General features: G+C 42.0%; 4 protein-coding genes across 8 annotated transcripts in view; 2 read left to right on the top strand and 2 right to left on the bottom strand.

Annotated features, from left to right (window-relative positions):
* Window positions 1–873: 873 nt before the first annotated feature.
* On the bottom strand, window positions 874–12,709 carry LOC108703911 (NFATC2-interacting protein). Of its 2 annotated transcripts, XM_018240213.2 has the most exons (10): window positions 12,684–12,709; window positions 10,895–11,329; window positions 5,762–5,872; window positions 4,518–4,605; window positions 4,343–4,451; window positions 4,189–4,269; window positions 3,674–3,836; window positions 3,386–3,530; window positions 1,510–1,628; window positions 874–1,311 (listed from the first exon to the last, which is right to left on the bottom strand). In XM_018240213.2, exons 1-10 carry the CDS (start codon window positions 12,705–12,707, stop codon window positions 1,150–1,152), a joined length of 1,437 nt encoding a protein of 478 aa, XP_018095702.1. In that variant the 5' UTR covers window positions 12,708–12,709; the 3' UTR covers window positions 874–1,149. The 2 variants fall into 2 exon arrangements, with proteins under 2 accessions (XP_018095702.1, XP_018095701.1); XM_018240212.2 differs by lacking the exons at window positions 10,895–11,329; window positions 12,684–12,709 and adding an exon at window positions 9,478–9,699.
* A 1,511-nt stretch (window positions 12,710–14,220) lies between these two features.
* LOC108703828 (myelin protein zero-like protein 2) lies at window positions 14,221–17,187 on the top strand. Its single transcript, XM_018240134.2, has 3 exons — window positions 14,221–15,231; window positions 15,844–16,194; window positions 16,537–17,187. The coding sequence occupies exons 1-3, from the start codon at window positions 15,180–15,182 to the stop codon at window positions 16,725–16,727; spliced, it is 594 nt and encodes a 197-aa protein (XP_018095623.1). The 5' UTR covers window positions 14,221–15,179; the 3' UTR covers window positions 16,728–17,187.
* A 5,356-nt stretch (window positions 17,188–22,543) lies between these two features.
* On the top strand, window positions 22,544–48,215 carry LOC108703910. Of its 2 annotated transcripts, none has more exons than XM_041575910.1 (11): window positions 22,544–22,625; window positions 30,131–30,463; window positions 30,608–30,907; window positions 31,257–31,538; window positions 31,833–31,919; window positions 33,814–34,233; window positions 41,655–41,966; window positions 43,296–43,649; window positions 44,639–44,935; window positions 46,581–46,679; window positions 46,948–48,215. In XM_041575910.1, exons 1-10 carry the CDS (start codon window positions 22,580–22,582, stop codon window positions 46,637–46,639), a joined length of 2,490 nt encoding a protein of 829 aa, XP_041431844.1. In that variant the 5' UTR covers window positions 22,544–22,579; the 3' UTR covers window positions 46,640–46,679; window positions 46,948–48,215. The 2 variants fall into 2 exon arrangements, with proteins under 2 accessions (XP_041431844.1, XP_041431843.1); XM_041575909.1 differs by having other exon boundaries at window positions 47,172–48,215.
* Window positions 48,216–67,228: 19,013 nt separating this feature from the next.
* The window catches only part of LOC108703909, an 18,543-nt gene continuing 13,682 nt past the window's right edge, over window positions 67,229–72,089 (bottom strand). The window contains exons 8-10 of one of the 3 annotated variants that reach the window (XM_018240209.2): window positions 70,944–71,258; window positions 68,951–69,045; window positions 67,229–68,458 (exon numbers count right to left, since the gene is read on the bottom strand). In XM_018240209.2, coding sequence (XP_018095698.2) covers window positions 68,978–69,045; window positions 70,944–71,258 — 383 coding nt within the window. In that variant the 3' untranslated portion in view covers window positions 67,229–68,458; window positions 68,951–68,977. The other 2 variants (XM_041575918.1, XM_041575919.1) reach the window with 2 other exon arrangements.

Below are 72,089 nucleotides of genomic sequence, written 5' to 3' on the forward strand. Positions count from 1 at the left end.
CTCACCAGACATCATGTCTCTCTACATGCAGAATTTGTGCAAAAGGCAGTTATTTTGTTACATTTGTACTGGAATCAGTTATTTGAGTGAGCTCTAATACATCTGCTAGGCAAAAGGAGCCCCCCTATAAGATAGATATTCACTGACAGTTAGAGCCAATATATCTTATAGGGGGGCTCCTTTTGCCTAGCAGATGTATTAGAACTCACTCAAATAACTGATTCCAGTACAAATGTAACAAAATAACTGCCTTTTGCACAAATTCTGCATGTAGAGAGACATGATGTCTGGTGAGTTTAATAGAGTGACCTCTAATACATCTTCTAGGCAAAAGGAGCCCCCTATAAGATATATTGGCTCTAACTGTCAGTGAATATCTGACACCCAACTGCTGCATGAAGAGAGAATGAAGAGAAACAGATGCTGAGAGAGGGATAGTGAATATAAACTTGATTATTTCAGAAACAGTACAGAATATTTAATTGATTATATTTACAAAGTATTTTCAGTAGGCTGAAGCTTATTACATTTTCGCGATAGTTCCCCTTTAAATACCCACCCGCAGTAAGGTCACAAAAGGGGCGGGGCAGGCGTGAATCTATAAATGGAGGAACCAGAAACGTTAAGATTATCTGCAACCCGAAGACTTGATTTGGGGCCGGCCCATCACTAATGCACAGTGGTCCCCAGTTGAGTTGGTGCAAGTGATGTATATTGGGGTGACCACACTCTACATGAGAGACAGCCCCCCAGCTTGTGTATGGAGTGCAGATGTCATGCTCTTGCCTGGGGGGGGGGGTGACAGCGTTACAGACAGATATTTAAAGGGACAGGCGACATGCAGTGGGTTCCATAGAGACAGGTGGGCAGAGGGTGCCAGTTGAACAACATCTGGCTTTTATTTATTTGATACAAAAGTAAAGGCTCCAGTAAGAAACGTACAGAAGGAAAGAGGTATTTACAGTAAGTCCATAAATAATCACACACTCTGGGGCCTGAGGCAGCTCCACTGGACTCTCCCTGGCAACAGTGGGATGATGGGAAAAACATGGCTGCCCTCTGGCCAACACACGCAGCTGATTGTTGGGCATCCTGAGAAGTTTATGGGGCAGAACCAAGTCTATTGCTTTTTGGGGCAGAACACGTGGGTCAGGCCCAAACCTCTATGATGTCATCACATTCCAGTCCCAGCTCCTCGGCCGTGTTCTTCCCTTTCAGTTTGTGGCCCTCGAAGTAAAAGGAGACTTTGTGCTTCTTGGTGAGACCCATCGCTGCCTGGTACTGATCCATCAGGGACTGAAGCGGCTCCACCTGCGACACAAATACTCACTTCAGCAAAAAGGATAAAACTGGCGACTTACGTTTGTTATGGGCTGAGCAACTGCCAATTCTGCTTATTAGTTCCGCCCAGTTCTGCAGAACTCAATCCATTGGCTCTGAATAGCACCCGCCCCTGTAACCATAGTGTGTATACAAGTCATGGCCAGGGTAGTACATACAGGGACTCACCTTCCCCACCATGACACTGAGGTGGGACTGCTTGTCCTTGCCCTGCACCTTTATACTGATCTTCTCATTGGGGTCACAATCTTTCTGCTCATCACACGGAGGGGTCACAACCACACAGTCTGGAAGAGAAGAATGGACCAATCACAACCCACTCAAGGCTGCTTTGTTTGCCACTAGGAGTAAAGCTGTAGTTACAGTTTCCTTATTAAAGGGGTGGGTTTAAGTAACTTTTACATGTTGCACAATAATTCTAAGCAACTTTGGTCTTTTTCTTCATTCTTGAATTATTTGCCTTCTGACTCTATCCAATTTTCAAATGGGGGGGGGTCACTGACCCCCATCTACAAACAAATGCTCTGTAAGGCTACACATTTAGTTATTTTAAAATATAAAACAGTCCTTTGCTGACGCTGCATCCTTCTTTCATGTCACAATTGCGTTAAGGGGGTGGTTTTTCTTTAAAGGGGAATGAAACCTAGTTGGCGCAAAACCCCCCACCCCCCTCCCGTTGTGTTGCCCACCCTCCCTCCTCCCCCTGGCCTACCCGTCCCGCTGGGCAAATGCCCCTTAACTTGTTACTTACCCTTCTGCGCAGGTCCAGTCCAGGGAGTTCACCGACGACATCTTCTTCCACGAGATCTTCTTCCTGCTTTTGCGCAGAAGGAGCATTTCGCCGGTACGATCTATTACAAATGCGCCAAAAGTACATTGTGACTTTTGGCGCATGCGCAGTAGATCCGTACCGGCGAAATGCTCCTCCTGCGCATGCGCCAAAACGCCGGTCAAAGGAGGAAGAAGATCGCATGGAATAAGATGTCGTCGGTGAACTCCCTGGACTGGACCTGCGCAGAAGGGTAAGTAACAAGTTAAGGGCATTTGCCCAGCGGGACGGGTAGGCCAGGGGTTTGTGCCGACTAGGTTTCCTTCCCCTTTAAGGGGTACTGTGTATATAGCGGCCAGGTATGACATTGACCCAGAGATCAGTTTTGAGACATTCCATGGCCTGTAGCCCTTAGTAGCCAGTGTCCCAGAATGCAGCTGCTTTAACACACAGTGTGCCAGATATTATGTAGAGAGTGCAAGTGTGTATGACTGGGTGTGACCATCTCTGCATGACTTGCACTCTCACATTAGACAGCCCATGATCTCTATCTCCTGTTACACAGACTGGGGAGAGAAAGGAGCACAGCATTAGGACAGCCTGTGCAACACAAGGGCAATGAATATAGGGCTGGGGCTATAAAATCTGAGTTAACAGGGAAATTAAACTCATCCTCAAACTAGATTCCCAGTGTTCGAATGGGCTCTTGCTAACAAAACAGTCACAACAAAGGGGATGTACAGAGTGTTCCTCTACTGCTAATCTCCTCTTAGACCAGTGATCCCCAACCAGTAGCTCGTGAGTAACATGTTGCTCTCCAACCCCTTGGATGTTGCTCCCAGTGGCCTCAAAGCAGGAGCTTATTTTTGAATTCCTGACTTGGAGACAAGTTTAAATTACAGAAAAACCAGGTGTGCTGCCAAACAGAGTCTCAATATAGGTTGACAATCCACATAGGGGCTACTAAACGGCCAATCACAGCCCTTATTTGGGTCCCAGGAACTTTTTTTCATGCTTGTGTTGCTCCCCAACTGCTTTTACTTCTGAATGTTGCTCACTGGTTCTAAAGGTTGGGGATCCCTGTCTTAGACTGTCAGCTCTTTGATTTAGGGACCTCAGTAATATCAGAGTTTCTCCCCTCAGGAAATTCAGTGTGTGAGCAGCAGATAAAGTCACATACTACAAGTAGTAATTTGGGAATAAATCTGCATCCCCCAGCCATTCATATCCTCAGGGCCAAGATGCAGAGAGAAGAGGATTGTGGGAAATCCTTACCAATAATATCAGCCACAGTCAGGTTCATGGAGTGTGGGGTGTGAGAGGGGTTCAGCTCCTCGTCCCCAAGGAGAAGCAGGATCTGGGAAGGGTCCACATTCAGTTGGGAAGCCATGGACTGCGCCACTTTCTCCAGGGGGTCCCACTGAGACACAAGACAACAGGTTAAAGCTAAACTATAAAGATCTGCAGATTCCCCTAATGATAAGCTGCCAAGCCCACCCTTCCTGCACAGCCAACATCCAGTGTGTACCCCAAAAAGTACATACCCCAGCCCATGGCACTTACCATTCCCAGGTTTATCCTGAAGAGTTTGCCTCCCCTGCGCACCTTCATGGTCAGCTCTGGGGCGGGGCTACTCCCCACTACGATGACATCACTGTCTTCTGCCCTCACCTTCTGTCCAGGTGATAGAACTGTCCCCAAATCCTTGAGCCGAGCGTCCATTTCCCTAGTACAGAGACATGAGAGTCTATTGGGTCACACGTATACACAACAACCGCCAGTTACAGACTAAACTGCCATCTCAGCACCCCACTATGTGACACTGGGCAGCCTCACTTACACAATATCTCTAGTGGGCAAATGTTTTGTTAGAGGACTCACTCCCTCCCAGGACTCCAGCCAATAAGACACAGAAAGTGAGTCTGCCCAGCAACAACCTCATGGTTTAGAAAGCGGCAATTGGGCAGAGTGGCAGTCGGGCAAAGTATTTGGGGGTGACCGAGATGTACCATGAAATTCCCCTAGAATGTTAGCGCTTCTGTATTTAAGGCACTGTTAGTGAAGCAGAGACCACCTACCTGATTTTGTTATAAGCTCGCCCCCTTCTCCTTACTGGGGTCCGAGGGGTGGGTGGGGGTGAGGGAGAGCCGCTGTGGAGTCTGAGAAGCAAAGAAAAGTGTCAGGTGAAGAATCACACAGGGACCCAATGAGTCTCCCCCCCCCCACACTTACCTCTCCTGCTCAGTTTTGGGGGGCTCCTGCTCATCAGTGTCAGAGTCTGTCAGTTCCTTCTTGGGGGGCTTTTGCTGGGTGATGGGGGGCACAATGTCACTCTCTACATCTAGACAGGGATAATGAATGTAAATATGTACGACCTGCACCCCCAGTCTCCCCTTTATTTCCTCACCTTCTGATCCCTGGATCCTGCGCAGCTCCTCCGACATCTGCAGGAGGGTCTTTGAGGTATCGGGGGGCAGTTTCAGGCTGCTGTTCACCTGAAATAGAAAAGTCATGTTTATATGGGGGGGGGGGGTCCCAGGCTCTGCCTAGGAGATCCTTTATCCAAAATTTCTGCATTTGGAGCAAGTCCCAGAGCAGTTACCTTATTTACCCCTGAGTCTCTCCACTTGGGGCAAGTCACCTTATTTACCACTCAGTCCCTCTATTTGGGGTGAAAGAAGTCCCCGGGGCAGTTGCCTTATATACCCGGAGTCTCTCCATTTGGGGCAAATCCCAGGGTAGTTACTTTATTTACCCCCGAGTCTCTCTATTTGGGGTGAAACACAAGTCCCTGGGGCAGTTACCTTATATACCCCGAGTCTCTCTATTTGGGGCAAGTCCCTGGGGCAGTTACCTTATTTACCCAGAATCTCTCCTATTTGGGGCAAGTCCCTGGGGCAGTTACCTTATATACCCAGAGTCTCCATTTGGGGCAAGTCCCTGGGGCAGTTACCTTATTTACCCAGAATCTCTCCTATTTTGGGCAAGTCCCTGGGGCAGTTACCTTATTTACCCCGAGTCTCCCATTTGGGGCAAGTCCCTGGGGCAGTTACCTTATTTACCCAGAATCTCTCCTATTTGGGGCAAGTCCCTGGGGCAGTTACCTTATTTACCCAGAATCTCTCCTATTTGGGGCAAGTCCCTGGGGCAGTTACCTTATATACCCAGAGTCTCCATTTGGGGCAAGTCCCTGGGGCAGTTACCTTATTTACCCAGAATCTCTCCTATTTTGGGCAAGTCCCTGGGGCAGTTACCTTATTTACCCCGAGTCTCCCATTTGGGGCAAGTCCCTGGGGCAGTTACCTTATTTACCCAGAATCTCTCCTATTTGGGGCAAGTCCCTGGGGCAGTTACCTTATATACCCTGAGTCTCCATTTGGGGCAAGTCCCTGGGGCAGTTACCTTATTTACCCAGAGTCTCTCCTATTTGGGGCAAGTCCCTGGGGCAGTTACCTTATTTACCCCGAGTCTCCATTTGGGGCAAGTCCCTGGGGCAGTTACCTTATTTACCCAGAGCCTCTCCTATTTGGGGCAAGTCCCTGGGGCAGTTTCCTTATTTACCCAGAGTCTCTCCTATTTGGGGCAAGTCCCTGGGGCAGTTACCTTATTTACCCCGAGTCTCCATTTGGGGCAAGTCCCTGGGGCAGTTACCTTATTGGAATAGACAGAGACGGAGGCCGGGAGGGTCCCAGGTAGAAGTCGCCTGCGCTTCACTTGTCGGGGTCTCACCAACTCCACATCACTGTCACTGCTCTCCTCACTCTGTGGGACAAAATGTAGGGGTACAATGTTATAAAATGGTCAAACAAATAGTGTCCTACAATAGACCACAGGCACAAGAGAACAAAAGGGAGTAGCCGTCCTCTTTGCAAAGAACCTGAAAGTACTGGTTACAGAGGCAGATCCATGATGGTTTAGGGCAAGTACTGGTTACAGAGGCAGATCCTACAGGAAGATCCATGTTGGTTTAGGGCACATTAGATCCGCAATTACTTTTGTGGCTCTATATCCACCAAACGAAACTCAAGATACAGAACTCAAGCGCATCCTAGAGATTGTACAAGGTTTCTTGGTATATTGGTACTAGGCGGAGATTTTAATGCCCCCTGGAACCCCAATTGAATTGTTGTGTAGGTAAGACAAGCAAGTCAACGAAGGCTCTATGTAACATCATGTATCTGGTACAACAATGGCTAAATGCCTGGAGGCTCCTCAAACCTAAAGAGACGATTCATTCTACTCAACACGACATACCAGACATCAGACAATTGGTTACATGTTCATCTCACATTATCACGTAGACACAATAGTAAAGGCACAATACTATAGACTGGCACCAGCCCAGACAGACATAATAACTGGAGACGGAATGAGTTGGTTTTGAAGGATATCCCCGTCCTCAGATCAAACAGGACACGATAAAAACGATTTCAAAGAAAATGACAATACAAAGTGAATCCCGTCTCAGTATGGGAAGCGCATAAATGTTACATGAGGGGGATCCGGATACAAATTTGCTCATAATGAATACAATACCCTAATGGACCAAATTAGGAACAGATGTTATACAGATCTAGTCAATGGAATGAACCCAGAAAAACAAAGGACCTACCACATATACATGGCCTGTATGTAGAGAAGGGGATTAACAGAGACACTTACTAGGAACACGCACAGCAAATTATTGGCTCCTGTGATCAGGTCACTAAAAACAATATATATTGTCTCAATACATGAGAAATTGCAAAAGAATGTCACAAATATTACAAGACTTACCACCAATTAGAGAACAGCCACAAACGATGCACTCAATGAAGCCGTCATTACCCAATTCCTCAAATCGACACGTTTACCCAAACTCCCCATAGAACAGAGAGAAGCCTTAGATACGGACATCACGGCTGAAGTGCTAAAAGCAATAGGCGCCACTCCAACGGGCAAAAGTCGCTGACCCCATGGCTTCACAATCACATATAATAAAGAATACGCAGACATTTTGAATACTTATCTAAACAAAACATTTAACTCATTACAGAATCAAGCAATCTTGAGACAATCTCTAGAAGCACATATATCTCACTCCTACTTAAGGCCAACAAAACCCCAGAAGATCCCAGCAGATCCCGCCCAATCTCCCCGATCAATGTGGATATAAAACACGAATAGATCTAGATTCTAGAACAAGCTGGGATTGTCCCAGGAAGGGAGTCATGGGACAATATAAACAAACGAATCAACATCTTTCTCTAAGATAAACACATTCCCTCATGTTACTGTGAGACACACAGAAGGCCTTTGACAGGCTAAGCTGCTCATATATGTTTCGATATACAACTGAATATGGCTTCAGTCCTCGCCTCTGTCCAATAGGTGGAAACTCTATACAACGGCCCAGCTGCACGTGTAAAAGTAATGGCATCCTCTCTGATTACATAGATATCAGGAATGGCACCAGACAAGGATGCCCCCTCTCTCCCTCACTCTTCATATTAGCATTAGAGCCCTTCCTCACACAGGTCCAGGCGCAACCAGATATTTCGGGGATCCAGGTTAAAACAAAAGCATCACTAAATTGTAGCAGATGCCAATCCACTTTTTAGTAACTAATCCCCTGATCTCTATACCTTATGTGAATGGCTTCTTAAAAACCAAAGTAAAATTAGCAACTTTGAGAGTCCTGGCTCTCAATGTATCCATCCGTCTATTCTTAAAGCAACATACACATATTTCTCAATTTGGTCATATTGTCATTATGTCTCTGCCTCTACTCCATACATTTAACATCATGAAATACATCAAGTAAACTTTACAGTAAATATATTGGGGATCCGATTCAAACAATTCCACATAGCGATCACTGCCATATATTCTAGATCAGGTATTCTCCCCAAAAACAATGTAAATACGTATCACATTATTTAATTTATTACATTTTTGGTTACCCTATATCACCCTATTCCTGCCTCGATATTCGACTGGGAATGAAAATTCTTCGACTTCGAATATCGAAGTCAAAGGATTTTGCGCAAAAAGTTCGATCAAATATTTTGAAGGATTTTAATACAACAGATTATCCTTCGACAAAAAAAAAAAAAAAAAAACTTAGCCAAGCCTATGAGGACCTTCCCCATAGGCTAACATTGACTTCGGTAGCTTTTAGGTGGCGAACTAGGGGGTCGAAGTTTTTTCTTAAAGAGACAGTACTTAGACTATCGAATGGTCGAATAGTCGAACGATTTTTAGTTTGAATCCTTCCATTAGAAGTTGTAGTTGAAGTAGCCCATTCGATGGTCGAAGTGGCCAAAAAACACTTTGAAATTCGAAGTTTTTTTACTTCGAATCCTTCACTCAAGCTTGGTGAATGGGCCCCTATAAGTTAAGTAAAGCCTGTTACATCAAATTGGTAGTTTAAGTGGCAAACTAGTAAGTAAATAAATCCAAAATAATTCTCTTTTTGCTAAAAGCCCTGCCAGATCTCCTCCTCTACTTCCCAATCTCACCTCTTCAATTCCCTGTACAGAGAAACAATTCACTTACACTGGGCTCCCCACTCTCACTACTATAAGTACAAATGATAATAGTGATAAAGCAGCGACTGAACATTAGAAACTCATTGCAGATAAAACTCCTGAGCAAACGGAAGAGGAGAGTGTCCCAGTACAGAGAACTAGTCAGGTAATGAATGAGTAGAATCTGAGCAGATCTCAAGCAGACGAGAGAAACTTCACTGGTTGTGCTGGTTTTTATTGAAAGAAACAGACAAGTGACAGACATGGGACCCGGTGTGACAGTCAGTGTGTGTATAATCTCTCTTTCTCTCAGCTTGAGCAATAGAGAGGAAAGCTCAATATAAAGGAGTAACAATAATAATAATACTGTGATTACTGGACATATTGATATAAGACTACACTGTGACTGTCAGTTGTACAATATTACTATACACATACACAAACACTTCATTATGATAAAAAAAAAACTATTGAAAGAAAAAAAGTCACAAGGACTGGGGGGACAGACAGTGAATAGGGGGAGGGGATTCAGTCAGAAGAGAAAGTTGGAGGCAGCAGTTCAGTGACAATCCCTATGGCAGCTCCTACATTACCGTAATTACTCAAACTGAAACTCAGTGACAGGCAAAGGCCTCGCTGTGAGCCAATAGCAAGTGAGCCCGCCCCCAGCAGTAACAGTTCGAGCTCCCAATGAGCAGCAGCTTCACCCCCAGGAGTCTGTACTTTACCCCAGTCACTCTCCCCCGGCTCCTCTCATTCACACACACTCACTCACTCATTCACTCATATTCCCCGGGAGTTGGAGCAGCAGTGCCGGTGTAACTTTCTCCCCTCACTCACACATCACCGAGCACTTACCCCAACTGTAATCCCATCAGCCATCTTGTTTTCCCTGAATAGCTCCACCCCGCGCACGCCCATTGGGCGGTGCGACTGCCTTAACCAGGACACGCCCCCAATCTCTACTTCCTGTAAACGCGCAAAGCACGCTGGGCTATGTAGTTCTGAAAGGAGTTTCCCGCCCTCATGCCCGAGTTTGCTGTAAGCGCCTCTACGATCACTCATTCCCCTCAGCCAATAGAGACAGTAGCCTCTCCACTTCCTGTCTCTAAAGAGCTACTTCCTGCAGCTCGTTTTACAACTCTCATTGGTAAAGATACTCAGACTATAAAGAGCTAACTGACTGCGGAAGTGACGTAGCAAGCAGCCAAGCACGTGCTTCCTGTGACACCCCCTGATACAGAGGTGTAAGAGGCCAGTAGTAGTGACAGGCTGTTGTAAAACAAGTAACACATTGAGGTGCAGATTATTATTATTATTATTAAAGGGGAACTGTCACCCTAAGAAATTGCTTTGAGCCCAGGATTAAGACACACGGTGCAGCTTGTTCTTATAATGGAAGAGAAATGTGGGACGTGGTGTCAGTGAGTGATTGGGACTGATGGGAATGTTCTCGTTGTGTCTTTATCCCACAGTCGTGTCCCATTCACTCACTGACACAACGTCCCACATTTCTCTTCCATTATATTTGTCTCGTTGCATCAGACCAAGTCGCGCCGTCTGTTTTACTCCGTCTGTTTTATCTTCCACAAATATTTCATACAATTGCCCCAAAATCTTGTGTCTGCACCAGAATGGCCATGAGATGGGGGCAGGGTTGTATTTCTATATAGGCCCCAGAGCCTGTGCTTAGGGTGACACGGTTTCTGAGGGGTGGCCCTCGGGTGCCCATTTCCATAGGAATTCTGGTGACTGAGCTGAAGGGGGTCTGAGGAAGAATGTGGAAGTGACATCACACACACAATGTAGGGGCCTGGGCAGTATCGGACCTAAATACAGCTCTGATGGGGGAGGGGCATATAAGGAAGTGCCAAGTAGGAAGTGATAGTGATTGGCAGATAATATCTGATTGACGTGCTCCAATTTTTAAACACCTTTAAGATATTTTAACAAAGACGTTTAACTTCATGTTTAATTTGCAGAGGACTCACATTTACAGCTGTGGGTGACATTCCCTTTAAGCATGTGGGGTCCCCCGGGCTATTTAGGAGTCGGGTTGTTCTGGTACCAAATTAACTGTTTGTAGAACCTGGACCTCAACAACCAAAACATGAGGTTAAACCTGTGCCCATAATAAACTGTAACCTCAAAATGAGTGAAAATGGGCCCTTAGGCTACAGATGAATAGAATGGGGCCCCAGAGGGAGTGAAGTGCAGGAGGGCAGGGAGCAAAGTGCAGGAGGGCAGGGAGCAAAGTGCAGGAGGGCTTACCTACCGCCTCGTACCTGTGGGGGGAGCTGGACTCGATGTCTATACAGGGGCCACAGTCAGTAGGGGCTTCAGTGCTGGATATGGAGCAGGGAGATGCAGGCCGGAGTCCATCTTTACTTTGGGCACAATCATCGAGGGTCTCAGAGGGGGGCAGGTGGGCAGGACTGGGGTCCCGAGGGGCAGAAGACAAGGGAGGGCTGCAGTCTAGCGCTGGGGGACAATTCATCTCCTTGGAGCCAAGTTGGGGTTCCCATGAATCCAGTGCACGGAGGATCCCCTTTACTTTGGGATAGTCCAAGTCCTTGTTACTGTCCAACCTGCGCGGATCAGTCCATTCCCTTCCCACTCCAGTCTCTCCATCTGCCCCTGTATTTGGCCCCTTTCCTTCCTCAGGTTTCCTCCAAACTGTGGCCCCGGCTCTTTCCTTGGCTGCTGGGAGCTGTCGATAGAGATGATTGGTTTATACATCATATAGCACCAACACTGTCTGTAGCGCAGTACAACAGGCAGTTATACAAACCTAGTACAGGGATTACTAATGCGCGGCTAACAATTAGTAACCCATAGCAACCAATTAACTTTATTGGTGTGTGAGCCAATCAGAGGCAAGATACAAACCATTCTCACTCTGTCCTATGAAGCCCACGGGAGGGGTGTAAAACCTCAATATAAAGCTTTGTACAGGTATGGGACCTGTTATCCAGAATGCTCAGGATCTGGGGTTTTCTAGTTAACCGATTTTTCTGTAATTTGGATCTTCATACCTTAAGTCTACTAGAAAATCATGTAAACATTAAATAAACCCAATAGGCTGGTTTTGCCTCCAATAAGGATTAATTATATCTCAGTTGGGATCAAGTACAAGCGACTGTTTTATTATTACACAGAAAAAGGAAATTCATTTAAAAATGAAGATTATTTATAACGGAGACGGTGTTTCCATAATTTGGAGCTTTCTGGATAACGAGTTTCCTGATAACGGATCCTATATCTGTATAAAGAAATGTAATGCTCAGCAATACTCCATATACAATTATGTTACACTTGTGTGAATGTAATGACTATTGAACTCAGTGCCTGCCCCTTTTCTACTCTGCACTGCTGGTTCTGGCTATTGAAAGAAGCTCACTCATTAACAGGCCTGCAAAGAAACACTCAAGGAATTGTGAGCAATGGAGTGTTTGCAGCAGTGAGTATGGGCAAGTAGGGGGGAGTAGGAGTAAGTCAGGCGAGTATTGGGGGATTGGGGTGAGCAGTTTACAAGAGGCAGTTAATAAGTGACAGTCACTGGAGGAGTAAAAACAACATCAGTATCAGAAGGAGGAAACCTCGGATTTCACTTCTCTTTCCACTCACCAGTTCACTGCCAACGACTGATCACTTCTCACTCACAGTTATTACTTAGTGTCACTTTCACCCACAATGGGAAGGAAAACCCAAAACTCACCCAGTGACACAGTATAACTACCAGCCCAGTCTACCCCCCTCCCATGTACCATAGTCTGGCACAGAAAGGGTCAACTTCCACTCTTATGCCCCATTCCTTTCATTTCTATAGCTGCTGCATGGCTACTTAGAAACATATGCAGCCCTCAATGTGCCCAACCCTCCAGCCAGACCCAATTAACTCATCCTGTGCCTAATTAGCCATTGACTTACATGCAGACTATGAGATTCAGGGGTCAGTCTTAGTTTCCAGTTAGCCACACAGCATGTGGATTATTCCAAGTGCCTGATTAAAGGGGACATTGGCAGGGACACCCCTACACCACCACTTGGTACAGTCCACTTACCTTCCTTCTCCTCTTCTTCCCCATTGTGCTACACACGACCCTCCCCTCAGTGGGGCTTTTATAGGCCTCATGCCCCTCCTACCCAAAAACTGACTGCTGCTAATGAGAAGACCAGGCTGGGAGTCGGACTGGAGGTGGAATGGAGTGAGACTCACAGACGTTGCACAGAATGGGGTCCAGTTTAAAGCTGGGTCCTAAGCCCCCCATGTTGCACGGCTCATTGGGAAGTATCAGCTGATCAGAAGGGGCTTTTAGTGATGTTATGAGACCCCCACATTCCCCCATCTGCTCCTTTATCTCCAGTTCCTCTCCGGATCCACCACAAGTTCCTGGGTCAGTGGAAAGAGACATTAACAAGGGAACAAATATTGGCCCAATCTCATTGGCTGATGGACCTATTTATTAAGCTTCAACATAAAGTTCAATTTTACTGGATCTGGAAGTTTCTGAAGGTTTGAGTCAAGTGCATGGAGTATGTATGTCCCCCCTGTTCTTTTGTGGGGCCCATTCTTGGTTGGAATTGAACCCTAAGTCCCTGTCGCAGGACCTTTAATTAACCCTATCCATGAATTGGGCCCCAAAGTACTTCCCAGAAATGATGTAGAAAATGAAAGTGAAGGAGGTCACATGGGGCTGAAACTGATTGACGTGTGACCCAAATGCTTGGATATCGGGGGCTTTACCAGCCCATGTACAAATCGGATTGTTCCTTTATTTGGTTATGAGGAGCATCGGGAACGTTTGTGCTTCTCTTGTAACATTTACTCGGAGGCCTGTCCCATGTCAGTGATCTGCTCAGCACAGACAAACCAAAAGTCACACAGGATGGAATATATATTTATATCTGACTGTATTTATATCTCTCTATATGTATTGGCTCTGGTACAAGCTCTGCACAAAGGCACAGGATACAATGAACCCCAATAACTTTACAGGGTAGCCACACCCCTCATGTCTGCACTTATCACACTGGCCAATCACAGCTCTATAGGCAATGGTACAGGGCACACAGTGGTCGAAGGAATTAAAACTGTGTTTATTGAATATCCATTAAAACCGTCAATGCATTACATGGATGTAACATCTCCCGCACACTTGACGCGTTTCGTGGCGTCTGGCCACTTCCTCAGAAGCAGGAAGCTGAGGAAGTGGCGAGACTCCACGAAACGCGTCAAGTGTGCGGGAGATGTTACATCCATGTAATGCATTGACGGTTTTAATGGATATTCAATAAACACAGTTTTAATTCCTTCAACCACCGTGTGCCCTGTACCATTGCCTATATTATTGTCAAGTTCGTCTGATTCCGGGGACGTAATCAACGTTGTAGCACAGGTGTTTGTCTGGATTCACGGGTTCAGGTGAGTGCTCGCATGTTGTGCTATTCCAATCACAGCTCTGAAAGACTACACTGCCAATCAAATATCATAGGCGGGACACCGGTGCTTCTGAGGTTGGTAACCCATACCTCCAATCAGGTGTTAGCTTGTGTTGGTTTAATACAGTTAGAATAATGAAAGACAGTATCTGATTGGTTGGTGTGCAAAACATTGCAAATCTTTTCAGGATAATCCCTCTCCCACAATTGAGCTTTATTATTGGTTACAGACTGGTGTATTCCTGGGAATATTCTACTGATCTGATTGGCTGCAGATGGGTCTAGACTTGAGACCTGTGTTGGTACCAGTAATCTGATTGGCTGCAAGTGGGTCTAGATGTGAGACCTGTGATGGTACCAGTCATCTCATTGGCTGCAAGTGGGTCTAGATGTGAGACCTGTGATGGTACCAGTAATCTCATTGGCTGCAAGTGGGTCTAGATGTGAGACCTGTGATGGTACCAGTGATCTAATTGGCTGCAAGTGGGTCTAGACTTGAGACCTGTGATGGTACCAGTGATCTCATTGGCTGCAGGTGGGTCTAGACTTGATACCTGTGATGGTACCAGTGATCTCATTGGCTGCAGGTGGGTCTAGACATTTCCACTGTGAATATTTCAGTGCTCTGATTGGCTACAGGTTAATTCAAAGCTGACTACAAAGCAACAGAAGTGCCCTAATGTGGGGCAATAACATGTTGGCTGAGCTACTGGCTAATCTATAAAGTTGGGTCATTATGGTTCTTGTTGAGTAGTGGCTGTGGCTCAATATTCGGAATATCCTCCCAGGAAATCCTTAGAATAGAGAGCTGGGGCTGAAGGTTATAGGGGTTATAATTAGAGTGCATTTCTTTTGTACAAGAGGTTAAACACATCACCTATTGGCTGGAGGAACCGAAGCTCTCATATTGGGTCAGACTTCCCTTCATTGCGAGACAATAATAACATCTCCTGTGTGGTTGGGGTGTAAAGACAAGTGGAACACAGAGTTGTTCTTCCTCTTTAGTTACTGACAGAGACACCATATTACCTGTCCCTTTCATCTGAGCCTCAGCCAAAATCTACTCTCTGAGGGTCTTCATCTTCTCCTCCTGGTGGGATCTTCCTGGGCCCAACAACATGACTGTTCTGCTCTTCCTAATTGTCCCCCTCATTCCAAATATGGTAACAGGTAAGAGGGGGAGATTCCTATTGTTCAGATTAGGGGTCTCTATTAACGCTGGATCCAGACTTCAGGGGGACATAGGGGGGCGCTGTTATAGGCACAGTCATAGAAGTGACACCAACTGACCAGCGGGAAAGGGGCAAATCACAGTTTGTGGCTCAGAACTTCATATTATTTATATGTGAATCTATAATTATCTGCCCGTGTGATCTGTTTTACAGTAGGGGGTACATTATCAGTGACTTCTAATATCCTTATCATTTACAGTAGGGGGTACATTATCCCTTATAATACATGAGTGATACTCAGAGTTCCCTGTATAACTCAGCCTGCAGCCTTGTGCCTTTATATGGTCACAGAACAACCCCTCAGTGACTTCTAATATCCTTATCATTTACAGTAGGGGGTACATTATCCCTTATAATACATGAGTGATACTCAGAGTTCCCTGTATAACTCAGCCTGCAGCCTTGTGCCTTTATATGGTCACAGAACAACCCCTCAGTGGCTTCTAATATCCTTATCATTTACAGTAGGGGGTACATTATGCCATATATATATAGAGAGAGAGGCACATGCCTTATTGCCAATGACATGGTTGTACCTCTTTACCCCCAGGGTCACTAGTACTGGACGTGTGGCAGGCCTGTGAGGTGTCGGTGTTACGTGGGAGTAATGTCAGACTGAACTGCACCTTCTCAGAGGACCTGCTCCAGCAGAAACCCACCCTGTCCTGGGTGAAAGTAAAGCAGGAGGGTGGGGAGCTCAGGATTTATCCCCCAGTTAATCACAGGCATCAGGTGAAGGTGACGGTGGACACCAGTGGGTTCCAGAGCAAGTTGGATGCAGGGATTCTGCTGGAGGACCTCAGGGTGCGGGACTCAGGGGTCTATTTCTGTTGTGTCAAAGTCCAACTGGGAGGATTGGAAAAAGAGTACAGAGGGACAGGAACACGTCTGACTGTCACAGGTAATGTGGAACACAACAGGGGCAGTATTACTTGCCTACACATATCTTTATTTACCCACGTACAGAGCTCTGATTCTCTGTACTTCCTGCTCCTGGGCTGTTCTCTTTCACATGGTCAGACAGGAACCTCCCCCTGGGTAAGTGTATGGAATGTTCCAGAGCATTAGGTGGGAGTAGGTGTGGCTACAAGGCGAATCACTTAAAGAGACAGAGATCTTTATTTAGCATGGATGTTGCATGAGGGGTGGGATGTTTCCATTGATTCCTATATAAATATAAATATATAATTGTATCTGTGCTGGTATTTACCCCCGCATCCTTTCCTTTCCTTGTTTCCCCCAGTGACTCTGTACGACCAGCTCGTGGCTTGTTGCCCAATGGGAGTGTTAGTGGTCACCCTGGTGGTTCTGCATGTTCTGGTGCATCACCAGTGGACTCTGTACAAGGGAACGAGGAGGGGGGCAGCCAAGGAGAAGATGTGGAACGTCAGACTGAGACTCCCCAAAATGACTTTGGATTTCATGCAGTTGTGAGCTCTTGGGACAAACTGTGAGACACTCAAGTGGTTTCCCAGCAGTGGATACGGGGCCAATGGCCTGTGCACCCCAACATACAAGGAGTGAATATGAAAGTGAGGTCTCTTGCTCTTAAGGTTCCTCTGAACTGATGTGAAACACCCTCACTGAGACCCTCCCCAAGTGGAGCGTTTCCCCTTTAAATGTTAGTGTTTATAAATCCAGGTTACAGGGGAGGTTTATCTTTCAGTTCATTTTCAGTAGGTTATACAATGGCCAGTTATAAGCAACTTTTCAATTGGTCTTTATTAGTCATTTAGTTATACACCTTCTCCTCTGCCTTCACTCAGCTGCTCTATCCTCTGTTCTACATATATAACAGCTGTGTGGGAATGACTAATTCTAAGCAACTTTTCAATTGGTCTTAAAATATATTTTATAGTTTTTGAATGGCCTTCTTCTTCTGACTCTTTCCAGCTTTCAAATGGGGGTCACTGACCCCATCTAAACACAAATACTCTGTAAGGCTACAAATGTATTGTTATTGTTACTTTTTATTCCTCATCTTTCTATTCAGGCCTCTCCTATTCATATTCCAGTCTCTTATTCACATCAGTGTGTGGTTACTAGGGTAATTTGAATCCTAGCAACCAAATGGCTGAAATTGAAAACTGGAGAGCTGCTGAATAAAAATTTAAATGAGTCAAAAACCACAGATAATAAAAAATGAAAACCAATTGCAAATTGTCTCAGACTATGACTCTCTACATCATACTAACAGTTCATTTAAAGGGGAACAACCCCGTTAATAGTAATTCTCCAAGCTCCGCCCCGTTACACGGTCACATGATTTTTAGAAATTCCGCACGTTTCTGGCAGGTGATTACATTTTTTTTTGCTCAAGTGACTGTTAATGGAGGTGAGTGAGAAGTAAAGGATGAAACTGTGTCTATTCCTGATTGGCTCCCAGTGTCGGACTGGGCCACAGGGATACCAGGAAAACTCCCGGGGGGCACAGGTATCAGTGGCCCCTCATGCTGCTAAACATTTAGCCTATTTCATGGCCATTCCCTATTTCTATGAGAATAAAGAGACTAAATAGAGAATAGAAAAGAGACTAGAGGTGAGTGAGGAGAGATGAAGAATAATAATACTGAGAGTGGCCCCTGGTCTAAGGCTTTTGGGTGGGGCCCCTGGTGTCCCAGTGCGACACTATTGGCTCCCGACTGTATGTGACCTCCTCTTCCTCTTACACTGGGGCCCAATCAGTCCCTGACAGGCCCATAGCCAATATCTGATACAGTTATTACTTTATCTTTACTTAATTACCCACTAATTGTTACACCTCTTAATTGTCTTCTGTTTCTGTGTCACACACACAGCTCTCACTTTATCTATTTACATCATTTCATAATAATAATAATAATAATAATAATAATAGTTCAGTGGTTCTGTTTACTGTGACTCAGCTGAGCTTCATTATCTCTCACTCACTGTTACATAATAAACTTCCCAACAACTGAGCAGCCTTTCCAACATGTCATTACTACTCCCACTATATCTGATACATGAACACAGAACAACCCCTCAGTGACTTCTAATATCCTTATCATTTACAGTAGGGGGTACATTATCCCTTATAATACATGAGTGATACTCAGAGTTCCCTGTATAACTCAGCCTGCAGCCTTGTGCCTTTATATGGTCACAGAACAACCCCTCAGTGACTTCTAATATCCTTATCATTTACAGTAGGGGGTACATTATCCCTTATAATACATGAGTGATACTCAGAGTTCCCTGTATAACTCAGCCTGCAGCCTTGTGCCTTTATATGGTCACAGAACAACCCCTCAGTGACTTCTAATATCCTTATCATTTACAGTAGGGGGTACATTATCCCTTATAATACACGAGTGATACTCAGAGTTCCCTGTATAACTCAGCCTGCAGCCTTGTGCCTTTATATGGTCACAGAACAACCCCTCAGTGACTTCTAATATCCTTATCATTTACAGTAGGGGGTACATTATCCCTTATAATACATGAGTGATACTCAGAGTTCCCTGTATAACTCAGCCTGCAGCCTTGTGCCTTTATATGGTCACAGAACAACCCCTCAGTGACTTCTAATATCCTTATCATTTACAGTAGGGGGTACATTATTCCTTATAATACATGAGTGATACTCAGAGTTCCCTGTATAACTCAGCCTGCAGCCTTGTGCCTTTGTATGGTCACAGAACAACCCCTCAGTGACTTCTAATATCCTTATCATTTACAGTAGGGGGTACATTATCCCTTATAATACATGAGTGATACTCAGAGATCCCTGTATAACTCAGCCTGCAGCCTTGTGTCTTTATATGGTCACAGAACAACCCCTCAGTCACTTCTAATATCCTTATCATTTACAGTAGGGGGTACATTATCCCTTATAATACATGAGTGATACTCAGAGATCCCTATGGGCACTGGGGAGCTGGGGGTGGCAGGAGGGCACCTCTATTACAATAGAATAGCAACACTGGGGGGTATACAGTTGCAGTGACATATTTCTGATTTATGTGTCACCGTCCCTTTAAAACTGCAGTCACTTATATTGTGTGTGAGGGTCCAATATACTGGGTCAGGCCCAGGTGCAGTTACATGTGGAGCTGATTATTCTCAGCCCATGGATTGGCCGGTTCCAGTCTGGAGTATTTGCTGCTCACAATATATGGGAAGCTCAGGATACAAAGTGTTGTGAGTCAGAACTAGGACTTCCCAGTCCAGCTGCAAAATCTGGGCTTCATCTCCTGCATATACACACAGTGGGGGTTGCACTATATAATTAGTTTCCAGACACAAGTGCGGAAGGCAAGAGGCAGGGACTGCAATACAGGGACTAATATATAGGTGTACAGGAACTAATATACAGGGGTACAGGGACTAATATATAGGGGTACAGGGACTAATATACTGGGGTACAGGGACTAATATACAGGGGTACAGGGACTAATATACTGGAGTACAGGGACTGATATACAGGGGTACAGGGCTAATATACAGGGTACAGGGACTAATATACAGGGGTACAGGGACTAACATACAGAGGTACAGGGACTAATATACAAGGGTATAGGGACTAATATACAGGGGGTACAGGGACTAATATATAGGGGTACAGGGACTAATATACAGGGGGTACAGGGACTAATATACAGGGGTACAGGGCCTAATAATTATACAGGGGTACAGGGGATAATATACAGGGTTACAGGACTAATATACAGGGGTACAGGGACTAATAATTATACAGGGGTACAGGGACTAATATACAGGGTTACAGGACTAATATACAGGGGTACAGGGACTAATGTACAGGGGTACAGGGACTGATATACAGAGGGTACAGGGACTAATAATTATACAGGGGTACAGGGGATAATATACAGGGTTACAGGACTAATATACAGGGGTACAGAGACTAATGTACAGGGGTACAGGGACTAATATACAGGGGGTACAGGGCCTAATAATTATACAGGAGTACAGGGGATAATATACAGGGGTACAGGAACTAATATACAGAGGTACAGGGACTAATATACAGGGGGTACAGGGCTTAATAATTATACAGGGGTACAGGGGATAATATACAGGGTTACAGGACTAATATACAGGGGTACAGGGACTAATATACAGGGGTACAGGGACTAATGTACAGCAGTACAGGGACTAATATACAGGGGTACAGGGACTAATATACAGGGGGTACAGGGACTAATATACAGGGGGTACAGGGACTAATATACAGGGGTACAGAGGATAATATACAGGGGTACAGGGACTAATATACAGGGGTACAGGGACTAATATACAGGGGTACAGGGACTAATGTACAGCAGTACAGGGACTAATATACAGGGGTACAGGGGATAATATACAGGGGTACAGGGACTAATATACAGGGGGTACAGGGCCTAATAATTATACAGGGGTACAGGGGATAATATACAGGGGTTAGGGTTGCCACCTGTCCGGTTTTGACCCCGACAGCCCGGCATTTTGAGGGGCTGCCCGGGTCTATACTTCCTGCCTTGTTTTCCCACTGATCGCCGCTTCATAGCCCCGCCCACTGATGTCACGGGTCCGCCCACTGATGCCATATCCCCTCCTACTGATGTCACAGACACGCCCACTGACGTCACGGACAGGGGTACAGGCAAAGGCTGCCAGTTTGTAGGGTGCTGGGTGCTGCTGGGTCGCACCTACAATACAACATGCACCTCTCTGTCTCCCCATTATTGAGCTGATTCTGAGGCTCAACTGAAACTGCTGCCCCGGGGGTTCCCTGTGGGGGTCACAGGTATAAACAAAAGGGGTGTGATTAGGTCCGGACCGAGAATTAAAATTGGCCCTGGCATTTCAAATACACAGAGGCCCAAACAGCCCCCACCAGCCCCCTCAATAGTGACTTTCTATGGGACCTTATAGCAGCCCCTCTGGCATTTGCCACAACCCACAGATTGTCAGTCCAGGCCTGAGTGTGATTCCTAGGGTTGCCACCTTTTCCTATATATTTATCTTTATTCCCTATTAATAACATTGGGATCACTGACCTTCCTATATATTTATCTTTATTCCCTATTAATAACATTGGGATCACTGACCTTCCTATATATTTATCTTTATTCCCTATTAATAACATTGGGATCACTGACCTTCCTATATATTTATCTTTATTCCCTATTAATAACATTGGGATCACTGACCTTCCTATATATTTATCTTTATTCCCTATTAATAACATTGGGATCACTGACCTTCCTATATATTTATCTTTATTCCCTATTAATAACATTGGGATCACTGACCTTCCTATATATTTATCTTTATTCCCTATTAATAACATTGAGATCACTGACCTTCCTATATATTTATCTTTATTCCCTATTAATAACATTGGGATCACTGACCTTCCTATATATTTATCTTTATTCCCTATTAATAACATTGGGATCACTGACCTTCCTATATATTTATCTTATTCCCTATTAATAACATTGGGATCACTGACCTTCCTATATATTTATCTTTATTCCTATTAATAAATTGGGATCACTGACCTTCCTATATATTATCTTTATTCCCTATTAATAACATTGGGATCACTGACCTTCCTATATATTATCTTTATTCCCTATTAATAACATTGGGATCACTGACCTTCCTATATATTTAGCTTTATTCCCTATTAATAACATTGGGATCACTGACCTTCCTATATATTTAGCTTTATTCCCTATTAATAACATTGGGATCACTGACCTTCCTATATATTTAGCTTTATTCCCTATTAATAACATTGGGATCACTGACCTTCCTATATATTTATCTTTATTCCCTATTAATAACATTGGGATCACTGACCTTCCTATATATTTATCTTTATTCCCTATTAATAACATTGGGATCACTGACCTTCCTATATATTTAGCTTTATTCCCTATTAATAACATTGGGATCACTGACCTTCCTATATATTTAGCTTTATTCCCTATTAATAATATTGGGATCAACCATAAATTTAGGTGGCAACCCTGGTGATCCCCCATGTGATTTAATGGTAAAGTCCAGGCAGTGACTGAACCTCCTTTTCACTGAGCTGCTCCCCAATTCTGCCCATTAGGGAAATGTCACTGGAACTGAAAACTTTGTGGGTGCAGGGGGTGACTATTTCTTACTCCAACCCTGATGTACCCAAATATCAGATCCCCTCCCCCCATTCCCGGATAGTTGTGATACATTGTAACAATTTTGGGTGTTTCCTCATATCCAGGGACTTTCACTTTCACTTTGAGAATCTCTGTCTCTTCCCAGGAATCATGTGGCAAATGTGGCTTCGATTTTTCCTTATTCTGCCCGGGGCGGGTAAGTACCACCCCCCTCATATACACTCACACTTATACTTATTAGTATTATTAGTATTATTAGTATTATTAGTAATATTAGTATTATACTATTAGTATTAGTAGTATCATTAGTATTATTGTCTCTGCACCGTGTCCCTGTTCCCTGCACCCACCCCTCCCTCTTGTCTCCCTATCAGTATATTCTCCCTTCCCTGCCCCCCACCAATCCTATTCTTATATTCACTTCTTCATCTCCCTCCCCCTCTGTACCCCCAACTCTGCCCTTATTCCTTCTTTCCCACGACAGCTGCTCCCATTCTTTTTCTCTATTCTCCCTCCCCTCCTCCCCTCAAACCGTCTCCCTCCAGTCGATCTTATTAATTCTATTATCCCCCTTCTTTTACTCATTCACTGAGTTCTGTTGTTTCACTCCCCTCTAGTCTTGTCCCCCTCTTAGCTCATAACAAGGTTACAGATATATAGAAACATTGGGGTGTCACCCTGCTATAGTTCCAGGGGTACCCAGGGTACAAATAAACACTCACCCCAAATCTCCCCCTAACTGGCCTTCAGACTGGGCCCCCTTAGCTCATAACAAGGTTACACATATATAGAAACATTGGGGTGTCACCCTGCTATAGTTCCAGGGGTACCCAGGGCACAAATAAACACTCACCCCAAATCTCCCCCTAACTGACCTTCAGACTGGGCCCCCTTAGCTCATAACAAGGTTACAGATATATAGAAACATTGGGGTGTCACCCTGCTATAGTTCCAGGGGTACCCAGAGTACAAATAAACACTCACCCCAAATCTCCCCCTAACTGACCTTCAGACTGGGCCCCCTTAGCTCATAACAAGGTTACAGATATATAGAAACATTGGGGTGTCACCCTGCTATAGTTCCAGGGGTAACCAGGGTACAAATAAACACTCACCCCAAATCTCCCCCTAACTGATCTTCAGACTGGGCCCCCTTAGCTCATAACAAGGTTACAGATATATAGAAACATTGGGGTGTCACCCTGCTATAGTTCCAGGGGTACCCAGGGTACAAATTATCACTCACCCCAAATCTCCCCCTAACTGGCCTTCAGACTGGGGCCCCCTTAGCTCATAACAAGGTTACAGATATATAGAAACATTGGGGTAACAGTCACCCTGCTATAGTTCCAGGGGTACCCAGGGTACAAATAAGCACTCACCCCAAATCTCCTCCTAACTGACCTTCAGACTGGGCCCCCTTAGCTCATAACACGGTTACAGATATATAGAAACATTGGGGTGTCACCCTGCTATAGTTCCAGGGGTACCCAGGGTACAAATAATCACTCACCCCAAATCTCCCCCTAACTGGCCTTCAGACTGGGCCCCCTTAGCTCATAACAAGGTTACAGATATATAGAAACATTGGGGTGTCACCCTGCTATAGTTCCAGGGGTACCCAGAGTACAAATAAACACTCACCCCAAATCTCCCCCTAACTGACCTTCAGACTGGGCCCCTTAGCTCATAACAAGGTTACAGATATATAGAAACATTGGGGTGTCACCCTGCTATAGTTCCAGGGGTACCCAGAGTACAAATAAACACTCACCCCAAATCTCCCCCTAACTGACCTTCAGACTGGGCCCCCTTAGCTCATAACAAGGTTACAGATATATAGAAACATTGGGGTGTCACCCTGCTATAGTTCCAGGGGTACCCAGAGTACAAATAAACACTCACCCCAAATCTCCCCCTAACTGACCTTCAGACTGGGCCCCCTTAGCTCATAACAAGGTTACAGATATATAGAAAACATTGGGGTGTCACCCTGCTATAGTTCCAGGGGTAACCAGGGTACAAATAAACACTCACCCCAAATCTCCCCCTAACTGATCTTCAGACTGGGCCCCCTTAGCTCATAACAAGGTTACAGATATATAGAAACATTGGGGTGTCACCCTGCTATAGTTCCAGGGGTACCCAGGGTACAAATTATCACTCACCCCAAATCTCCCCCTAACTGGCCTTCAGACTGGGCCCCCTTAGCTCATAACAAGGTTACAGATATATAGAAACATTGGGGTAACAGTCACCCTGCTATAGTTCCAGGGGTACCCAGGGTACAAATAAGCACTCACCCCAAATCTCCTCCTAACTGACCTTCAGACTGGGCCCCCTTAGCTCATAACACGGTTACAGATATATAGAAACATTGGGGTGTCACCCTGCTATAGTTCCAGGGGTACCCAGGGTACAAATAATCACTCACCCCAAATCTCCCCCTAACTGGCCTTCAGACTGGGCCCCCTTAGCTCATAACAAGGTTACAGATATATAGAAACATTGGGGTGTCACCCTGCTATAGTTCCAGGGGTACCCAGGGTACAAATAAACACTCACCCCAAATCTCCCCCTAACTGACCTTCAGGCTGGGCCCCCTTAGCTCATAACAAGGTTACAGATATATAGAAACATTGGGGTGTCATCCTGCTATAGTTCCAGGGGTACCCAGGGTACAAATAAACACTCACCCCAAATCTCACCCTAACTGGCCTTCAGACTGGGCCCCCTTAGCTCATAACAAGGTTACAGATATATAGAAACATTGGGGTGTCACCCTGCTATAGTTCCAGGGGTACCCAGGGTACAAATAAGCACTCACCCCAAATCTCCCCCTAACTGACCTTCAGACTGGGCCCCCTTAGCTCATAACAAGGTTACAGATATATAGAAACATTGGGGTGTCACCCTGCTATAGTTCCAGGGGTACCAGTATATATGTCTCTGAATAATATATGACAGTAGATTAGAAGGACTGGGGGTGAATAGAATAACAACGTGGCTGTGGGATGATATATAGAAGTTATGTCCCTCATTGGGGTAATGTAAGACCCCTTTAGCTCTTTGCTTCCTTTTCATTTGATTTTTGTTGGACTATGAAGGAATATATGACATTACTTTGCTGTCAGTAGTTATACACAATTATAATACAGTTTATTATGGATTCTTTACATTCATTTGCATCTGCATTGAGTGGATGAGAGGTTTGACCTACATTGAATATGGCAGGTACTGTATTCCAATAGATAAACTACAAACTCTGTGTTACAATTAATGTACCATTTGATAATGTATTCATGACTGGTAACATTTGAAGTGAATGTTTTTGTTTTCTTAATGTTACATAGTTAGTTACACAGTTAAATTGGGTTGAAAAAAGACAAAGTCCATCAAGTCCAACCCCTCCAAATGAAAACCCAGCCCCATACACACACCCCTCCCTACTGTCACATAAATGATATATCCCCATATCTATACTAACTATAGAGTTTAGTATCACAATAGCCTTTGTATTATGTCTGTCCAAGAAATCATCCAAGTCCCTCTTATAGTCATTAACTGAATCATCACCCGGCAGTGCATTCCCCAACCTCACTGTCCTCACTGTGATGAACCCCCTACTCTGTTCCTTTAAATGAAACTTCTTTTCCTCTAGTCTGAAGGGGAGGCCTCTGGTACGTGATTCTCTTTATGGGTAAAAAGGTCCCCTGCTATTTGTCTATAATGTCCTCTAATGTACTTGTAAAGTCTAATCATGTCCCCTCACAAGCGCCTTTTTTCCCCCAGAGAAAACAACCCCAACCTTGTCAGTCTCCCCTCATAATTTAACTCTTCCCTCCCTCTAACCAGTTTAGTTGCACTTAGTCTCTGCACTCTCTCCAGCTCATTTATATCCCTCTTAAGGACTGGAGTCCAAAACTGCCCCCATACTCCAGATGAGGCCTCACCAGGGACCTATAAAGAGACACAATTATGTTTCATCCCTTGAGTTAATGCCATTTTTTATACAAGAACTTTATTTGCTTTAGTAGCCACAGAATGACACTGCCCAGAATTAGACAACTTGTTATCTACAAAGACCCCAAGATCCTTCTCATTTAAGGAAACTCCCAACACACTGCCATTTAGTGTAGAACTTGCATTTATATTATTTTTGCCAAAGTGCATAACCTGCATTTATCAACATTGAACCTCATTTTCCAGTTTGCTGCCCAGTTTTCCAGTTTAGACAAATCACTGTGCAAAGTGGCAGCATCCTGCATGGAACCTATAGTTCTGCACAATTTAGTCTCATCTGCACAAATAGAAACAGTACTTTCAATGGCCACCTCCAGGTCATTAATAAACAAGTTGAAAAGCAAGGGACCTAGTACAGAGCCCTGCGGTACTCCACTAACAACACTGGTCCAATTAGAAAATGTTCCATTTACCACCACTCTTTGTAGTCTATCTTTTAGCCAGTTCTCTATCCAGGTACAAATACTATGTTCCAGGCCAACATTCCTTCATTTAACCAGTAACCTTCTGTGTGGCACTGTATCAAATGCTTTAGTAAAGTCTAAGTAAATCACATCCACTGCCATCCCAGAATCCAGGTCTCTACTTACATTCTCATAAAAAGAAATTAAGTTAGTCTGGCAAGATCTATTACACATAAAACCATGCTGGCACAAACTCATAGTATTATGATTTGCTATGAAGTCCAGTATCTTATCCTTTATTAACCCTTCGAAAAGCTTTCCTACCACTGACGTCAGACTAACTGGCCTATAGTTTTGAGGCTGAGAACGGGATCCTTTTTTGAATAGAGGCACCACATTAGCAATTTGCCAGTCTCTCGGCACTATGCCAGATCTCAATGAATCCTGAAAAATTAAGTAAAGAGGTTTGGCAATCACAGAGCTAAGCTCGCTAATTACCCTGGGATGAATACCATCTGGCCCTGGACCTTTGTTTATCTTAACATGTTCTAGTCTCTTTTGAATTTCCTCATGTGTGAACCATGCATCATTAGTTGTATTACTAGAATTGGGACTGTTAAGAAGGAAACCTTCACTTACTGGTTCCTCATTTGTGTAGACAGATGAAAAATATGAGTTCAGAATCTGCGCTTTTATTTTGTTTTCATCAACCAGCTGACCCCCCTCTGATAGTAAGGGTCCCACCCCTTCCTGCTTCATTTTTTTACTATTAACATATTTAAAAAATAATTTGGGATTTTTTTTACTGCTTGCTGCAATATCCTTTTCTATAGCAATTTTAGCTTGCCTTATAGCTTCTTTGCATGATTTATTGGCCTCCTTGTACCTTATAAATGTTTCGGCTGTACCAGCTAACTTGAAAGCCTTAAAAGCAGGTCTTTTCTTACCCACCTCAACACCAACGCTTCTATTGAACCAAAAAGGTTTTGCTTTGCAACGACGTTCCTTGCTTACAAGTGGAATATACTGACAAGTAGATTTATTATAAAGATTTCCCATTTTTGTTCTGTGTTTAACCCTGTGAAAAGCATTTCCCACTTAATATGTCACAGAGATGCCCTTATACTGTCACAGTTTGAACATCTGAAATGTAGTGTTTTAGTTGGTCCCTTATAGAATTGCTTCTGTAACAGAATCTCAAAGGAGACCATGTTATGATCACTATTCCCTAAATGCCCCTCACCCACACAAATGTTAGAGATGAGTTCAGTATTATTAGTTATTACAGGTACAAAAGAGAGTTATTCCTAGTAGGTTCTTGAACGAGCTGGAATAAAAAGTTGTCATTCAGCATATTTACAAACCTACTAGCTTTTTCTGTCTTAGCAACCCCATTACCCCAGTCAATGTCTGGATAATTGAAGTCACCCATAGTAACAACGTGACCCAGCTGTGAAGCCTCTTGTATCTGCAAGAGTAGCTGGGCTTCATACTCGACACTTATACCAGGTGGTTTATAACATACACCAATGAGAATTCTTTTTGTTACCTTTTGCCCAGTCAAAATCTCTACCCAGAGGGATTCTACACCCTCACCAGTGGCAGCTATTGTTATTTCTTTAGCGCATGGCTTTAATTCAGGCTTTACATACAAACACACTCCTCCACCCGCTATTTAATCCCTCTGTCCCTCCTAAAAAGGGTGTAACCATTTAAATTCACAATCCAGTCACGTTTCATCCCACCAGGTCTCAGTGATACCAATTATATCATAATGTTTAGAGCAATTAATTCCAGGTCTCCCATTTTACCTGACAAACTCCGTGCATTTGCAGCATACAGCCGAGGTTACTACTTTTACTTTTGAAATTTGCATTACTTAGTGGAGAATTATACGTTAAGTTAGTATTATTCTGTTTTCCTTGTAACAGAGGGACCTCCTTAGTAAACTGTATGCCCCCCTCACTCCTCCCCCATGACCCCTTACTAACCCCACTGCCCCGTCTACACTAGCTTCCCCAAAAGTCCCACACTTTTTGTCGTAAAGTGTGGGACTGGGAAATAAATTCGGTATCTGTACACAACCTCCGGAACCTCATAAATTGTCCAAAAGATATTGCCTTAATTACATGTTTGGGGTGGCAAGAGGTTGTCATATTCCACAAACTTTTGAATCTCATTAAAGGAACTTTGCCAAATAATGATTAAATCGTCAATATAGCGACCAAAAAAAGATATGCTTTTTGAAGGGATTATCTATATTGTAGATATATTGTTCTTCCCATCAAGCCATGGTAAGATTTTGCCCCCATTGCCGTGCCTCGTTGTTGTAGATATTTGTTGTTGTATATGAAGTAATTATGTGTAAGAAAGAATTCTATTGCATCCAATTAAAAAGATTGCAGATGTGTTGGATAGGTGCTGTCATTTTTAAAATAGTAATTTATAGCTCTGAGACCAATATCATGAGAAATACAGGTATACAGAGACACAACGTCCAGAGAAGTCCAGACAAAGTGGCTCTTCCAAATATGGACTATAGTTTAGAATTTGTTGGTTATTTCTAATATAGCTACGTAGTTGTAATACTAATGGTTGTAAATATGTGTCCACACGTTGTGCCAATGGTTCACCCAAAGAACCTATTCCTGATATGATTGGTCTACCCACAGGGGGGCGTGTTTCCTTATGTAATTTAGGTAGGTGATAAAAAATTGGCGTCACCAGGTATTGTACCTTAAGAAATTCTACTTGCCCATCAGTGTTTTGGGGATCCCTCCTCCCAACCAAGAAATTGCACCCAAATAACTGAACCTCCAGAAAATTTAGTTTGTGGTGCCCTAAATCTTCAGTTGTGTTTCTGTTGGTTGATGCCTCTCAGCTCTTACACACTTTTACTCCTGTTCTCTTCAGTATTTTTTCCTTTTTTCATCACAATTCGTCATTTATCTTTAGTTCCAGCGGTCTGTCCTTGTTGTGCTGCCTGTGCTCTCTCCTTCCTCTTGGTTTTTCTGCTTTTCCATTTAATGTATTTTCCTTCTGTATTTCAGTATTACTGCAGCCCTTCTTTATCTTTGTACCAGAGAGGGACCTTTTCTTCCTGCTGTCTGTCCTCGGCCTACATGTCTGTCCTCTTATCTAATGGGGTGTGGACGAATGGGGTTCTATAGAGAGAGTTACATTAGAAGGAGGGATGTGTCAATGAATAGAGGAGCATTATAAGTAATATCCAGAATATGTTGTTCAAAACTCTTTCTCTCTCGCTGGGTCTCAGTTTTAGGGCTGGAAGTGATCGCTCCTCCATCCCAGCAGGCTTTGTTGGGATCTACTGTGCTCCTGCCCTGCACATTTCAGGAGAAAAATCTCCAGATTATGGCCAATTTCCTTGCTATATTTTGGTACTTTGGGGATACAGAGATTTTGAGATATGACAACAAGGGCAAGGAAATCATCCACTCGAGGGTGACAGTTGATGAGAAGGGCTTTCTGCAAGGCAATGCTTCCATCACTCTCTCCAATGTGACCATCTCAGATGAAGGGACCTACAGGTGTCTGGTCATTCACAGTCCCAGCAGACAAGAAAAGAAGATCAGTTTTAGGGTTCAAGGTAAGAACATTATGTACAGGATTAATGATGATTGGTCCCAGAAACAGGGATACTCTAACCCTATCAATAATAAGTAGCACTTTAGGTGCAGTGGGGGGTCTGTACAGAGGGCAGAATATTCTCATATTATTTGTCTTGTTTAAGCTGTTCCAGGGGTCCGTATAGTAAAGAAAACACTTATTAAGAAGGAGGAAGGAGCCCTCCAGTGTTTGGTCACTGATTACTACCCACAATCCATCACTGTCACTTGGCTGCTGAACGGAAAGCCTTTAACTAGATCGGCCCCGGGGACACCCCGGCAGAATGAGGATGGAACATTCCGAGTGAACAGCAGTGTGACCCTCCTCCCCTCGGAGACCCAAGATAATCTGGTTATTGGGTGTCAGGTGCAACATGAATCCCATCCTACACCTCTGACTGACAGTTTTAAGATGGTGTTTGGAGGTAAGTGCCACTTGTTTTGGCCAGAGACTACATCCATCCACTGAAAGCTCTAGTAACCAGAATTATTACACACAGGTTCTTATGATGGGCTGGTCTCCAAATTGTGAGATGAGCTGGATTTTGACCAATACATTGTCCAGAAACTATGGAGGTTTTAGTGTTAGCTCTTGGTAACATGCTCTGACCTGATGCAAATGGAAGCAACAAGAGATTTGCTCCATAGGAGGCAAATTAAGTTTCTGGGTTCTAGAGGTGGGGTATAGGCTCATTTGAGACCTCTAAGTTAAGTGTCCTTAACCAGAGGAAGTGAAGCTGAAACAATAATAACCAAATGGCATTTTCTCCACAGTCCCTCCATCAGTGCGAATGTTCTCCTCCAAGGTTGAGGGACACTCAGAGAAGATCTTTGTATGTGAAGCAAGTGGCTTCTCCCCAGAGCCGGTGCAGATTAAGTGGCTTATGGATGGGGTGAGGGTTGAGGAGCCCAGGACAAGTGACGGTGGAGGTTCTATAAAGGAGTCATATTACCGGGTCACTTCAGGTCCTGAGACCCAACTGGCAAACATCACATGTGAGGCCTATCATGAGACTTTGTACCAGCCAGTCACAGAGACACTACAAATTACAAAGAGTGAGTTCCATTTCATCTGGGCCTGGGTTCTGTTATCTCTTAACTACAGAGTAAATGATTTGCAAGGAAGAAACACAGTACTGACACAGGTGAAGAGCAAGTAGCAATAATAGGGTGGCTAAGAAAATGTTTATTTACAGACAGTTACATATTAATAATGGTTGGATTTGGTCAACAACTAAACATATACAGAATATCATATCTCTATCCCCTTTACTCCTCTATAGTTACCAGAGTTACCCCAATGGGAGGAATCTTTGTGAAAATGATACCAGATTCCATTTTTTATTTCAGATTACAGACATTATTATGGTACAATAGTTGCCGTTCTCTTGTTTCCAGGGCTCTTGCTGTTCTGGTTCATCTTTATAACCCTGAAAAGTAAGTTGTTATTTTATTTCATATAATTACTTTACAATAAAAATTGTACACAGTATATGTTGATATACGACTCCTATTGGGAACGCTGTGGCTTCTGGTTATTAGTTGGTTTCCTGGGCATCAAACTGGAATTGCAGATCTGCTCTAGTTTTGTCAGGTCTGGTGTCCAATGTCTCTATATTTATAGAATGCAGAAAAGATTGGGCAGAATTTAGAGGGAATGAAAGAGGAAGAACAGGTTGGATTATCAAGAGTAACTGGAGAGTTGAAGGCTTTTACCATGATACCAGGGCTCTATATTATACTGGGTAAAAGAGATTATCTAGGGTTTTGTAAACCACTAAGGATTGCCCCTTGGGGGGTGGGTATTGGTATAGAACTCAGGGTAGTGTTAAAGCACAGACTGAAGATCAGAGGTGCCTTGGAATGAGCATGTCTTACTTGCCCTTGGAATTCTGGCTAAGATAGGAGCACTCTCATATAGCTGCAGCTTTGTTATGAGCTTCTTGGGACCAAATATTGACTCTCAAACGGGGATTGAAGAGAAAATGTCTAAAAGCCATGAAGCCGACATAAAGAGATCAGAGACTGTTCTGCATTAAACATCAGTAGCCATAAAGGAAACTTGCAGCTGAAACATTTATTGGGGGAAGACCGATCGGATAACACTTTATCAAGGGTTGAATTTAGAGTTCATCAGAGTTTTTTTAAAGGAACAGTAACACCAAAAAATGTAACTGTTTTAAAGTAATGAAAATATCATGTAGTGTTGCCCTGCACTGATACAACTGATCTCTGATCTGTTTGCTTCAGAAACACTACTATAGTTGATATAAACAAGCTGCTGTGGAGCAATGGCGGAAATTGAAAAATGGCTATATGGCACAGGATAACTAATGGATAACAGATAACACCATTGGACAGACAGAGCTTATCTGTGATCTGCTGTGTAACTTGAGCTTTTTCACCTTTGAATGGCTGCCCCCATTGCTACAAAGCATCTTATTTATATAAACAATAGTAGTGTTTTTAAGCACAACAGTTTTACCAGTGCAGGGCAACACTGCATTACATTTTCATTACTTTAAAACACTTTTATTTTTTGACGTTACTGTTCCTTTAAGCCCCCATGAACTCGAAATTCGACCAAAATCTGACCAATCGAAATGTATTAATTAATTCTAATTTTTTAAAACTCAGGTGAATAGGATTGACTTGAACATTTGAATAGAATTCAATTTGAGTTTTAAAACTCGAATGTCAGGAAGCCAGCAAAGAACTCCAAATTGATCCCAGGAGGTCCCCCATAGGCTAAAACAGCAATGTGGCAGGTTTAAGGTGGCGAATAGTCGAATTCTTATAGGGCCAGTGTATGATAAATTTTGAAAATCAAATTCTAATTTTTTTTAACTATTCCCTAGTCAAATTTCACAAAAGAATTTGAAAATTTGCATTTTAAAAATTTAGCATTTTTGAAATTTTCTCTTTGACCTTTTATACAATCTGCCCCTTAACGTGGTTATGACAGCAGTAGATTAAAGGAATCTCATAAATTAGACTGATCATTGTAATTTGTAATTTGAATCAGTTTAGTTGTTTTTTAAGTGTTATTTGGACTTCTTTGTGGAAACACAAGAAAGACCTTTGGTGGGCAGTTGTGCTAAGATCAGTCTAATAGTACTAAATAAGCTATATACAGTATATGTATATGTATGCCTTGAATAGATTAATTTTAAGGCCATGGGGATTTCTTTAACCTCACTGGGGGGTTCTTTGAAATGATGGTATATTTGTGAATAAAGGAGGGCATATAACAAAAGTCTGATGTATTTGGGTGTACAATACAAGATTCTTGGGAGATAAGTCAGGTGTTTGCATGTGATTCCTTGTGCAGATTTCCTGAGGGTCCGAGTGAGTCCAATACACAAACTGATGTCGGATGATGGAGAGAAGTTGACCCTGTACTGTGTGGCCTCCAACTGGCCAAAAGACCCCCAGGTGACATGGGCAGTGATAAATAACAGTGATACAAAGAGCAAAGAGAAGAGGAAGGTGATCTGGAAAGAGACAGATAATTCGAAAGGAAAAGGTTCGGTACCAGAGAGCTTGACCACGTCTGGAGAAAGTGATACACTACTAACTGAGGAATATTCCATGAGAACAGACAGACTGGAAGCAGGAGGGCTACATAATGTCCTTGCCACTTTGAGCTTCAAACCCGATGCCCAGAAACATGAGAACATTGAGGTTTCCTGCAGGTTTGTCTGTGGGGGGAAAATCAAAGAGAGAAAACTGCAATATTCCTACATTTTACGTAAGCAAATTACTTCCTTAATTCATTAAATGCTGAATATTGTAGGCTCCACAGTGATGAACTGACGTGCCAGTGCCATGGATTCTACATCTCTGAGTTAAATGCAGCCCTATAGATAAAATGTCTTGTGTTAAAGGGTTAATATGGAGGTGGTGGTCAGATTGTGCTTCATTGTGGATTGCAGGGATGTTGCTAGGTTATTAAAAGTTGATGGCACTGACCTATAACATAGTAACATAGTAAGTTAGTTTGAAATAAGACACATCCACATCCATCAAGTTAAACCTTTTAACTGTTTTAACCTGCCTAACTGCCTGTTGATCCAAAGGAAGGCAAACACCCCATTTGAAGCCTCTCCAATTTGTCTAAGAAGTTCAGATTAGCCTCTGGCAATGGGACCAGTCCCTGGATCAACTTGTACTATGAGCTCTCTCCCATATCCCTGTATTCCCTCACTTGCTAAACACCATCCAACCCCTTCTTATACCTATCTAATGTATCAGCCTGTACCCCTGATTCACTTCCCAGCTCTCCCTGTAACACCCCTTTCCCTCCTCTAATCTCATTGGCTCCCTCCTGTGTGCTGGGAGGAGCTACTGGTGAATAAAGCATCCGACCCTTCCTTGTACCTATCTAATGTATCAGCCTGTACCACTGATTCACTTCCCAGCTCTCACTGTAACACCCCTTTCCCTCCTCTAATCTCATTGGCTCCCTCCTGTCTGCTGGGAGGAGCTACTGGTGAATAAAGCATCCGACCCTTCCTTGTACCTATCTAATGTATCAGCCTGTACCCCTGATTCACTTCCCAGCTCTCCCTGTAACACCCCTTTCCCTCCTCTAATCTCATTGGCTCCCTCCTGTCTGCTGGGAGGAGCTACTGGTGAATAAAGCATCCGACCCTTCCTTGTACCTATCTAATGTATCAGCCTGTACCCCTGATTCACTTCCCAGCTCTCCCTGTAACACCCCTTTCCCTCCTCTAATCTCATTGGCTCCCTCCTGTCTGCTGGGAGGAGCTACTGGTGAATAAAGCATCCGACCCTTCCTTGTACCTATCTAATGTATCAGCCTGTACCCCTGATTCACTTCCCAGCTATCCCTGTAACACCCCTTTCCCTCCTCTAATCTCATTGGCTCCCTCCTGTCTGCTGGGAGGAGCTACTGGTGAATAAAGCATCCGACCCTTCCTTGTACCTATCTAATGTATCAGCCTGTACCCCTGATTCACTTCCCAGCTCTCCCTGTAAACCCCTTTCTCTCCTCTAATCTTATTGGCTCCCTCCTGTCTGCTGGGAGGAGCTACTGGTGAATAAAGCATCCGACCCTTCCTTGTACCTATCTAATGTATCAGCCTGTACCCCTGATTCACTTCCCAGCTCTCCCTGTAACACCCCTTTCCCTCCTCTAATCTCATTGGCTCCCTCCTGTCTGCTGGGAGGAGCTACTGGTGAATAAAGCATCCGACCCTTCCTTGTACCTATCTAATGTATCAGCCTGTACAACAGATTCAGGGAGACAATTCCACATCTTCACAGCTCTCACTGTAACAAACCCCTTCCCAATATTTAGGCGGAACCTCTTTTCTTCTAATCGGAATGGGTGACCTTGTGTCAGATGGAAAGACCTACTGGTAAATAAATCATTAGAGAGATTATTATATGATCCCCTTATATATTTATACATAGTTATCATATCTCCCCTTAAGCGCCTCTTCTCCAGCGTGAACATCCCCAATTTGGCCAGTCTTTCCTCATAGCTAAGATTTTCCCTTTACCAGCTTAGTTGCCCTTCTCTGTCCCCTCTCTAATACAATAATGTCCTGTTTGAGTGATGGAGACAAAACTGTAGGGCATATTCTAGATGGGGCCTTACCAGTGCTCTATACAGTGGGACCCCCTCCTCCCGCGACTCTCTGCCCCATTTAATACAAGTCAAGCCCTTATTTGCCCTTGATGCTGCTGACTGGCATTACTTGCTACAGACAAGTTTATTATCTACAAGGACTCCAAGCTCCGTCTCCATTATGGATTTGCCTAGTGCAGTCCCATTAAGGGTATAAGTGGATATTGTTACATCCCAGGTGCAGGACTTTACATTTATCAACATTGAATCTCATTTGCCACTTAGCTGCCCAGATTGCCAGTTAGTCAAGATCCTGTTGCAAGTGCCACATCCTGGATGGAATTAATTGGGCTGATAGTTTTGTCTCATCTGCAAACACTGATACATTACTTACAATCCCCTCCCCTAAGTCATTAATGAACAAGTTAAATAAAAGTGGACCCAATACTGAGCCCTGAGGGACCCCACTAAGAACCTTACTCCAAGTAGAGAATGTCCCATTAACAACCACCCTCTGTACCTGATCCTGTAGCCAGTTTCCTATCCATGTGCAAACGACTTCATTAAGCCCAACAGACCTTAGTTTAGAAAGCAGTCGTTTGTGGGGCACAGTATCAAACGCTTTGGCAAAATCCAAATAGATCTACTGCCCCCCCCACTATCCAGAATCTTACTTACCTCATCATAAAAAGCAATCAAATTAGTCTGACATGACCTATCCTTCATAAAGCCATGCTGATTGCTGCTCATAATGCTGGATTTATTACAGTGTTTATATTCATTAAATGCAGCTTCTGTCCCTACAGATTTGTAGTTATTAAATGCCTTTCTCTTCTTTCCCATTAACTTCTTTACCTCTGTATTAAGCCACACAGGATGACTCTTAGAGCTTCTACGTTTAGTCCTTAAGGGAATAAATTGAGAACAGTAATGATTTAATATCATTTTAAAGGACAACCATTTCTGTTCTGTGTTTTTAGCTGAAAACCTAATGCCCCAATCAATGCTCTGTAGTATATATTTGTTTTTTGCACCAGACATTAAATGATATAACATTATGGTCACTATTACCCAGGGGTTCAATGACTTGCACATTTGCTATAAGTTCTGGCTCATTAGAGATCACTAGATCCACAATAGCATTTTTTCTGGTTGGCTCCTCAACAACCTGTGCCATAAAATTGTCATGTAACAGTTTATAAACTTGTTCCCATTAACTGATCTGGCAGTACTGTTGCTCCAGTCAATATCTGGCTAATTAAAATCCCCCATTATCATTACTTTACCCAAACTAGCAGCCTTTTCTATTTGCATCAGGAGCTTCTCCTTCTCCTCGTCACTTACATTAGGGGGTCTATAGCGACTCCTACAATTAATTTGCTGGACTTATTACAATTGGTGAAAACTCCACCCATAAGACTTCAGCCCCCTCATTTTCTAACATAACCTCCTCCTTTATATTAGATTTAAATCCTGCCTAACATACAGACATACCCCTCCTCCTTTTCTATTGCCTCTGTCCCTGGGAAACAAAGTATAGCCACTGATATTTACTGCCCAGTCATGTGACTCATTCAACCATGTTTCAGCCAATCACATCATATTTTCCCTCCAGCAGCTCCAGCTCTCCCATTTTACCAGTCAGACTCGTTGCATTTATAAACATACATTTAATTCTGGTCCCATATTGAACATATGACATGTGCTCCTCCCTATCCTTAACCCCCAACCAAATCTCCTCCCCCATTTTCCCACTATCTCATCTAACCTGTCTTCCACTGAATCTTTTACTGAAACCCCCCCAAAACATAGTTTACAATCTCCTCCAACCCTCTAGCCATCTTCTCTCCCAAAACAGCTGCCCCATCATCATTGAGGTGCCCCCAACCTCCTCCCTACACCAAACTTTCAGCCACGCACTAATATCCCTACGCTCCCGCTGTCTCCTTAGTGTTGCTCATGACACAGGGAATATCTCTGAGAAAATGACCTTGGAACTCCTCGCCCTCAACTTTACACCTAGTTTTTTATAACTGTACATGAGGAATTCACCACCTCCTCTAACTTTGTCATTGGTACCTATGTGTACCCCAACTCCCAGGTCATCCCCAGCCCCTCCCAATAATCTGGCCACTCGTTCCGCCACACCACCGAACCCTACCACCAGGCAAGCAACAGACTGTTCCACCACATGCAGAACCCTAGCACCAGGCAAGCAGCAGACTGTTCCACCACATGCAGAACCCTAGCACCAGACAAACAGAAGACTGTTCCACCACATGCAGAATCCTAGCACCAGGCAAGCAGCAGACTGTTCCACCACATGCAGAACCCTAGCACCAGGCAAGCAGCAGACTGTTCCACCACATGCCGAACCCTAGCACCAGGCAAGCAGGAGACTGTTCCACCACATGCAGAACCCTAGCACCAGACAAACAAAAGACTCTTCCACCACATGCAGAACCCTAGCACCAGGCAAGCAGCAGACTGTTCCACCACATGCAGAACCCTAGCACCAGACAAACAGAAGACTGTTCCACCACATGCAGAACCCTAGCACCAGGCAGAAGACTGTTCCACCACATGCAGAACCCTAGCACCAGGCAAGCAGCAGACTGTTCCACCACATGCCGAACCCTAGCACCAGGCAAGCAGGAGACTGTTCCACCACATGCAGAACCCTAGCACCAGACAAACAAAAGACTGTTCCACCACATGCAGAACCCTAGCACCAGGCAAGCAGCAGACTGTTCCACCACATGCAGAACCCTAGCACCAGGCAAGCAGCAGACTGTTCCACCACATACAGAACCCTAGCACCAGACAATCAGCAGACTGTTCCACCACATGCAGAACCCTAGCACCAGGCAAGCAGCAGACTGTTCCACCACATGCAGAACCCTAGCACCAGACAAACAGAAGACTGTTCCACCACATGCAGAACCCTAGCACCAGGCAAGCAGCAGACTGTTCCACCACATACAGAACCCTAGCACCAGGCAAGCAACAGACTGTTCCACCACATGCAGAACCCTAGCACCAGGCAAGCAGCAGACTGTTTCACCACATGCAGAACCCTAGCACCAGACAAACAGAAGACTGTTCCACCACATGCAGAACCCTAGCACCAGGCAAGCAGCAGACTGTTCCACCACATGCAGAACCCTAGCACCAGGCAAGCAGCAGACTGTTCCACCACATGCAGAACCCTAGCACCAGGCAAGCAGCAGACTGTTCCACCACATGCAGAACCCTAGCACCAGACAAACAGAAGACTGTTCTACCACATGCAGAACCCTAGCACCAGGCAAGCAGCAGACTGTTCCACCACATGCAGAACCCTAGCACCAGACAAACAGAAGACTGTTCCACCACATGCAGAACCCTAGCACCAGGCAAGCAGCAGACTGTTCCACCACATGCAGAACCCTAGCACCAGGCAAGCAGCAGACTGTTCCACCACATGCAGAACCCTAGCACCAGGCAAGCAGCAGACTGTTCCACCACATGCAGAACCCTAGCACCAGACAAACAGCAGACTGTTCCACCACATGCAGAACCCTAGCACCAGGCAAGCAGCAGACTGTTCCACCACATACAGAACCCTAGCACCAGACAATCAGCAGACTGTTCCACCACATGCAGAACCCTAGCACCAGGCAAGCAGCAGACTGTTCCACCACATGCAGAACCCTAGCACCAGGCAAGCAGCAGACTGTTCCACCACATGCAGAACCCTAGCACCAGGCAAGCAGCAGACTGTTCCACCACATGCAGAACCCTAGCACCAGGCAAGCAGCAGACTGTTCCACCACATGCAGAACCCTAGCACCAGGCAAGCAGGAGACTGTTTAGCATGTAGAGGCCTTACGACAGATTACACTATCCACCTTTCTAATAATTGAATCCCCTATAACTTCCTGCCTTTCCTTCCTTGCACTCCCCTTACCACCCGTTTTAGAGCAACTGCGTCCCTGGGTGCTCCGAGAGTCAGTCTGCTCCATACACGCCAGTTCAGAGCTTTCCTCCCCAGTATATTCAGCCAAAATTGTGAATTTGCTGTTTTGGACAAGCTGTGGACCAGCCCCCCCTACCTACCCTTCTGTCCCCTACTTCCCCTCCTGACTGTCACAAACCTTCCTCCCTCATTAGCCTCCACTGCCCCTTCTCCTCCCCCCACTCCACTAGCCCCTGCCAGTGGTTGCTCTGCGAGCCTCCTTTCCTCCCCCCTCGTTTGCCGATACTCTCAGTGCTGCAAGTTCCCCCCTTAGAGTCTGCAGTTCAGATTCCAAGATGAAAACCCGGCGACATCTCTCACATGTAAATACTGCCTGGAACTGCTGCTCCAACACCACATACATGTGACACTGAGTGATACCAGCAAACCCACTTGCACTTATATTTACACTGGTACTTACAGTCTCCCAAGTGCAATTTCTCACAAACACCTTTTTAGTTTCTCACACCTCAAGGTTTTATCGCTGGTCAACACTTGTAACACTCGCTGTACAGTCAGGACTTATTGAGGTTTCAAACTAAAGAACACTAAGCCTGATCAGAATTTAACTCCTCCCCCTTAATTAGCAGCCAGAGGGAAGAGAAAAAATGCTGTTTGCTACCAGCAGTAAAATAATAACCCCTTATTATCTTTTATAAAATGTTCCCTTTAAAGACAAAATAAATGCACAAAATGTATCTACCAGTTTACCCCAAACAGAGAAAAGAAAAAGGTGTTTGTCTCAGTCAGATACTCTCAGAACACACAGAAGTCAGTTATTTGCATTTACACGCTCCTTGCACCCAACATTCCCAGCATGCACAGCAAACACCAATGCCTTTTTAACACTTTAAAAGGTTTTAACACTGCTTAACACTCATCACATGCAACACTTGCTTAGCAGCTCCAGCACTCACTGTCACTCACAGACTTTGAGGTTTGGAGCCCACTGATCTACTCAACTCTCCTGTCCGAAAACTGCCCCTTGAGGAGTCATACATGTCCAGACAGGTGGTATGACTGAAATTAGCTAAACAACTTGACCAAATCTGGGCACATGTGGTCACCTTCATCAGTTTTGTTCTACCCTGTGCTCCCTCAGCTCCATAGTGTTGTACTTTATCTAGAGGGCAGGGATAAGAATGCTGAGAAGGCTAAGTTTGGTGATGTACATCTCCCAATGGTCCATATGTAGGTGAGACAATACCACAGATGTGACCCAATAATGGGCAAGACAGTGCTGACTATTAGAATTTGTAAGTATGTATCAGCATTCAAGAGCACAGAGTTAGAACAATAAGGAGATGTGCCAATATGGTACCACTATCAGGTAAAACTTGAGCTGAGGAGATTGGTCCAAAACTCCTGAAATGGCTCAAAAAGTTGGTATGAATTATATATAAGTGTTTGTTGAAATGTTTGTCATGGGATTTAGCCAAAAGATGAATTTCCAGAGGTTGAATATACACTTGCAGGCAATTTGTGTGTGTTTGGACAAATCATGGCAAGCAAATTTCTCCCAGTGTTCCCTTGCACCTACAGCCTTTTGCTCCAGCTAACTCTGTGTTGTTATTCCCAGGGCAGCCCCAGGTCTCTCAGCCCATAAAACTGTCCATCAATGAGACTGGAGATCTTCTCTACTCCCTGGTCCTGCAGGAGTTTTATCCCAGACAAATCCAGATCAGATGGAGCTGTGGGGTTGGATGTTACCAGGATATGGAGTCCAATACAAAGATAATTCCATGCAGTTCTATCCAAGCATTCAATGCTGAGAGTGAGTGTAAGATCCCTGGCCAACTACTCAAGGATCCTGGATTCACAGTGCGAGTGACCTGGAAACATGAATCCATGACTGGCCCGGAGCAGCAGGAACTGTCTGTACGAGATAAAGGTAACTCTATGGTACATGTTTTGGGACTTTGTAAATATTATATTATCAGAAAATATTGAAACATTCAACTGGTTAATACACATGAATTACATTGTGTTACATATAACAACGTACATCATATAAAGGGAACTCCTGTCCAAAGGCCACTTGAGCTTCATGTTTTCAGTTTTAACAGTCTAATTGAGATATTAAGAGGTGAACATGTGATTATTTCCCTCAACACAGAGTTTCTGACTAATGTAGTTTAAGGGTAATGTCACAAAGGTCTACTAAAAACACTTTGGGGGCCATTTGTCCCCATCATGTCTCTCAAATCTCTTTCCTATCTCTAGAAACTCTTAGAACATGCTGTCTATAATTGTTTGACTTACATTCTAGCTAATAACTTTACTTGACCTACTTCAATCTGGTTTTCTCCCATTAAATTCAGCTAAGACGGCACTAACCAATGATCTTCTGGCTACTAGATCTAAAGGATGATTATCCATATTAATATCCCTCCACTTCTCTGCTGCCTTTGACACTGTAAATCATCAAATGCTACTCTCCAATGTTATACAGGGTCTGACACTCTCCTGGATGCACTGATACCTCACTTACTGACCCTCTCTATCTCTTTTTGGCTGAAACCTTCTACAACCCACCTACTACTCTCAATTGGGGTCCATCAAGGCTCTGTCCTTTGGCCATGCTTGACATACACTACATCTCTGGGCCAAAGCATCAGCTTCCTTGCTTTATGCCAATGACACTCAAATATATAATCTCCTGATGTTTCCTACTCTGTCACATCTCAAATATCTCCATTAAGGAGCACAAAGATTTGTTCCAAGTGGTGCTGAGCGTGGCAGTGGTTTGTACCTGTTTTTTTCCACTTTACATTGTAAATGACCCCAGAAGTGTTAGGGAGTGATGCCTTCAAGTTCACAAGGAAAAGGGTTGCATATCTGAGAGGAACAACTAACTCTTTTATATGCCAGTGAGCAAAGGGGAACACTAAAGTCTTTGAATATGCAAAAAATAAGAAAAAAAATAAAGTTTTTTTTTTATTGGAAGTTACACTGCTTAAGCCAAAATTAGGTTAATTACCCACAACACAAGTTAAGACTTAACTGAACCATTTAGCCTTGTCTGTCTGCAGTGGGAAACGAGTAAGGGGGGGTTCTGTCCATGCTGTAAGAGACAGTAAACTTGTCATTTTTGGCCTGACTGATTTAATGCTATTTATCTGGGAAATATATCTGCTTGTGGGGTTTCATCAGTCTTTTATTCAGCTTGTACATTACTTTGTGTTCCTCTCACACTGCTCCATGTGTCTTTGTGTTACAGAATTCCCCTGGCGCCCACAGATGGAAGAGATAATAAATCCTGATACCCTGATACACAGCAAAGAGGGCAAATTCCAGTGTAAGATCTGGGGGTATTTCCCTGATGCTCTGGAGGTGAAATGGTTGAGGAGAGAAGCAGGAGGGCAGGAATTATTCTCTGTGTGTCCCAGTGAGAAATACAAGATCCCAGAGATGGAGCAGAAGAGAGAAGCTGATGGGACCTTCTCCTGCACAGTCAGTCTCATTGTCTCTGTGTCACTAACAACTGAGCAGGGGGCGGAGTTTATCTGCCGGGTGGGACACCCCAGTCTGGGGGAACCCCTAGAGAGAAGCACTGGGATCCTCAGTGTGAGACGTGAGTATTAATGTATAAGGGAAAAGGCTTATAGAGCAGATATATATATATATATAGTGTAGCTGCACTGCCTGGTGGGATTGGTGGAGGGAAGGAATATCAGGGCAGGGCACATACATTGGGTTACAGATGGGATGGGCCAAGGCTGAAATGTTCCCATAGGCTGGTGTTCTGGCCATGGAACTAGTGCCAATGAGATTCCAAGGGGTCTCATTTAAATGGAAAATATACTTTGGCTCATTAAGTTAAACTGACTAATGCCAGGGTAATCGGCCATTAACCTCATCTTTTTACATTTTACATTTTCATACAATTCCCCCCCCCCCCCCACACACACACACATATACTGAGAATAAATGATACATTTCATACAGTACAATTACCCTGGTTCCTCAGGAAACCCAAAGATTAAAATGCCACCAGGGCTCTACTTGCCAGAGAATGTGTTACCTAAGCCCCTCTGTAATGAAACCCACTAACCAGAACTAACCATCACCACTCAACACAAGTCTACTCAAGTGGTCCCTTTCCCAATGCATCACATCTTATCAATTAGTCCAAAGAGAATTAATTGGCTTATGTAAAGAAAATCCACATATAATCAATTTATTTGAAGCATATGCACCGCCGTGTAAAAAAATGCTGGATCTGCCCCATCCATGGGATCTGTTGAGTGGGGATATAACAGGGATTAACCCCTTGTTCTGAATCTGATCCCTCCCCTCCAGCAAAAAGACCCCTAACTGGGGCTGTCAGAAGGATTTGCTTCAGAATAGACTGGTAATCCCTGTGATAGCCCCTATCTCCACTAAGAGATGTATCTTGGGTTTGTCCCTGTATCAGTCAGGTTGATGTATTTCAAATCTAAGTATCTCTGTGATCTCTTTATTATTATTATTATTAGTGTTCATATTGTGATATAGGATGTTGCAGATGTTAATAAACTGATATTTCAGGAGATTCCCTCACTCATTGGTTTTTATATGCAGGGGCTCCAGTTATAAACATCACACATGAAGGGGATAAAATAAGAGCAGAAATAGACCAATTCTATCCACAAAACATTGGGGTGATTTGGAGTCGGACTAAGAATATAAAGGATGTTACATTTAAAGAGTGTGAAGCCTCTCGTATCAGTAACGAGACCCACAGTAACAGTGACGGCACCTACAGGATCATCAGCTCATGTGACACCAAGAAACCTTCAGATAAGAAACATATTAAACTCCATGTAACACATGAGGCTTTGGGGAATCCCATTGAGAAGATTTTCATACGTGAAAAAGGTAAAACACCCTAATCTGACACTATGTTAGATCACTATATCATTGCAATTAGAATACATATTGCAGATCTTCATTACAATGACCCCAATCCTAATGCAATTATCTTTTATTTGCTACTATCCCATAAACCCCATTTAAGATGAGACTTGAAAGTACCGTGTCCATTAATTTTAGATGCTATTAAACCTGACAACTGCAACGAGGCCCTTCATAAGAGACACAAGAGACTTGTCCAGGTGGTCATTACCTGTGAGGTCTTTGGTTCTCTCCTCTTTTAAAAATATATTTATTTCACTACTTCTTTAGGGTAGGGACACAGAGGCTGTTGGATATTGTTGAAAGCTCAGAGAATCGGATCTGCTCAGTGTTCCATTGACTTGAATCCAATCAGCCCGTGTGCCTGTTAGAATTTTTATCTTCTTTAATAAAACCAGTGAGAGTCGGCCCAGATCCACATCCAGAATTTCTGTGCTCCTTCCCGCCGCGACCGCCTGAAAAACGTAGTGCGCGTATATGCATTCGCACCAGCGTACACAAGTTGCGGCGCTAAATAGTGGCCGGGTGAGTCCAGAGGGGAATCCTGGACAGCCGCCCCGGTGCGCCCCCCCAATCTGACCCTGAATCCAGTCCAACCTTTGGGTTATGCAATGGAAGGATTTTATTCAAGCTGCGCAATTAAGTGAATGTAACAGACTTGACAAAGTTCTTAAATGCTGTGATAGAGTAACTAAAGGCTTGAAATACAAATTCTTCTTTCCTTTTTTTTTTAATCATTTATTTATACAAATTTTTCAAAGGGGGTACAGAAAAAAAACTGAATACAGGGATTAAGGGAAGAAGGGAAACATTTTACTACAAATTCTTCTTTTCTTCAGTAGTAGTTATTCAACACTTTTTTCTTTCTGTGATGATATTTCCCATGTTCCATTTCTTTTTTATTGTGTTAGAAGTCAAGATGAGCCAAAATTGTACTTTTAGAGCCGTCCATTTATACAACTTTGGCTGAGCAATTCCTTTCATGACCTTCAAAACCAATGAGAAAAGAGCCTTTTGCAAAAAAAAAAGTCCTTTAGCATAAACACCAAAAAATGATGATGTTCTTTCACTTTTTTGGGGTGATCTCAGCTTCAGCTCCACTGTGTGTAACTGTGTGTGTGTGTATGGTGTTTGTAACTGTGTGTGTTTATGGTGTGTGTAACTGTGTGTGTGTAAGTGTGTATATGGTATGGATCCACTTCTCACTCTCAGCCTGAAAAAAGACCCAACAGCCAGAGCCGTCAGCCTGTGCCCATAGTCTAAGGACTCACACCAACATGGACTTTGCTTGATATTATCCAATATCTGCCTATACAATTGTATTGCCCTTAATGAACCAGTGTATCTTTCCAATGACTAAAGACCAAAATGAGATTTGATTTTTATTGCCTTACATGTGTCATATGGGCAACAACTGTCCTGTAAGTTTTGCTGCTGGAGCTGCTTTATAGTTGGTGCTTTCTTGTTTGTTGTCTCTTATTTTACCAGTGGGACTTTCATCCAAATAACTTGCCCCTGTTGCTTTATGATAGTGGGACCAAGAGCTGGTTCTGTGAGTTCTGTGAGTTTGTAATAATGACAAATATATTTCATTTCATATTCACTACAGGGAAGTATTATGAGCAGCAAGGTGACAAGAACATTCTTCTGCAGAAACATCCAGAATAAGACAAAAAACTAGATTGTGCTGAGGCTGTTATGATGGCAGGTAGGTACTTTTCCTTTTAATATGAAATCAACTGACTTCTGCTTGTTCAGGTTACAGAGCAGATACAGGAGGGAGGGGGGTCTATAGCATTAGAGCCATATGTATTGTATCCCAGAGAGAAACACTTGCAACTCTGGCCATTCCCATGGCTAAAGACAACAATGATCACAATGATGATAAAAGATTCTTTGCCATTACAGACGGGTGACAGTGAGGGGGTATCTGGCACATGTTGCTGATTATAAAGCCAATGGATCTGTCATTTCAGACTTTAAAGAATTTCTGGAACAAAGATACTTATTCCATTTACTTTGAAAAGACATTTGGCCCTGCTGGAAATATAAATAGGGGAGTTGAGCTTATACAAGAGACAGGAGATGAAATATCTGGTGGTATTTGCACATGGTCCCAATGTTTATGTCCCAGTTACTGAGCAACACTCCCCTGTTATTACCTGATGGAAACCAGTCCCTTTTCTCTCTGCATTTCCAGTTTCCTTGGGATAAATTCAGCAATTACTGCATTTGGGGAGGTGGATGTGTTGAACACATGGAAGAGGTTTCCTGCAGCGGATATTGGAACAAAGTCACTAAAGAAATGCCAACACACGTGGGAGAGATTGAAAGTAATGTAATGGCTTCATCTGATCTCCTGTCTGGTCTCCAAAATGTTCCTCAGTAAATTGTTCCTTACAAATCTCAATCCAGCAATTGGGACCCTTTCATTAAATGAAGAAGAATATATATAATGTATATATATATAATCAATATAACGTCAGCTTTTGTATATAACAACATTGCTTCTTCCAGGGCTCTGGTCTGATTATATTAGAGGGACAATGTACAACTCAACATGACCAGGGCCAGTAGGGAATCCATAGTCATGTGTCTTGGATATTCTTTCATTTAAACAGTAAGAATAACACCCACTGGATCATTGTTTATCTTTTTTACCTTTGATAATGGGAAAACTGTTTTAGGCTTACAGATAAGGGTGAGACCCTAACAGGGAAGGGGTATTATTCACCTCCCACAATGGTTCTGTAGAAATAAGTGAAATCAAGTTAAAATAAAAGTATCTACTGTCCCTCTGTCCTGTATTGTCTGGTGCTGTAAATAACGTCATACAATAACAGGGGTAATATTTGCTCTGGATCTAGTGACCTACAGTATCCAATCAGAGTGTGTTACCGTGACAGCAGACCAGACAATACTCCCTGCTGATTGGTTGCTATGGGTTAGTAGATATGGAGAAAAACGGTTACATTGTCCCCACAGAGTTTCTTTAATCAAACGGATATACAGAAAACATTTCCAATATAAAACCCAGTTTATTAGGAGATATCCTCACTTTTTTTCTGAACTCAACACAAAGAAGTCTATGGACCTGTTCACACACAGCTGCCTGTTCAGGGGTCTGTAATATTATTGCTGTTATGTTATTACTGAACTGAAATCACTTGTTTTTGTTTCATTTGAAGAAAACTGCCTTTGTCTTTCAACTACTGCTATTGAAATAAAACCCTTTTTTTGCTGCCTGACACTTATTCTGTGGGAACCCTCTTCTTTTTTTATTTCCTTGTTCTTAGGTAACGGCCAATCATCTCATTTTACCTTCCTGTAACTGAGCCTTGTGAATGCAATAAATTGTGACACTGTGATAAGTGCAACATACAATAAAATATAAGTATAAAATGCAATCAAATCTTCTGCCTATTTGAAGCTCAATCATTTAATAAAAATACGTGGATGAATGGTAACACCCCAGGACTAGGCCGCAACCTTCAGTGTTAATTTGAACACAAAGCTCTCTTTCCATTGTTATACAATACAACACCTACAAACACTTTTGAAACAAATTCAAACCCCCAAATTGCTGAGGGAAGTTAGAGAGTCTCGCCTTGAACTGCAATGTAGTCAATAAAGTTCATCGACATAGAAAAAAATGTCCTTAAACAGGTTCCAAATACAGAAGTTCATAGCAGTCCAATACATGATCCATGCTGTAAAGGAATTCAAGTGTTCGATTATGCAAAAGTGTCCAAAACAACTTGACCCTCCCACAAGGCCTTCAGCTTTACTAATTAGCTAATTGGGTACAGGTGAGTGACCTATTATTTCATTAATATTTAGTATCATTGTACTGGAACAACCAAAAAACTCTCGTTGGAAAACCATATTTCCCCTAGAAAATATGAATTCCTCCTCTTTCTCCAAACCACCCGTTGATCAGAACTTCATTATATTATTATTATCATTGTTGTGGCACATGGATAGGACATGGGGTCCTCCTAAAGCTGGTCATAGAGGCCCAGACTTTATTACTTGTGTGATGAACAATCGTTATTTCAGTCTAACGATACAACTAACCATTCAGATTAATATAAAGTAGTAAAGAGAACAAATTAGACAATGTTTTGGTCATGATAGCAATTGTAGGAAAGTTATGTCCACTAATAGTAGTAACAGTCACCCATTGATATGGTCACATAGACCATACCTGCAGAGATATTATCATTAGCTGATAGAAATCTTCTAACCTGTCCCATCGACTGAACAACCAATCGCCATGGTACAAAAAATGTCGGGAAAATCCATAAATCATTCAAATGTCCGTTTCATAAGACTTTATCTTTGCGTCTTCATTAAGCAACTTCTCTACTCATTATGAAGTAGGTTCCAACCTATATTCTTTATAAGGGCTCATTTATGGGCCACAGTCCAAATCAAAGAGATGCAAATAACTGGGAACACTGGTGTGGGTGCAGAGTCAGAATTCCCAAGCAAAGGAGATCCAGTTGGATCAACAAAGGGACACCTGGAGCCTTGAACTCTATGGTATTTGAATCCCATAGAATCCACTGGAATTATTTTCAGAAAACACTATTCCCATAAAAAATAAACAAAGGAACTGGAAGTAAGACAAAGAAAACACTTTTTACTTCCCAACAGTTTGGTCATCTCTTTCATATATATATATATATATATTACTACCCAGAACTTTATCCATGGTTAGTGGCATAACTAGATATTACTGAACCCACAGCAAATTATTTATCAAGCCCCCAAAATGTCTAGAGGTTCATCTGTTACCAATATTTAATGAAATTGTATATGAATTAGGGACTCAAGAGGAACTGGAAGTAAGACACTTTTTATTACTAGGCCCCACAGCAAATTATTTTTCAGGCCCCCAAAATGTCTAGAGGTTGACATGTTTTATAAATATTTATTGAAATTGTATATGAATAAGCGCCTCATGGGGCCCCTATACCCCCCAGACCCCCTGCAGCCGCCGGGACTGCTTCCTCTATAGTTACGCTGTAGAATGAAGAGCTCTCACTGCTGATTGATTAAATACCAAGAAGCTTGGATCCCAGTGATAGAGGGGCGGGAAGGAAAGCACAAAACGAGGAAGTAAAAAATGTTTTCCCCTTCCCACCCCTAATTTGCATATGCAAATTAGGATTTGGATTTGGTTCGGTATTCGGCCGAATCTTTCACAAAGGATTCGGGGGTTCAGCCGAATCCAAAATAGTGGATTCGATACATCCCTACTATCCATATAGTCAATAGATGTTTTTTCTCTGTAAAACTCGGATTGACTTAAGCTTTGTAAGGAGGTTGAACCACACTCGTACATTGACTTTACAAATAACATTATTTAGTTATGATAGGAATGTTAAGAAATCATTAGATGCGGCGCACTCCGGGACTCAAGAATCGCTTTGTTCAATATATTGAAATTATATCAATTATCCAACTTTATTAATATCTCTGATTAGGTATTAATAAAGTTACCTGATTAGAAAAGAGTAACAACGTACTTCTTCAATGACCTCTTGGAATGTTATCTTATTTTTATCCATATATATGAACTTATGGAATCTTCCAACCAAGAATATTCCAGTGCCTCTGCTGAACTGCTCAATGTACTTTCTCAAACTTTTGCAAAGATACTTGTCTCATAATATGATTCTGGGGAGCCTAGACCCTAGTGATGAGTGAGCCGACCCAAAGCCTGTGGGTTTATCTATGGGTTGGGCTGGTTCAGGTCAACTTCTGCACAATGTTTGTGGGCCGTGGGCCGTGGGCAGGTTCTGGCTAAATTTTCCCATGTGCTCAACCCACCTGTGACCTTATAATTCCCCATTTCTGTGCTTTATATAGGCTTGCACCTGTGTGCCACACCCCTTACATGACATCACAGCAGGGTGGGGCAGGCATGGGATTAATTGGAGATTTAATTGTTTGGTGGCCTCCATTATTAGGCATTTTATTATTGCCATTTAGCTAAAGGAGAAGACGGGTCTCTCTGTATATATTTCTTATATGTTAGTTGGTGTTTGAGGTCTGCAATACAAGTCGAATCTAACAGTGAATCATTTCCATCTCCTCTGTGTTCTTGGTTTATGCAGAATTTCCAGTACGATTTGGACTTCCTCATTATGGGATACATATAATCTTAGGTATGGCAAAAGTTATAGCATAGGTCTCCCAAATGTGACCAAATATATTAACAAATTATTATCAAAGATTTAAAAAATAGACAGTATAATTCAAACTTCATACCTGGAGTGAAATGCAATGCATCTAAAAACCAGATTGCGGCTCCAGAGCTGACGAGCAGTTGATACTGACACCCCGAGCACATTAATGTAAAGAGAAGCAGTGGATAGCGGCACCATAAGCAAATTATACAATAAAGTTGATACTGGTCTCTACACTCATGAAGTGATTGGCAGTGACCACTGGTAGCCAAACACACCGTCACAGAGCTGGTAGAACAAAATGAAGATATAGTTGTCACTGTTGTGCACTGCAAAGGATCTGACCAGTTTAACTTCATTTATAAATGTACAAAGAATAGTGACCAGCACATTTTTTCACCAGCCATGGATTCTGGGAAACATTTAATGCAAAGTCTCCAAAGAAAAAAATGTTGCAGAGATAAAAAAAACTCCATGAGAAAAAACACCCTTTGACTTTAATGTATTTGGAGCAAGAAAAATTCGTAACGGGTCAGATTCAATCATCACTAGCAAAAATATGGGACAACCCACTCACATTGTATTTGTCAGAGCTCTTCTCTGCTTTTCTGTTATTTCACTCTTGGGTCTTCTCTCCAGCTTTCCTCCAGTTTTGCTTTTACTTTTTCTTCAATCTTTTTTCTTTCTTTTCTCACATCTGCTTATGTATCAGTCACCTTTCATCAATTCACACTCCTCATTTCCATGTTCTCTACATATATACAGTGTGTATTTTCACTATACACTATTCCAGTTTCTTATCCCACTCTGCACAATTTTCTATGATTCAAATTTCTTCCACTTCTGTTAACATTGCTTTTTTCATTGTTCTTTCCCATGTGTCACTTCTCTCCCATTTGCTCTATTTCCACCAAACCTTGCTCCCTTAGTAAATTTGCCCCTACGACTGTAGAAGCAGCAGGTTATAAGTGTGAAAATTCGCCAGCGACGGCTTCGCAGGCAGCGCAACACTTTGCCAGGCGAAAATTCGCTCAGACAACGGTAATTCACTAAAATGCGAAGTTATGTCTAGGACGCTGAACACTGGTGAAGTTGCGCTAGCGTTAATTCGGCAAGCAGAGTGAAGTTGCGCTAGCGTTGCCTAATTTGTATATGGTGGGAAGTTAAAATACAATGGACTTTAACAATGCAGCAAATACATTAGACAAGCCCAGGAAACCTTAATAAAATAAAATAGAGTTGTTATATTGCCCTACACATGAGCCCACTATATATTTTATGTGCCATATGTTAGGAAATGTAGTGGGAAGCAGGTTACCCCAAAAAATATTTTATGTTCTTTTGCAGCTTATCACCCTGAAAAAAGGAATAGACGCCAGCATTTTTTGGAACTTTTCAACTAAATTTTTAAGGAAGTCCTACCTGCACTTCCCTTGACTGAGTCACATGACCAGGGGCTGGTGGGAAATTGAAATATGTCTAGCCCCATGTCAGATTTCAAAATTGAATATAAAAAAATCTGTTTGCTCTTTTGAGAAATGGATTTCAGTGCAGAATTCTGCTGGAGTAGCACTAGTAACTGATGTGTTTTGAAAAAAACATGTTTTCCGATGACAGGATCCCTTTAAGAGATGTGAGTAAGAGTTTTAGCAATTGTCTCTGCTGATTTGTGTGACAGGATATAAAGGTTACTGCCATCCTCAAGCTCTGATAGACCTCTTATACACAATTACAATGTCTTCCCTGATTGTTAAGATCATCTAATCTCCTTTGCAGCTAATCTCATTTTATTATAGAAGCCCAGAGTAGTGACCAAGACCTCTATTATGTTTTATATTTCTTCATTTTCTTTTGTTTCTTTAGATTTTCTGTGATTACCTGTTGTTGGAATGAGTTCAGTTATCTAGATCTGGATGAGGTGAGCCTGGAGGTCCTACTCAATGTATTTTCCTTGTTCAGCCATGCTCAAGTCTTTCATACCATTCTTTTTTTCCCATAGTGTTTCAGAGCACCAAAAGTTGAGTAGAGTACTTACAGTTGTTAATTTCAGATTAAGCTCAGCTAGTAACATCCAACTGCTACAGGGTTATGGAAGTCTGTATTTGCATAGCAAGTTCTATTGATAAGACAATATCACTTCATCTTTCAGAAGAATAAAACTGGAAAACAGAAGAAGGTTCCTCTGTAAATAAGCCAGGATGAGTCTGGCCTTCTCAGCACTGGTGTAACTACCTATAGACTAGACTTTAGCATTATACATTACATCAACTGCTCAGGCACCATGCAACCGCCCATATAATATGATTTCAAAATATCAAATACAGTTTGCGAAGTAAATTGGTATATCCAGGGGACCATGATATAACCGGTAGGCAAATGCTTTGAAAACAGGCAGGACACTTGTATAATCTTCTCAAAGTAGTGTATGTTCTCCAATAGCCACTTTCCACTGATACAACATGAACAGGAATGTTGGAACAGCACCATGAATATTTTCATTTAAAAAGCCTTTATTATATACTTAGGGCATTAAAGCAACGTTTCTGGCCATGCGACCTTTAAGCAAGTTTACTGACACACATTAATAATCCTCTTTATAACCTTTTACACCTTCTAGTGGCCATTAGTGCACAAACCAGTTTGAAACAATTATCACAGAATAGTTATGTCCATATAGACATAACTATATATATATATATTAAAGATAAAAACATAAATAATCAATAAAAACCATGTAAGATCATGTAAAGATAGAACAATGATTAGGCTCTGTATTGAAAGGGGTTGTTCACCATCAAACATGTTTTCCAATTTTGGAAAAAAAATGGAAAATAAAAAATGTAAAGCAATTGAAAAAAGTCTTTGTTTATGGTGAACAATCTGAAAACAACTCAACTGGAAAAGTGTTTGGAAGGTGACAATTTCTTTCAAGTCCAATGGATATAGAGTTTCCAATTTCCTAATCCAAAATGCTTCTATGTATAATAACTCCTTTTGCCTTTTTCCTCCTCGTCGCTTAAGTTCAATCATCTCCATAATTTGAAATTCCAGTTGATTCACCTATGGGCACACTCAAGAAAATGACCGGCCACTGCTTGTTCCTTCTTGCTTGTGTTAATTACTGATTTATGTTCTCTCTCTCTCTCTCTCTGCATTTGTTTGTCCAACATACACAAGTCCACCTGCACATTTGATGACATACTCTACATATGTTAAATTACATGAGTAACGGCCCCAAAAAAGCAGTACCAGGCATACCTGAGTTCTACTATCATCATTTAAATAGAAAGACAACCCACCTGTCCAATGGCCTCGGCACATTAAGTAGAATTGATATATTTCATTTGTCTGGATTATTTTCTCTCCTTTGTTTGTTGGGGTCCTGGTAGGAGAAGCTTCTTGTCTCCTTGCTGCTCAAAATAATTCCCTGGAAAATTGGATAAAACATATTTATGGTTGGCCAGGCACTAGCTGTATATAAATAGATTTGGATTCAATGCTTCTAAGACAACTCACAATAGTAAGTACCAGCTTGAATCATCGAAGAACTGGATTCCCAAAGACAAATGGTAAAATCTCTGATTGATGGTTGTGATTGATGGTTGTTTTGAGAAATTTCTAAATAATAAAATCAACATTAAACAAGAAACGTTGTGGAACCAGATGTGGGAAAGTAACACTAAACAAAGCAGTAACTCCACACAAGAAAGGGAAAGTAACCAAGTTAGCAACAATAACCAAAAATGGAGGACTTGTGTTCTTCTAACGTCCTTCAAGTCATGACATTACATAATATATAGCTCTACCTAGCCCACCCTGTGTTTGAGGATTGGTGTTTTCAACCAGAAGAATCTGCGCCAGGAAGAGATTAAATTGTAAAATAAAAAAAGAATGATCCTCTTCATCTGCTCTGCGAGGCACAACTAAAGAGAAGCCGACCTGAAAGGGAACTACAAGTGTCTGCTGGTGAATCTATGTGAATTACATTTCCACAGAGAAGATGCAACTAAAAATTTACTATAGTCTCATAATTCTAGTTCATATAAAAGGAGGAAGGCCATTATAAGAGCTAATAGGACTGGCATAGAAGTAGGAGAAATATGTAGAAGGAAGGCTAATGTGAGGCCTAGGGAATTCTTAAACCATTGGTTGAGAGATGGTTATACTGAACCTTCATGAGAAAGGAAGGCATTACTACTAAAGGAACGACATTAGGAGCCAGCAAGGGGTAGGGAATTTCCTGGAAAAGCTTTTTGTCAACCCTATCTACTAAGTACAAGTGTAATATCCACCTTAAAGGGGATCCTAAAAAATAAATTGATGTAAACTTACTCAGAGTTATTGGAGATAAATATCTGGAGAGATTTCTGGAGATGTTGCCCATGGCAACCAATCAGCAATTAGATTTAAACAGCCATCTATAAGTTAGAAAACAAAACCAAAGATCGGATTGGTTGCTATGGGCAACATCTCCAGCAATCTCTCCAGATATTTATCTCCAATGTTAGTAAATATGCCCCTCTGTCTCTGAGCAGTTTTGCCTTTTACAGATTCACAAATTCATTTGCTTTTCCAAATACAACTCATGAGTCATGATATTAGCATGATATTAGCAGTCTTAAACTGCTACTATCTCCAAAACCATTAAAAATGCAGATTGCAGATAGAGAAGTTACGGTGGTGGGGGGGTGGGAATTGTTCCTCACCTGAGTGTGAAAAGCGGGTTTCTATTTAGCCCCCTCCCCCCCGCAGAATGCCTTGGACCCTATAGGTTGTCAGTCATTTAGGTTCCAATATGAGGAATTACGGTTGATGTATATTTTGACCAATGATGTTATATGGCTTGCTTTTACCTTGTACACCTCAAAATCTGTGTCATGTCTTTGATATTGTGTTGATTTGTACATGTACCACTTACTTTTTCATGTAATTTTAAATAAAAAAAAATACAGTTGAAAAAAAAAAAAAAAAAAATGCAGATTGAATATACAGTGCAAAAGTGTTCAGTGATGGTAGCAGTTTACCAGGATTTATTGTCTCTTCCATCTGTGGGCGCCAGGGGAATTCTGTAACACAAAGACACATGGAGTAGTGTGAGAGTAGTGTGACACATGGAGTAGTACAAAATATTCAGCAATAGAATCGTTTTGGGCATTGGAAGCAAGCAGACCATTTTATGCCAAATGCAGGAGGTGCCCCACTGTGTTAATCTAGGCACAACTTACATTCCCTTCAATGGAATGTACTTCTATTGGCCCAGAAAGTCCAAAGGGAGCTGTGTATTTACTGTCAGGTCAAGGCAAGTACTATATATACTGTTTCCTTGCAGTTTCCTCTCTTTGATTTTCCAACCGCAAATAAATCTGCACGAAACCTCAATATTTTTGTGTTTTTGGGCATTAGGTTTGAAGCTCAACGTGGAGAGGGCATCACAAAGCTCTCCTGCTTTCAGTCTGTCTGTTCTCATGGTGTATTCTTCACTCAGCAATAATTTACTTTCTTCAAACTGGGTCAGACTTGCTGGCACCAAACCATTTTCTCTCCAGTTCTCTGTCTCTGTCCAGATCACCTTCCTCTTTCCTCTTTGTGTCACTGCCCTCCATCACTGTCCATGTCTCCTGGGGGTCTTTTGGGCAGTTGGAGGCCACACAGTACAGAGTGAATGTGAATGTGACTCAACCTGTGGGGAGCTGCATGGATAGAGCAACACAATACATAATCAGAAACCATTGAAGGTCCTTTATTAAAGAAATATAATCTATTCTACCCCCAACAAATTATGCTGTAATTCAGTTTCTGGAAAGTGACCCTGGGAATAGTCAATGGTCTCCATTGCAAATGTCAAAAAGTTACTCAAAGGTCTGTGCAAAGCTCAAAGTTATAACTCTGAACTAGAATGGGAGTATCAATGGCATAACTAGAGGCAATGGGACCTTTTCATTCTTCAGCCTCCCCCCCAATGCAGAATCCTCACCCACATATTGTCCCTAATGGGAAATAGCATCCCCTGCAAGTCATTGACACGCTACTGATATGGAAATGTAAAACTAAGATCCCAACTAAAACGAGGATATTTATGTGTAGAAAAGACAGGCTGTTATGTAGATACAAGTGGTCCAGGTGGTTCACTTGGAATGGCCAGCAGATCTGATGAACACTAATTGGTCATTGCAACATAGATACAAAGGGGCAAATTCACTAAAGGGTCGAAGTGACAAACGTTAGCGGAAATTCACCAGCATGACGTAATTTCGGGACTTTGCTGATTTACAAACGGGCGTAAATTTGCTACCAAAGGAGATAGACTCTAGTGCTACGTCGCACTCTAACGCCCTGGCATTTCAGGTACACAGAGGCCAAATCAGCCCACAAAGAGGCCAAAAAAGGCCCCACCAGCCCACTAAATACTGACTTTCTATAGCACCTTATAGCAGACCCACAGATTGCCAGTCCGGGCCTGGCTGCACCACAATGGCAAGTACAGTTTGCGGGTTGAGAGCAACTTAATGGGCAGGGAATGCACCTCATCACTCAGTCAAACTCCTGGAGAAAGTTTTTGCCCAGAAGTATTGGAAAGAGAAACTTTTGCACAATTTCAAGTTGAAGGCTTCAAACGTTGCTTCCTTGTGCCCATGATGAAGTCTATATAGAGGCATTTTAAATCATTGCTGGAATAAGTACTAGAAGCAGAGGATTGTGTGTCTGTGCGGAGAAAGTGTCTGTTAGAAGGGTCTCATTTTCCAGTCCCCCAGCATTTTAGGCTGAAGACCTTCTTAAACTAACAATATTGCCTAGGTCAGCGTTTGGGTTAAAGGTGTCTTTAGATCTTGAGTATAAGGAACACCCTCATTTTTGGATAAGTAGTTTTGCCTCAGACCCATAAGTGGGTGCCAGGATTTGGATCTTCGCTTGATTATCAGGAACTGGGGGTGATGAACCAACGGTTGTGGGGCTCCCCGACTGAGCTGAATTGATACAGAACTGGCTACTCTTGTAATCACATGAAGTTAAGTACATTATTCGAAATTCTACCTTTACTTGTGTGTGTGTAAGTCATTACTCACAAGCAGTGTATGAAAAGGTTTAATCATTAATCCTGTATATTTGTATTAATGTGTTTTATTACTAAATATTAATATTGCAGGTAACGTTGCTGTACCATGTTAGCCGGTTAAAACCGTGTCTTACGTTCCAAACACTTTTTCCAATTGAGTTGTTTTCAGAGTATTCACCATAAACAAAGACTTTTTTTAATTGCTTTCCATTTTTAATTGTTTTTCCAAAATTGGAAAAAGTGTTTGAAGGTTTACAACCCCTTTAAATAAAGAGTATGATCTGAGCTTTACATGATTTTGCCGCCTTTTAACATTTTTATTGATTATTTATGGTTTTATCTTTTACAGATATATTGTTTGTAGACATCTGGTCAAGTATTCATCTTTAGGATATGAAACGTGTGTTTTTGATGTCTATAGGGACACTATGGGGCCGATTCACTAACTTCGAGTGAAGGATTCGAAGTAAAAAAACTTCGAATTTCGATGAGTTTTTTGTGCTCCTCGACTATCGAATTGTAGAATGTAGAATGATTCGAATAGATCGAGCGCAAAAACGCTGCGACTATTCGCCCATTCGATAGTCGAAGTACTGTCTCTTTTAAAAATACTTCGACTGCCTACTTCGCCACCTAAAACCTACCGAATTGCTTTAAAAGCCTATGGGAAAATCCCATAGGCTTGTTTTCCAAGTTTTTGATCGAATAAAAAGGCATTTGATCGAATGAAAATCCTTTGAGCGAATATTCGATAGAGCGCCTATTCGCCTGGCGAATATTCGCCAATTCGACTATTTAGCCAGCGCGTAAATTCGCCCAAATTGCCTATTCGATTCTATTCGATTCTATTCCCCAGCCGAATTTTGAGGGATTTAAACCCTCGAAATTCGACCCTTGATGAATTTGCCCTTCTTGATTATTCTGTGCTAATTGTTTCAAACTGGTTTGTGCACTTATGGCCACTAGAAGGTGTAAAATGGTATAAAGAAGATTATTAATGTGTGTCAGTAAACTTGCTTAAAGGCCCCATGGCCAGAATATTCCAGTGAGAATATTCATGGTACAACGTTCCTGTTCATGTTGTGTCAGTGGAAAGTGCCTATTGGAGAACATACACTACTTTGAGAAGATTATACAAGTTATACCTGTTTTCAAGATGTTTGCCTACTGGTTTGGTCATGGTCCCCTGGATATACCAACTTACCTCTCAAACTGTATTTGATATTTTGAAATAATATTATATGGGGGGGGGGTTCATGGTGCCTGAGCAGATGATTTAATGCTAGTTCTTCTTCTGCTCTTTATATATCTAATCCATTTGGGTCATCAGCTGAACAACTGGAACAACAGTATCTGCCATCTGTGTGTATGGTCAGTCTTATTGTATATTGGCCAACAAGTCAAATACCAGTCAGTGTATCTCCAACCTCACAATGTTTGCTACTATTGTTCAGAACTGCACATAATCTGATTGACTAAAGACTTCCCTTGGCAAAAATACCAACCTGAGAAGCAGTGACTTAAAGGTAAAAGATGGGTTGGGGAGGAGGACTAAGATGAACAGCCCCCCCCCACATGCAGCCATGGTGTCTCTCTATAGTCTAGTCCAGTGATCCCCAACCAGTAGCTCGTGAGCAACATGTTGCTCTCCAACCCATTGGATGTTGCTCCCAGTGGCCTCAAAGCATGAGATTATTTTTGAATTCCTGGCTTGCAAGCAAGTTTAAGTTGCATAAAAACCAGGTGTACTGCCAAACAGAACCTCAATCTAGGTTGACAATCCACATAAGGGCTACCAAGTGGCCAATCACAGCCCTTATTTGGCACCCCAAGAAAATCTTCATGCTAGTGTTGCTCCCCAACTCCTTTTTCTTCTGAATGTTGCTCATGGGTTCGAAAGGTTGGGGATCCCTGGTCTAGTCTATAGGTAGTGTTGATAATTTTATTGCTATGACCTCATTATATGGAAGGCAAAACATCGAGATAAGACTATTTTAAATGGAATGAGGTTTATTGAGTTTAACAAAGAATATTTAATAGTTTTGCCTTGTGAAAATGATCATGTTACACCGAAGTGTCCCACAAGCATTTTGCCAAAGACACTTCCCTTTTCACAAGCTTTTATAGATTGAAATGGGAGTCACATACATACGTTATATAACTTGAACCCTCCCAAAATGGACTGAATGTTCTTAACTACAGATATTGCACTGAAAATAGTTTCCCGCTTACAACTGTCCCCCAGCCTTGTGGTTCTTTATCAGTTAAAATCAGACACAGGGAGGAATCAGTAAATGAAGAAAACACTTGTGTACAAAGGGGCCTCATCTAGTATCTGCTGACACTCTGAATTCTGTCAGTAACTTACAAAGTGACCTCTCATCACTGGGTGTCATTAATAAGAGAAATAATAAATGGGGGAACATCACCCCTCCCTTCCCTTTGGTTATTGCTGAGTCAGAATGATCGGGGCATTTGTTATTAGACTTTATTATTCTTACACTCTGACACATAACCATTTGTCCCTCATTGGAATAGGCTGTTCTCATAGAAATGTGCTCATATAAAAAATATATTATCATATCCTCTCTTGAAATGCAGAAATGTGTTAGCATTTTAAGGATTACTGAGAGGAACCCTGAGAACAAGGGAGGGTTTGTCATAATGAAAACAGTGGTCTTGTGAGTTGCAGTTAAACATCATTTCAGCACCGGTCACAGAAGTGAAAACTTCAAGCTGAGATCAGAGAAGAAAAACAGGAGGTTAAAGGGTCTAAAAGTAAATCCTGTTTTGAGGAAGTAACTTGGCTGAGATATAGTTGGCAACAGGAAACCTCACAAAAATATTTGAATGTGGATATATATATGCCATCAGGTTATATAAGGCTTAAAGAAAATATATATATGCAAAAACATATTATACATTTGAAAGAAAACATTGCATATGCATAAAAACATAACTAAGCAAAAATGAATTGAATAATAGTGAGCATATTGCATCTTTAAAGCAAAAATTATTCTTTTAAGATAAAATTATTCTTTTTTTTCTTTCTTTCTTCAAACCTCCCCATTATTATAGCACAAAGCAGTATTCTAACAGAGAAATATAGAGCAAGTATTAATGCTAGGATAACATGGATAGACTTAATGAAACTTCCAATGGAGTTGTTTAACCAGCTATAAACTTTACCTAATCATTTGTTATAACTGAACTGTTCTATAAAAACATTACACTTAGGGGCCGATTCATCAAGGGTCGAATATCGAGGGTTAATTAACCCTCGATATTCGACTAGGAATCTAAATCCTTCGAATTCAAATATCGAATTCGAAGGATTTAGCACAAATCCTGCGATCTAACGATCAAAGGATTATTCGTTCGAGCGAACGATTAAATCCTTCGAATCGAACGATTTCAATTCAACGATCGAAGGAATATCCTTCGATCAAAAAAACATTAGAAAGCCTATGGGGACCTTCCCCATAGGCTAACATTGACTTCGGTAGGTTTTAGCTGCCGAAGTAGGGGGACGAATTTTTTTTTAAAGAGACAGTACTTAACTATCGAATGGTCGAATAGTCGAACGATTTTTAGTTCGAATCGTTCGATTCGAAGTCAAATTAGTAGTCGAAGGTCGAAGTAGCCCATTCGATGGTCGAAGTAGCCCAAAAAAAACTTCGAAATTCGAAGTTTTTTTAATTCGAATCCTTAACTCGAGCTTTGTAAATCTGCCCCTTATTGTTGCAGCTCTAAAACTTTGGCTATATGACATTCAACAAACATTTCAGAAACAATATGAGTACAACCTTCTTTTTCCTATCAGAACACATACTAATCTAAAGTCATACTATGTTGGTCAGTTACTCTATTTATTTGGACAACCTCTATGTTTATGATGGTGATAGATTTATAGATATTAATATTATGGGTGGGACTAGTCTTGGAATCTCGACTCTATTCAATACTAATATTAACACATGACAAAGTTCTATTATTATGGGTCTATCATTTTGTTTATGTCAGTGCCGTTTACACACAACCAGCTACATATAGAGCTGAGGACCTGGGGCAATAATACAATTAAGTAATTACAGGAAACTTTCCTTCTAAAACCTTTTTAAACAAATACAATTTTACCTTTGTTGTTTTCACAACTAATCTATAACTAAACATACAGAGAAAATGTTACATTATCACATTCCCGTTGTTCTTGCCAATTTCACACAATTTAACTATATCACATTCAATACTGTATGAATCTAAAACTTAAAGGGATACTGTCATGGGAAAAAATAGTTTTTTTCAAAATGAATCAGTTAATAGTGCTGCTCCAGCAGAATTCTGCACTGAAATCCATTTCTCAAAAGAGCAAACAGATTTTTTTATATTCAATTTTGAAATCTGACATGGGGCTAGACATATTGTCAATTTCCCAGCTGCCCCAAGTCATGTGCTCTGATAAACTTCAATCACTCTTTACTGCTGTACTGCAAGTTGGAGTGATATCACCCCCTCCCTCCCCCCCCCAGCAGCCAAACAAAAGAACAATGGGAAGGTAACCAGATAACAGCTCCCTAACACAAGATAACAGCTGCCTGGTAGATCTAAGAACAACACTCAATAGTAAAATCCAGGTCCCACTGAGACACATTCAGTTACATTGAGAAGGAAAAACAGCAGCCTGCCAGAAAGCATTTCTCTCCTAAAGTGCAGGCACAAGTCACATGACCAGGGGCAGCTGGGAAATTGACAATATGTCTAGCCCCATGTCAGATTTTAAAATTAAATATAAAAACATCTGTTTGCTCTTTTGAGAAATGGATTTCAGTGCAGAATTCTGCTGGAGCAGCACTATTAACTGATTCATTTTGGTTTACGCCGACTAGGTTTCCTTCCCCTTTAAGAGTTCATAATCAGTCCATAGATCTGATATTAGCATATGCAATAGGTGTAAAGGCATCACAGATATGAATGGCAAACTTATGAAATGGCTCTTTGTATGTATGTAGAGTTTCCTTCAATGAGTGGTGGGATCAATGATAGTTGTTCTATTTGGAATGGATTGGAATATAGTGAATAATCTCAACAGCTACTGATGGAGTTTTGCTCAGATCACCAACCTGGAAACAAAGAGACAATGTGACATTATATTACACGTGGTACCTATTAAAACATATAAACATTAAAGAGAACCAAAAACAATATAGCAAATATATTAATTACACACTCATTAAATTCATATTTCCATCAAGTAAAGTCAAGTCCTTTTCTTTCTAACATACACACAAGTATTATATTCAAAATATGCTCTAACAGACCTGTAGAAACACACCTATATAACAATGTAAGGATGCAAAAAAGCTGAGCAGCAAGTTATTAACATTTGTTTTGTTTATAAAAACAAACATTGCTCTCTGCCCACTCCATGATCTTCCGTGTCTCCTTGCTCAGTAAGAGATCTCTGGTTCCCCCTGCTTGTTTATATAAGCTACAGTGGTGGAATTGTCTGACATGATTTTCAAATCAAATCTTCCTCTCAGATGCTGTTGTAACGCCAAGATTGCCATGAAGACTGCCCTCATCTCCCTGAAATTTGAGGACATAGTCTGAGGGAATCTGAGGGAAGCATCCATTGTCAGGATCAGCCAATTTATCTGCTGAAAGGACAATCCCTGTGTAAGATTGTGATCTTGAAACCACCACTGAAGTGTCTTGTCTCTCTGCTGAGGAGAATCTTAGTCCCAAGGAGGAAAGCCGGTGATCCCATCTGAGTAGAACCTCCGCTTAAAGAGGCCTCATTTGAAATTTCACCCAGGGTGGAGTAAGGTCTGGCCATAATCTCTTGCACTGATTCCTTGAGCCTGAGGAATTTCTCTGGTGGTAAATAAACCTTCATCTTGGATGAATTCATTTCCATCCCCAGGAACCGTATCATCCTTTATGGAAGTAATGATGATTTCTCCCAATTTATTATCCAACCTAGGTGTCCTGAATTAATTTGGATTAACTTGCAGCTGGACTAAAATCTCTTGCAAAGAGGTCGTAATAATGTATTTAATACAATCTGTAGAGGGAGTCGTGGCAGCTGTAACTTCCTTCTGAGCTAAGCTAGCCAAGCATTCCTGCCAGAATCTCCTATCACATCCATCAGGAAGTGGAGTATAACAAGCTTTACACTGACTGTTTTGACTTCCTCTGCTTCTTAGCAACAGGAATCTTTAGATGAGGAGGGGTGGACATCTGAAAGACAGCACACAGTGAATAAGTAATGCTCCCTAGAACATAGTAACATAGTAACATAGTAAGTAAGGTTGAAAAAAGACACACATCCATCAAGTTCAACCGTTTGGTTTTTTTTTTTAGTATGCTTAACTGCTAGTTGATCTAGAGGAAGGCAAAAAACCCATCTGAAGCCTCTCCAATTTGCCTCAGAGGTGGAAAAAATTCCTTCCTGACTCCAAAATGGCAATGGGACCAGTCCCTGGATCAACTTGTACTATGAGCTCTCTCCCATATCCCTGTATTCCCTCACTTGCTAAACACCATCCAACCCCTTCTTATACCTATCTAATGTATCAGCCTGTACCCCTGATTCACTTCCCAGCTCTCCCTGTAACACCCCTTTCCCTCCTCTAATCTCATTGGCTCCCTCCTGTCTGCTGGGAGGAGCTACTGGTGAATAAAGCATCTGACCCTTCCTTGTACCTATCTAATGTATCAGCCTGTACCCCTGATTCACTTCCCAGCTCTCCCTGTAACACCCCTTTCCCTCCTCTAATCTCATTGGCTCCCTCCTGTCTGCTGGGAGGAGCTACTGGTGAATAAAGCATCCGACCCTTCCTTGTACCTATCTAATGTATCAGCCTGTACCCCTGATTCACTTCCCAGCTCTCCCTCTAACACCCCTTTCACTCCTCTAATCTCATTGGCTCCCTCCTGTCTGCTGGGAGGAGCTACTGGTGAATAAAGCATCCGACCCTTCCTTGTACCTATCTAATGTATCAGCCTGTACCCCCAATTCACTTCCCATCTCTCTCTGTAACACCCCTTTCCCTCCTCTAATCTCATTGGCTCCCTCCTGTCTGCTGGGAGGAGCTACTGGTGAATAAAACATCTGACCCTTCCTTGTACCTATCTAATGTATCAGCCTGTACCACTGATTCAGGGAGACAATTCCACATCTTCACAGCTCTCACTGTAACAAACCCCTTCCGAATATTTAGGCCGAACCTCTTTTCTTATAATCAGAATGGGTGACCTTGTGGAAAGACTTAATGGTAAATAAATCATAAGAGAGATTATTATATGATCCCCTTATATATTTATACATAGTTATCATATCTCCCCTTAAGCGCCTCTTCTCCAGAGTGAACATCCCCAATTTGGCCAGTCTTTCCTTATAGCTAAGATTTTCCCTTTACCAGCTAAGTTGCCCTTCTCTGTCCCCTCTCTAATACAATAATGTCCTGTTTGAGTGATGGAGACCAAAACTGTACGGCATATTCAAGTAGAGAATGTCCCATTAACAACCACCCTCTGTACCCGATCCTGTAGCCAGTTTCCTATCCATGTGCAAATGACTTCATTAAGCCCAACAGACCTTAGTTTAGAAAGCAGTCGTTTGTGGGGCACAGTATCAAATGATTTGGCAAAATCCAAATAGATCTACTGCCCCCCCACTGTCCAGCATCTTACTTACCTCATCATAAAAAGCAATCAAATTAGTCTGACATGACCTATCCTTCATAAAGCCATGCTGATTGCTGCTCATAATGCCATTCACTAGGACAACATTTTGAATGTGATCCCTAAAAAAGCCTTCAAATAATTTGCCCACCACCGATGTCAGACTTACTGGCCTTTAATTGCCAGGCTGAGATTGTAATCCCTTTTTCAATATTGGAATGACATCAGCTTTTCTCCAATCCATAGGCACCATACCAGATGAAAGTGAACCTGAGAAAATCAGAAATAGGGGCTGGTCTAAAACTGAACTAAGCTCTCTTAGAACCCGGGGGTGTATGCCATCAGGCCCTGGAGCCTTGTTTACATTAATTTGTATTAAAGCTTTATGAATCATATCCGGAGTCAGCCACTGACTAGATTGAGCTGAGCCATTAGTGCAGTTATAAAGTGAGCCTGGGAACTCAGACTCCTCTATTGTATAAACTGAAGAAAAGAACTGATTTAACACATTTGCCTTATCTGTATCTGTTACAAACATACTGGTACCATTATTTAATGGAGCAACACTCTCAACCTGCATCTTTTTACTATTAATATATTTAAAAATTTTTTTAGGGTTAGTTTTCACCTCCACCGCAATTAACTCTTCATTTACTTTCTTAGCCTTCCGGATTGCTGATTTACAACATTTATTACAGTGTTTATATTCATTAAATGCAGATTCTGTCCCTACAGATTTGTAGTTATTAAATGCCTTTCTCTTCTTTCCTATTAACTTCTTTACTTCTGTATTAAGCCACACAGGATGATTCTTAGAGCTTCTACGTTTAGTCCTTAAGGGAATAAATGGAGAATAAATTGTGTTTTTAGCTAAAAACTTAATGCCCCAATCAATACTCTGTATCAGTTCGATCATAAAAAATATTAGTGAATGAATAGGTCACTCACTCACCTGTACCCAATTAGCTAATTAGTGAAGCTGAAGGCCTTGTGGGAGGGTCAAGTTGTTTTGGACACTTTTACATAATCGGACACTTGAATTCCTTTACAGCATGGATCATGTATTGGACTGCTATGAACTTCTGTATTTGGAACCTGTTTAAGGACATTTTTTTCTATGTCGATGAACTTTATTGACTACATTGCAGTTCAAGGCGAGACTCTCTAACTTCCCTCAGCAAGTTGGGGGTTTGAATTTGTTTCAAAAGTGTTTGTAGGTGTTGTATTGTATAACAATGGAAAGAGAGCTTTGTGTTCAAATTAACACTGAAGGTTGCAGTCCTGGGGTGTTACCATTCATCCACGTATTTGTATTAAATGATTGAGCTTCAAATGGGCAGAAGATTTGATTGCATTTTATACTAATATTTTATTGTATGTTGCACTTATCACAGTGTCACAATTTATTGCATTCACAAGGCTCAGTTACAGGAAGGTAAAATGAGATGATTGGCCGTTACCTAAGAACAAGAAAATAAAAAAGAAGAGGGTTCCCACAGAATAAGTGTCAGGCAGCAAAAAAAAAGAGTTTTATTCCAATAGCAGTAGTTGAAAGACAAAGGCAGTTTTCTTCAATCAAATGAAACAAAAACAAGTGATATCAGTTCAGTAATAACATAACAGCAATAATATTACAGACCCCTGAACAGGCAGCTGTGTGTGAACAGGTCCACAGACTTCTGTGTGTTGAGTTCAGAAAAAAGTGAGGATATCTTCTAATAAACTGGGTTTTGTATTGGAAATGTTTTCTGTATATCTGTTTAATTAAAGAAACTCTGTGGGGACAATGTAACTGTTTTTCTCCATATCTACTAACCCATAGCAACCAATCAGCAGGGAGTATTGTCTGGTCTGCTGTCAAGTAACACACTCTGATTGGATACTGTAGGTCACTAGATCCAGAGCAAATATTACCCCTGTTATTGTATAATGTTATTTACAGCACCAGACAATACAGGACAGAGGGACAGTAGATACTTTTATTTTAACTTGATTTCACTTATTTCTACTGAACCATTGTGGGAGGTGAATAATACCCCTTCCCTGTTAGGGTCTCACCCTTATCTGTAAGCCTAAAACAGTTTTCACATTATCAAAGGTAAAAAAGATAAACAATGATCCAGTGGGTGTTATTCTTACTGTTTAAATGAAAGAATATCCAAGACACATGACTATGGATTCCCTACTGGCCCTGGTCATGTTGAGTTGTACATTGTCCCTCTAATATAATCAGACCAGAGCCCTGGAAGAAGCAATGTTGTTATATACAAAAGCTGACGTTATATTGATACATTATATATATATTCTTCTTCATTTAATGAAAGGGTCCCAATTGCTGGATTGAGATTTGTAAGGAACAATTTACTGAGGAACATATTGGAGACCAGACAGGATTTCAGATGAAGCCATTACATTACTTTCAATCTCTCCCACGTGTGTTGGAATTTCTTTAGTGACTTTGTTCCAATATCCGCTGCAGGAAACCTCTTCCATGTGTTCAACACATCCACCTCCCCAAATGCAGAAATTGCTGAATTTATCCCAAGGAAACTGGAAATGCAGAGAGAAAAGGGACTGGTTTCCATCAGGTAATAACAGGGGAGTGTTGCTCAGTAACTGGGACATAAACATTGGGACCATGTGCAAATACCACCAGATATTTCATCTCCTGTCTCTTGTATAAGCCAAACTCCCCTATTTATATTTCCAGCAGGGCCAAATGTCTTTTCAAAGTCAATGGAATAATTATATTTGTTCCAGAAATTCTTTAAAGTCTGAAATGACAGATCCATTGGCTTTATAATCAGCAACATGTGCCAGAGACCCCCTCACTGTCACCCGTCTGTAATGGCAAAGAATCTTTTATCATCATTGTGATCATTGTTGTCTTTAGCCATGGGAATGGGCAGAGTTGCAAGTGTTTCTCTCTGGGATACAATACATATGGCCTCTAATGCTATAGACCCCCCTCCCTCCTGTATCTGCTCTGTAACCTGAACAAGCAGAAGTCAGTTGATTTCATATTAAAGGGAAAGTACCTACCTGCCATCATAACGGCCTCAGCACACTTTATTGTTTTGTCTTTGGATGTTTCTGCAGAAGAATGTTCTGGTCACCTTGCTGCTCATAATACCTCCCTGTAGTGAATATGAAATGAAATATATTTGTCATTATTATGTGCTGCCACAGGTACAAATGACTGTGTATAAGTTACATCAGCATTGCATGTTGGACAGTTACATTCCTGCTTATATTGCTGTCGGTTAAGTCAATAATCAGTAGGTTTGGGGCTGTTAAATCATTTGTGGGATAAGCCTGAGAGATAGAAGCAACTCACAGAAGCAGCTCTTGGTCCCACTATCATAAAGCAACAGGGGCAAGTTATTTGGATGAAAGTCCCACTGGTAAAATAAGAGACAACAAACAAGAAAGCACCAACTATAAAGCAGCTCCAGCACAAAACTTACAGGACAGTTGTTGCCCATATGACACATGTAAGGCAATAAAAATCAAATCTCATTTTGGTCTTTAGTCATTGGAAAGATACACTGGTTCATTAAGGGCAATACAATTGTATAGGCAGATATTGGATAATATCAAGCAAAGTCCATGTTGGTGTGAGAGCTTAGACTATGGGCACAGGCTGACGGCTCTGGCTGTTGGGTCTTTTTTCAGGCTGAGAGAAGTGGAAATGCTCAGTGTCCCTGCTCCATTGATTTGAATCTAATCAGCCTGTGTGCACTTACACTTACCATACACACACACACACTTACACACACCATAAACACAGACTTACACACACCAAAAACACACACACACCTACACACACACACACACACTATACACACAGTGGAGATGAAGCTGAGATCACCCCAAATAAGTGAAAGAAGTTTCCGCTCCACTGTGTGTAGACAATGAAGAATATTGAACACAATAATTTTATTTTTTGATATTGTAGAGTAAACCCAGATATTTTCACATGGGGACAGGTATGTGTTTTTATCACACAAATGAGTAGTTGAGTAATAGCTAGGGTCTACATTTAGATGGTATCTCAGATACTTGGGGTAGTTGTAAAACCAAGGCTGTTGTGTTACCTCTGTAAGCAAATGATTATGTTTATACATAAATCTATCTCTGATTTGTACTGTGTGTTTGTTATATAAGTTATATTACATATATTTAGGTTATTTAATCCATTAATGTTAGTTATTAGATATGTGCATATTTCTATAATGATTGTAAGTTTTTGGATAGTTAAACAGACATGCAAGATAGGCAAAAACAGACTTTGTAATTTAAGAAATACAACATCGCCAGTTTTTGGTGATTATGCTAAAGGACTTCTTTTTTTTTTTTGGAAAAGACTCTTTTCTCATTGGTTTTGAAGTTCATCAAAGGAATTCCTCAGCCAAAGTTGTATAAATGGACGGCTCTAAAAGTACAATTTGGCTCATCTTGACTTCTTACACAATAAAGAAGAAATGGAACATCTAAAGCTCACATATAAACTGAGAGAGGAAAATATCCATCAGAGAAATAGAAAAGTGTTGAATAACTACTACTGAAGAATTTGTAGTAAAATGTTTCCCTTCTGCCCTTAATCCCTCTATTAAGTTTTTTTTCTGTACCCTCTCTGATTGGATTCAAGTCAATGGAACACTGAGCAGATCTGCTTCTCTGAGCCTTCAACAATATCCAGCCTGACAGCAGCCTGTGTGTCCCTACCCTAAAGAAGTAGTGAAATAAATATATATATAAAAGAGGAGAGAACCAAAGACCTCACAGGTAATGACCACCTGGACAAGTCTCTTGTGTCTCTTATGAAGGGCATCGTTGCAGTTGTCACGTTTAATAGCATCTAAAATTAATGGACACGGTACTTTCAAGTCTCATCTTAAATGGGGTTTATGGGATAGTAGCAAATAAAAGATAATTGCATTAGGATTGGGGTCATTGTAATGAAGATCTGCAATATGTATTCTAATTGCAATGATATAGTGATCTAACATAGTGTCAGATTAGGGTGTTTTACCTTTTTCATATATGAGCATCTTCTCAATGGGATTCCCCAAAGCCTCATGTGTTACATGGAGTTTAATATGTTTCTTATCTGAAGGTTGATTCTGGTTGTTTCTGTTGCTTTCACATGAGCTGATGATCCTGTAGGTGCCGTCACTGTTACTGTGGGTCTCGTTACTGATACGAGAGGATTCATACTCTCTATATGCAACATCCATTATATACTTAGTCCAACTCCAAGTCACAACAATGTCCTGTGGGTAGAACTCGTCTATTTCTGCTCTTATTTTAGTCCCTTCATATGTGATGTTCCTTATAACTGGAGCCCCTGCATATAAAAACCAATGAGTGAGGGAATCTCCTGAAATATCAGTTTATTAACATCTGCAACATCCTATATCACAATATGAACACTAATAATAATAATAATAATAAAGAGATCAGAGAGATACTTAGATTTGAAATACATCAACCTGACTGATACAGGGATAAACCCAAGATACATCTCTTAGTGGAGATAGGGACTATCACAGGGATTACCATTCTATTCTGAAGCAAATCCTTCTGACAGCCCCAATTAGGGGTCTTTTTGCTGGAGGGGAGGGATCAGATTCAGAACAAGAAGTTAATCCCTGTTATATCCCCATTCAACAGCTAAAGGGCAGGGCCACACTAGGCGATAGCGCGGCGATTTGACTCGCGAGGCGATTTCGAGCGACAATAGAAAAAAGATCGCCGCGTGTGTTTTTACGCTGGCGATTTGTCGCGATTCCCCATAGACGGCAGCGCAAAAGTTTCGCCAGTGATTGCGGATTAAAAGTCGCGGCGAAAAGTCGCCGCGAGTCAAATCGCCGCGCTATCGCCTAGTGTGGCCCTGCCCTAAAAAGAATTCACTGTCACTCCGAGGCAATTACAAGCAGGGACAACCCTTGTGTGTTTATTAGTAGAAAACAGCAACGTTTCGGGGATAAAACCCCTTTGTCCAGCATGAAACCTTGTGAAAGTGCAAACAATTTAAAACCCCCCACGGAGCATCAGCCATTTGTGGAAAGAAATGTTTAAAAAACATTTCATACATACAGTATGTTAACCCCTAGTTGCATATTATAGTTACAAAAATTTTTACAAATTTTTCCATGTTCTCCCCCTACTGGTGGGG

The sequence above is a fragment of the Xenopus laevis genome, chromosome 9_10L, assembly GCF_017654675.1.
Source record: "Xenopus laevis strain J_2021 chromosome 9_10L, Xenopus_laevis_v10.1, whole genome shotgun sequence".
NCBI lineage: Eukaryota > Metazoa > Chordata > Amphibia > Anura > Pipidae > Xenopus > Xenopus laevis.

Bases quoted from the DNA above. Each gene is read 5' to 3' on its own strand.
- LOC108703911 (XM_018240213.2), bottom strand. From the start codon at position 12,707: ATGGGGAAGAAGAGGAGAAGGAAG. The intron at 4,452-4,517 runs GTGAGGAAATAA...ATCCCTGTCTAG, and splicing joins CAGGATCCAGGGATCAGAAG to ATGTAGAGAGTGACATTGTG. The intron at 1,629-3,385 runs GTAAGGATTTCC...CTTCTCTTCCAG, and splicing joins GACTGTGGCTGATATTATTG to ACTGTGTGGTTGTGACCCCT.
- LOC108703828 (XM_018240134.2), top strand. From the start codon at position 15,180: ATGACTGTTCTGCTCTTCCTAATTGTCCCCCTCATTCCAAATATGGTA. The intron at 15,232-15,843 runs GTAAGAGGGGGA...CTTTACCCCCAG, and splicing joins CATTCCAAATATGGTAACAG to GGTCACTAGTACTGGACGTG. The intron at 16,195-16,536 runs GTAATGTGGAAC...TGTTTCCCCCAG, and splicing joins AACACGTCTGACTGTCACAG to TGACTCTGTACGACCAGCTC.
- LOC108703910 (XM_041575910.1), top strand. From the start codon at position 22,580: ATGTGGCAAATGTGGCTTCGATTTTTCCTTATTCTGCCCGGGGCGG. The intron at 30,908-31,256 runs GTAAGTGCCACT...TTTTCTCCACAG, and splicing joins TTTTAAGATGGTGTTTGGAG to TCCCTCCATCAGTGCGAATG. The intron at 31,539-31,832 runs GTGAGTTCCATT...TTTTTATTTCAG, and splicing joins GACACTACAAATTACAAAGA to ATTACAGACATTATTATGGT.